Source organism: Plectropomus leopardus, chromosome 15 (genome assembly GCF_026936395.1).
Source record: "Plectropomus leopardus strain MGB_pleo_1.0 chromosome 15, ASM2693639v1, whole genome shotgun sequence".
Lineage (NCBI taxonomy): Eukaryota > Metazoa > Chordata > Actinopteri > Perciformes > Serranidae > Plectropomus > Plectropomus leopardus.
The window spans coordinates 18,161,201-18,217,032 of NC_142190.1; the positions used below are offsets into that span (position 1 = coordinate 18,161,201).

The following is a 55,832-nucleotide window of genomic DNA, read 5'->3' on the forward strand; positions in this document are numbered from 1 at the left end:
AGTCTTAAAAGACCCATTAAGTCATTAACAAGTTAATAGTTTATTGGCTATAAGTAAATTACGGATAAAAAAACATGGGTGACTCACTTTCCAATAAGCTATCATGAAAAAAACATTAACAGCAGTCATACTTTCACGCTTTTTAATAATCCATCGAGAAACACAAGTCACTTGTCTGCAGTCATAATAAAACAATACATTTTATAACAACAATCTGCACTGGAAATGTTAATGAATTGTTAATAGTTGTTTAGGATATTCCAAAACCTAGCAACTAAGAGTTCATCTTAATGGTTGATCTTTAAGCATTAGTAAAGTATTTATCACTTATAATAAACCCTCTGTAAAGGGAGACTTATTAAAAAGTGGTACCTTTTATTTTTTCAGTAGTTCCTAGATTTGTCTGATTAAATTGCCTCGCGTGTGACATCTTTCTTTGTCTCTTAATGTGCGCGTGCGAGTCCAGATTTTGCGCGCGCACGTTTGGGAGCGCTCCTGCTGGATTGTGGAGCGTAAAAGCGCAACGGGTCATCAGATAGAGTCGGGCTGAGGAGAGGGAGAGAGGCAGAGAGGGACGCTGAGAGTTGGACTGTCTGCTGGGCGCGTTTGGACGGAAAAATACTAATGAGGTTGAAAAAGTGAAACAGAGATCCTGCATCTTTCACCTGAAGTTTGATTCAAGAACCAGCAGCAGCAACAGCGGAGGCGGTGCTCCATGAGCGGAAAAACGAAAAGCAAAGAGGATAAAGACCATGCCGCCAAAGGTGAGTGATGATGAACCCGAGTCAGATACAAGGAGCGATGTACGCGTTTTGTCTTTATTTAGTGTGAGAACAAAAGAGGAAACAGCAGGTTTTGCGATGAGATCAGCATGCTGGCCACTTTTTTGTCCCCATAATTCAGAACCCAGGGCACATGAAGTGGACTACTTCAAAATATCGTTGGACAGTTTCAAGATGTAGCCTCCAGAAAAGTGAATTACATTTCTAAATGGTTATAATAACTGATGTAAAAAGGTTTTCTCCGTACTGGTCTTTGGGTTTACAGCTCAATTACAAAAAAAAAGGGGGGGGCATAAACCATGCATAGTGTTAGACTGCACTGTGCAGCAGATGAAACAGGCAATATATGCCCATATTATAAAATCACTGACATAGGCTTTTCCCCCCACAGAAGGCTTCCCGGGTCTCAGATGTAATTTCAACGGCGCGCGCACACACGAATTCATTTTCTCCTCTCTGGACAGCAATAAAATCGACGCGCGAGAGACACCGCAATGGAAACTGGGAAACTATCATTGCCATGGAGACAAAAAAGGGAGTTGCCCGCGTAATCTATGCACAAGACCAACATCCATTCATAAAAAAAAAAAAAAAACACTGGAGATGGAGCGTGCAGGGATTACATTTATGAATGTGCGATGAGATGAGGTCCATATATGAATTAGAGGAACATAAAATAAGCTTCAAACATGATAAACAGGCATTTATAGAGTGAGTTTGAAGTCCTTTTGAGCTGGGTTTAGCCGACTAAGCACAAACACATTGACATATTCTACAGTATGCATCAGAACGATACAAATTTATGCTGCCTTTGCATTTTTACACAGAAGCAAACAATTATGCCACTTAAGTGCGTGATTTTGGATAGCATGCTGGCATCGCAAAAGCAAAAGAGGCGTGACATGTCACACAAAACCGTCAGCCTCTAGTGTGACATGCGGGCAGCGCTTTCTAAACAATCCCAATGGCATAGCATGACAATAACAATCATTTGCTTTGCTCAGGGGTAAAGGAGCTCCTGAATCTCATTGTTTTCTCAGTTTGCAGACATTTTCAGCTGCTGCTCTTCTTCTGTATTTTAGCTGCGAACAGCTACCAGCTACTTTTTAAATCTCCTGGCGCTGGGCGGCGCACATAATTGTCAAAACATCACATCATTCCTGTTCATAGTTCTGTCTTGCCGGCTGTCCTGCTTACGTAGAGGTTGTTTTGGTGCTGTTAATACCTCCGCTGCCAGCTTAAAGGAGAGACAACTGTGTCCACCCGTTCCGTTATTGTTCCTTTTATACAGAACAGCAACTTGGCATAAAATTCCCACCTTGAAGAAGCAGCATTAAACGGGCTACAGTATCTGCAGTTAAAGATCAATACGAGTCCCCATAGGACGTAACATGGTGATTAATCATGTAGATGACACATCAGCAAACAAGAGTAAGACTCTTGACACAATTTGTGAACGAACAGCTAAGAAGGAGAGAATGTTCCTGTTTGTAGTTGTGTTTCTGAGAAGCGGGGTAGAGTTTGCGGAAAGACCTTATTTAATGGTTGTTTTTTGCCACAGATAAAAATGAACTATTTCTGTGTAGACAGATCTCACCTACACAATAACTGTTTTAAAAAAGGGTTTATCCCTCATAAGGACCAAAGTATACTAAGTACCAGGGTCATATATGGGGCAAGGCCATGCGCTGCTTTTTAACAGAAGAGGGGCAATTATCAGCCCTTCATTTGCAAAACAACCAGTCTTAATTTTCAAAATCTTTTCAATTGTCGAGTGCTTAGAGTATTATCACAGAAAATTAAGCAAATTACAACTCAACAATCGAAAAAAGAGAAACAACTAGGGACCATTTTGAAATAGGATTACACCAGCCGTGATATTGATCAGCAATTTACAACAAATGTACCAGGGGCATGAGGTTGTTGGTGGGGGTCACTAGGTGATTAATCTTATCATTTTTATTTAGGCTACATTTATCTCCCTGTTAGTGATCATTTATTTTTATTGTCATTAAGCACTTTGTAAAGTCAATTTGAACATGAGGGCTATGAATAAATCACTGATCATCCTTCTGATGTTTAATAATAATAATAATAATAATAATAATAATAATAATAATAATAATAATAATAATAATGATTGAGATTTGACAATGATGATAGTTTGCAGAAGTGTGAAAAATTAGTTGTAAAGACACAACATAAAGCCACAAATGTGCATACCGGCAGCTGTTCTGGCATCATGGAGGACCTCGCCAGTGCAACCCAGTCAGTGAAATTGTGCTTTCTTTTACTGTATCGCTCTTTGACAGGTCTAATGGTGGAGGGACACAAGTATTGATATGCTCCTGAATCTGACAGAGGGCTGGATGTCACAGTTAAACTGCACTGAACCAGTAGAGTTTCGCTATGTTCAGCTGAAACAAACAGCTGCTGGCAGAATAGTAATAAACCTTATTTATGGCAACCTTTACCCATAAAGCACCTTTAAGAGGATACAAGGCAAACGCATCAATAAACAGAAAAAGCAATAAAAGCAAGCCAATAAACAAGAAGGGGTGATTTATAAGACGATATCCACTAAGAAACCAGAACAATAATAACCCTGTACACTGGAATGGATTCCAATACAACAATCCTGTAATAAATCCTTCCTTTATGACACCAAATATTAAAGCCTTACTATAATGCTGCCAAGTACAACTTCACCACATGCCATAGTACTATTAATAAAACTGAACATTTTAAGAATTTGTTCAAGTGCAAGTGCATTTCAATACCTTGTACAGGTGTATGTTTTGCTCAGTGTATCATGAGCTTAAGCCAAAGGAGCATCACTCCCATATGACTGGAATAAATTTTGACTTTGAATTTGACCCTCTGAAACCTGAGTTTTTTTCTTTCAAAAACATGGAAAGAAGGCATGAGCAACTTGAAAAGAAATGACCCAAAAATCAGTAAAAAGCTAAGAAAATTACCCAAAAATTAGCCCAAACAAATGAAAAAGAAAGTAAAAAGAAAAGTTAAAAACAACAACAACAACAACAAGGAAGTAAATAATAAGTAAAAAAAAAAAAAAAAAATTCTATGAAATAATTTCAATATATAATGATGATAATTATAAATATATTTTTTCTGGATGTTTTTCATAATTGATTTTTCATAATTTTATAAACCTATTAATTTCTGTTTGCAGGACCTTTCTTGCCAAATTCCACCTTTTCAATATGTTTTTGAAGAAAAAAAAAATCAAACCGATTTGCTCACAGTCCAAAGGCTTAACCCTTTGAAACCAGAGCAAATTGGCTTTATTTCTTCCAAAAAACATGGGAAGAATTTGATGAGCAAAAAATGAAGAAATTACTCAAAAATAAGCAAGAAATTATTAAAAAGTACAAGAAAAATACCTGAACATTAATGTAATAATAACATAATATTGGTTAAAAAAAAAAAATAAAAGAAGAAGAATAGGAAACAGGAAGAAAAAAGTAATTAAAAAAACACAAATTACCTGAAAAAAGTGCTATATATACATTTTGTAACATAATTTTAAATAAGTAATTATGAACATTTTCCCAGCCTTTTTTAGACACTTTTCCCTGTAGCTTTTAAAAAAAATCTAAATCCACTAACTTTTTTGCAATTTGTTGAACATTTCTTACCAAGTTGTTCTTTGCTTTTTTCCTGCATGTATTTAAAAGAAATCGCACCAATTTGATCAGGGTTCAAAGTTTTAAACACTTGTGAAAGGCATCTGAAAGCAGCACGAGAAAAGTTATGTTGATCCAGGTTTCAAAGGGTTAAACAAAACAAAGTCAAAACAATGCTTACTGAGGCCGCATCACTGAATGCTGCAGCTTTAAGCAGCACAACAAAGAGTGAGAATATATCAGCAATGTTTGCTCTTATGATCGCAGAAATACATTATGTCTGATGAACTTTTTGATTAAAATATCTCCAACAGTGACTCACCCCCCCTCAGGGGGAACACATGCAGCGTTATATGTCACCTTGTGCTGGTCTTTATATAATAATAGTGCCATTAAGGATTAAGTTTGGGTAGAACAAGAACTCATTAACATCTTGTTCTTAAAGAGATTAGTCTTATAAATGTGGATTAAAACTACTTATGCCTATGCGTGCGTATGTGTGTGTCAGTGTGTGTGTGTGTGTGTGTGTGTGTGTGTGTGTGTGTGTGTGTGTGTCTGCATGCAGACACACAAATAAGTAGCAGGAGAGGATTCACATTGTTAATTAACCCTGATTGTGACCCAACGATATGGCGGCAGAGGTCAACATTGCACAGCAATTAAGGCCCATCCAATAGATCATTAAACCTCATCTGACTTTTCACTGATGACGTGATGTCAGCATTTAGTGCTGAAATAATGCACTACAAGCACTGACAGGTAAGGTAACAGCTTTGGTGATCACAGCACCATCGGTCAAAGTTTCAATTTGTTTTGGCATCTTGTGTTTATGACCAAATATCTGCAAAGCTAACAGCAGTCCCATCAGTCTCAACTGTACTCTGTGCTCAGCAAACGTTAACGTGCTAACACATCAAACTTTTAACTTCTGCGTGTTAAAATTGCACTTGTGAGCATGTTAGCATGCTGATCTTAGCATTTGGCTCAAAGCAAATGTGCTGCAGGGATGTGATTTTTTGAAGGCCAACCCTAGAAGTTAACATCACCCTTTATCCCATGTCAAAGTCCAATGGCATTTTTCCATTGGACTTTGAATCACTGCAGAAAATATGCTTTGTGGCAAACAAACATTTATAATACTCACACATTTTGGGTTACAGAGGTTGAAGGAAGTGCTGCTTGGTTCTGAAGGCTGGTGTGACAGGTGGTCTTTGGTGAGGCAGAAAAAAGCATAAAAACCAAGATCCTGGATCGTCAAATGCAGACAACCTTAGGGAAAAAAAAAAACAAAACACAAACACCACTTTTACGGTTTTTGAAGCTTAATGCAATGGCCAGAAGTAAAAAGCTAACATTAAGTGTTTGATCTGATGATGTTTAAAGTTCCTGTCAACCTGTCGTCTCATTTAACCACTTGTTAGCAACCACCTTTTTAAAGACACATAAAAGCTTCAAAATGTAATGTAAAATGTAATGTAATGTGTATAATGTAAAAGTGCTGTGTTTTTTTAATGTATTTTATGTTATAGAAAAAACATAAAAGCTTCTGTTAACCACAGACCTGATTTCAGGCTACTAACCAAAACACCCATTGACTCTGAGACAAAGTAACCGTGAGTGCTAAAATGCTAACTCATATCCAGAGTTTAGGACTCATTCCTGCACCCAATTTATACAGCGTAACAGAGCTCAACATGTTTTCAACCCCACATTAATGATTTATTTTAAAATTCTATTTAGATAATGAAACAATAATGTTTTCCATTATAGCATATCACTGACAGGGAAAACTTCCTTTTTTGCACCAACAAATTCATATTACTTTTTGTCCACAACTTAAATTATTACCTTCAAATTTTCTCATTTGTTGGCTTATTAGTCGTGAGGAGGGCAAAATGACTAATTTGGGAGTATGTAATGTGAGACATTCCATGGCATAGACAAACTAGTCCTCATTTGGTCCTTAGTGGATGATGGGTGTCATAAACTGGGAAATTTGAGAGTCTACATTAAAATGCGACAAGGATGTGAAGGCGTTTTCAATATATATACATATATATACACACACACACACACACACATATATATACATATATATATATGCACACACACACACATATATGCATACATACATACACACACACACACACACACACACACACACACACATATATATATATATATATATACACACACACACACACATATATACATACATATACATACACACACACACACACGCACATATATATACATATATATGTATATATAAAGTTTCTGTTGGTCAGTAGTCAGCCATTAAATCTCTCAAAATGGATAAAAAGTGCATTATTAGTATTATTATTACTATTATTATAAGTGACAGTACTTGCAGTAGTAGTAGTAGTGTGGCAGTGATCAGGCCCTTAAATAAGATAGTTACGGATAGTGTTTTCAGATATCAAGGGATGCAGACTGTGCATTTTACACACACACACACACACACACACACACACACACACACACACACACACACACACACACACACACACAACATACATACACACACACATACACTTCTACTTTTCTGTAATATGATAATATGGCACCACCTAGTGGCTAGTAATGTGAATCACTAGTAGTGACTGACAGCTGAGGCTTTCCAAAATCTGATGGGAAAGTCAATCGAGTTTTTTTTATTTATTTTTTTTATAGACTAGAATAGACGGTGATTGGATACTGGCTGCTTGCCCAGGCTGTTGGGTTAGGAACCTTTGCCAAAACGTACCTGCTGCCATTTTTGTGGTTTTCTATTTCAAGCCAAGGCTACAAAGCTATTCTGGGAGGCATTACGTGTTTATTCAAAGCTGGAATAGTATTTCAGTTCAGTTGAGAAAAATGGAGGAAAGGGAGCGAGAAAAGGAATCTGACCACAGGCACACAGTGACCCCGTTGATCAATTTGCTTGATTTAATAGTTATTTCTTCATCACAGAAAGCCATGGCATGATGAAATTATGTGGGCATGACCAACAATAAAATTGTTTCCCTGAAAAGACTGCTTTTTGTAGCCTCACAGAGATTTGGAAAATCAGAGGCAGATTTGTTTCAGATATCTTGTTTCTCAGATAACTTTGATGTATCTTTCTATTAGCTTTACTTTTCAAGTTGCTGAGTGTGCATGTTGTCCTGCAACATCCTGCTTCGCTGCCTTCAGTGGGTTTTATAGGCTCCTGTACTGCAGCATATGCAGCAACAGACACTCTGCAGCCTGTAATACTCTGTGTATCATCTCAGCGATATGGACGCTGTTGTGTTTTAACAGACTGCATCACAGGAAGCACCGTAAGAGCACAGCAATGTAATGGGCCTGATAATATAGTGTTATGGTTGGCTGTGTAGACTGTGTGCGTAATCCTGAACTGACAGCATTGCTCTGAGTGTGGTTACTATGAAGATAACCCACAGAACCACTGAGAGATGTAGTGCATTAGGTGTGTGTGTTTTTGTGTATGTTTGTGCATGCTGTTTGAGTTTGTCTCTATTTTAAAAATATGTTAAATTAATGACATTTAGCTAGTTATTTTTAATTTTTAAAGTGTCACATGTGTGTTGTTTATAATTAGAGCCTTAAAATGCAGTTTTCCCCTTTTGAGTTTTAAGGTTGTTTAAACCCTTCAGCGGGCATTGCAAATGCATGGATGACATTTTTTTGTGATCGAATTAGTTTACTAAAAACTTGGCAAAACCTAATGTGCATGAATTTGTGGGTCCTTGACAAAAAAAAGGGTTGAGAACCACTTGTTTGAATCATCGTATTCCAATGCAAAAGCATCTTTTATTATCTGTACCATCTGGTTCAGCTCTTCGTTGAAGCTTCAAAATTTTTAGATTGAGTGGAATATTCAAACCCAAAACCCCTATGCTTTTTATGGTTGAACCATTCTATCATGTGGAAAAAGTGGAGCTATCAAGTGCATCATTTTCTTTATATTTACCCCAAATTAAGCATGAAACATTTGGTATCTGAAAGGTTTGGGATCTGGGACTTAAAGAAATTGTGAGGCATTTTTCAACAACTTTATGGACTAAGCAATGAACCAAGAACATGATCAAAGATTATTTTGTAAATATAATCCTCATTGGCATTTCTTAACTCAGTTTTAAAGTCAGCAAGGGGCAATATATAGACACTGCAGTTAAAAAAAATCTCATAATTGAGAGAAATAGTAAAATTTGTTCTAAAAGTTTTCAATGTGGTGAGGATAAACATGGCTGTCACTGTACGTTTAGGTTTTTGAATATAGTTTGTATTTACATGCAGAGAGGGCTTAATCAGAGGAGAACAGAGTTCTTAGGAGTAGTACAGTAATACTCACACATACAAATACTAACACACACGTGCGCGCGCACACACGCCATGCTCCCTCGATAGATCCTTGGATTTGGGACCGGCCTGCTGGCTCCCTCTCTCTGTTATTGTGCCAGATCAGCGGGGCCTTGAGATGAATCATTAATGACCGGTTCCAACGGCTTAATGGCCTCTAATGTTCTGTAATGATCTCCCGTCAACGCCATGTGCGCGGCCTTAATGGATCCAATGCCGTGGAGAATTCTCCGTTTTGAACTTCAGTAATTCCTCCTCTTTTCGTCGGGACAGGAGCACAACAGGAAGTGCGAAAAGCCATGAGCACAAGGCTCCGGAGCTCCACGGGCGCAGCATGAGTTTCCCTCTCCGCCGATCGACCTCAGGTAGGACCGGGAGAAACGGAGTAAAATAACGAGATTTGAGCCTTCCTATAGTACGACATTATTAAAAGAAAATTTATGAATATTGGATCAACTTAGCACTCTGTGTATGCGTTGGAAATAGACTGTTAAAGGGGAGAAGCCGAAACATCAAGTTAAATAGGCTACTATGAAAGTTATAAGCCTCTAAAGGACGTTTTCTAAAATACTGACTTTATGTTTTTGTTGGTGTAACAGATACAATTCGTTTTCAAACTTGACATGTTCTCAAAGTATTAAATGTCCATTTATAGAAAGCTGTCTTCGAATTAAAGCGATCGTTTCAGTATAAACTAAATAAAAGGTGTTTTTATGTGAACTGAAACTTGCAGCGCTGTCTGTGGTGCTGAAGGCTGCGCCGGGCGCGCCCTTCTGCAGAGACACTGCTCCGACCAAACTTCTTTTATTAGATGCATACACTCATTTACATGCATTCATAATGCATAGCACTGTAATTCAGGCTCTAAATATGGTTCTGCTGTATGAGACTAAATTCGTCTTTAAAGCATTTCAGGAACTGAGTTCCAGAAGTGCTATGGGTGTCCTCGATGCGCGCTCACAGGGCAGATTTCAACCTTTAAAATGTGACAGACCCTAAAACACAAACTTCACGTCTGGTTTTGGAAGCGCTGATTAAAAAAAAATATGTTAAATTTGCTTAACTTGAGTTCACACCAACCCTCAGACCCCGAATCAAAAGTCTCTGCTCTTTGCACTAATCAATTTGTTAAAATCCGTGTCGGCCCGCGCGACGGCTTCTTACAAAGAATATCGAAATAAGATTGACCGCAAATACATATTTTTACCTGAACCTAACTTTTTTTAACTTCTCCTTTTGATGGTCTGCCTTCTAGGCCTCGGCGGCTTGTTGCAAAGTGTTGGTACTGTGATGAATATTGCCGCGTGCTGCTGGATTTCCGATCATACTCTAACTGGCATTAATGGTTAGACGATCACAAACATCAGAGCTCCTCTTCTCTGGATATTTGCCGTAGTTTTCTCCTCTATCCTCTTTTTGTCAAATTGTATAGTCTGTAGGTGGCGCTACAGCGCTCCATCCAAACCTTATGGAAGTTCACACGCTTTTAACCACAGGAAAGGCTTAGATTTAAGAGCTCTTAATAATACTTTAAATCCCTTGTTTTCATTCGTTTCTACAGATGAAACAGTGTAAACTTGAAGGTGTTTATTCCGTAATTAATTTATTGCATCCACTTATTTAACTGGGCTATTCTTTAAATCCTGGAAACAAATCAGTTTCTAATTCTTCCCTCTGTTTTTTTTTTGTTGTTGTTGTTGTTTTCCCCGGCTGCTGATTTGTTTCCATTGATTTGTGTATTGATTTATGTGTTTTCTGCAACATTTTAAATCATTTAGTTGATTTAATGCTAAAGGTTGAGAGCTGGTGGTGTTTGCGTTCCTCAGAGTCACCTTGTTTCCAGTTTGTTTGCCCTGCAGCCTGCATTGTTACATTTTGTTACCTCTTGTTTGTGTGGCTTTTGCTTTTAGGGGCACGTGGCTTTAAAAGCAAGGAGCTCATAAATGAAAGATGAAAAGCCCAGCTCTCAGTCATTTCATTACAGTGGTTGTACGCTTTCATATTTTTGATGTTTTACATGACATCACAGATTAGTTATGAAATCTTTTTCAAGGCATAAAGTGTTGCCTCAGAAACTGCATGGCATGTGGGCAGAGCTTGAGGGTTAAGTTGGGTAACATGGGACACTTTTTGGTGGATTACTAAGAAAACCACTTAAAACTCTGCATGCTACTTTTATAACTTATGGTTCTCTTCTATATGTTGTTAAGTAGAATAATTTAGAAAATTTGGACCATCAAACACATGAGTGACCCTACCTCACTCTGATGACAAGCTCAGATAAAATGGGACAGCTGAGAAGGAAAAAAGGGACAATCATGTTTGTTTTTTTAAGTAGTTAATTTACCAGTTCAGTAATTAGTTAATTAAATCATTAATGTAACCTGTGGCTATTTAATTAAAAAAGATTGTCCAGCTTTTCTGCTATGCATTCCCCGCTCGTTTGATGTCTGTTTCCTTGGCGACACATTGTCTATAACGGACATGTTTGTGTACAGGCATGTTAGAAACAATTGTGGCTAATTCTTAATTACTGTGGCAGAGATGGACTCACAGCATTTAATGTTTTTTAAGTGACAAAAATAATAAAAATGTCTTTAATATTACAGGGTGGCACACAATCAAGTAAGTCAGAATTTTATGGCCTAAAACATGCTGTTTCCACTGCAGAAAAATGTCAAAATTTTACTTTTTTTTTTTTTTTTTCTAACTTGAATGCATTAAGAACTCATTTAAAGTCCATTTTCATAAAAAGTAAAGTTTGCTGTGAAAATAATTTTGATTTAAAGTAAAACAATTAATATTTTGTGAAATCCTACAACCATTTTTGGGTTATGCCCTTATTATTTTCGCTGCTGTACTCTTATTACAAAAATGAGAAAATCGGCATGCCACATAGCTTTCCTTGGAAGTTCCGTGGATTTTTGAATTTTTGGTGTGCCCAAACTGATCAGATCAATAAAAATGATTCTTTCGTGCAAATCAAATTTCTAATAACAATACAGTGACATGTTTATTGACTGGCTGCGAATATTTAAGAGCCCAAAATCTTATATGTCCCATTTTACCTGATGTCCCACTTTCACTGACTTCACCCTGCATTTACAAAGGTATTACTCTTACCTAGCCTGGAGGTGTGACTGCAACTCCTTCAGTCAAGGACAGGCTAAAGACTCCACTTCAGTGACCAGGACCTGACCCCAGTTTCTGTCCATGGTCCATCACTTCCTCCTCCACCCTCTGGCTACAGTTTCCTCCCCCTCAGTCATGTAATTTACTGCTCACCACATCCTCCAGCCCTCCAGCCATCGATTTTCACAACCTTTTCCACTGGTGAATGACATGCGCTAGCTCTGCCTGCTGCTCGGCGCCAGGTGCCACAGGTCGACCTCAGCTGGGGAGTCTGTCGACCCTTTGTCCGCCGCCCCGTCTTCCTTGAAACCAGTTGGGAGTTGCAGTTGCCATGCGCCGTTGCAGCTGTATCTGCTCCCTGACAGCTGTGCATCTGTTTTCCTGCGGGGGCTTTGCCTGCGGCCAGTCGACATGCACGAATTGGCTGATGGCTGCTGCTGTATGTGTGCATCTGCTCTGGTGCGAATGCAGAAGAGGGGGGTACATCTAGAAAACGACACATCCGGACTGAAGTGCTGTCTCCGTTGTTCACCTCCTTCTTGCACGCTGCAGCCTTTCAGCAGTGGTGAACCTCTGCACCAAAATAAGATGAGAGCCCCTCCTTTCTCCACGTTCTCTCTCTCTCACACTCACCAGGTCTCTCTCTCTCTCCCATTATTGTCCCTTCACTTCATGTATCTCTACTCCTGGTGTTGTACTTTATTTCTCCATGCCTCCGCATATCTCCTCTCTTCTTTCTCCAGCCCTCTCCCACACTCACAATATTTTTCTCACTCTTGCCTCTCCATTTTTGTTCCTCATTCATCTTTCCCTTTTCCCAGTCCATTTGTAGGTTGTGCATTTTCACCAAGCTTCTCCCTCCCTCCCTCACTCACTCACACTCAATATCTCATTTTCTCCCTGCTGCCCCCCTTTTCCATTATTCCTCCTCTCATTAATTCACCTGTCTGTCTGCCCCTCTCCCTCCTATTTTACTGTTTATTTTTTCTCACTCCGCCTCCTCTATATCACCCCCCGACACACACACACACACACACACACACACACACACACGGCCCCCAACCCCCAGCCTCCCCTCCCTCTCCCCTATCTCCATCTCCCTGCCTATCACACATCAGTATTCAGTGAACATGTAAATATCATGCCACGTGGGGTCCAGGGCTACAGGTGCCCTATAAGAAAGAGATGGCCGAATGCCCCTTATCACACCCCAACGCCATCCGATCCCTTCCACACACACGCACATACACGCATGCACGCACGCACACATACACCCCCACCCTCCTCGTTCTTCTTCCTCGGGGCGGGCAGGGCTGCAGCAGTTTTATGAACGGCACGGCTGCATCATGATCCCTTCCCCACAGAGCCAGCCCCGAGCTGTTTCATTGACAAACATTCCGGTTGCTGCATTTCTGTCACGGACAGCGTCAAGGAGCGGAGCATCGCCGGGGGAGCGGTGCAGAGCATCAGCAGCAGCAGCAGCAGCAGCAGCAGCAGAAGAGGAGGAAGCAGCTGCAGTGATCATCAACAACCCCCGGTGTCGTTCGCACCAGTTTATAAGCTGTTGATTCGCCACTTGGACCCGGACTGGATCCTCGCGCACTTCCTTTCCTCCCTGCGCGCTCTCTCGGGACAGCCAGAAGAATCACCTGAGGGGGAATCAGACAGTTTTTGCCACTCGGACCCCTCGGGGGGAGGGGGGGGCGTGAGGCGGCGTCGTTAACGCTCACTCACTGGCAGATTACTGGATTTGATGAGCTACTTCCACATGAAGCGCCCGGACGCACCGATGGAGTATTCTGTACGCTTTTTAAAGCACGGATATCTGCGAGGCTGCAGCGGCCGGTGTGCGATGCGAACTGAGCCGTGGGTGGTGTAGACCCCCTCCCCGCACCCCACACACCCCCAAACGCGTTATCCGCGAGCACCCACCATCCCTCTCAACCGGGACGCACAGTCTTGTTTCACTCTACCTGGGGAACATGTCCCGGGCAGCGGCTATCGCGAGCTCCCTGATCCGCCAGAAGCGGCAGGCGCGGGAGCGGGAGAAGGCGAATGCCTGCCGCGGCAGCGGCAGCCCGAGCAACAGCAAAGGCACAAACGAGAAGCCCAGCAAGCTCAACGTGTTCTCGCGTGTCAAATTGTTTGGATCGAGGAAGAAACGGAAGAGAAGGCGACCACCAGGTCTGAGAGTGCAGGAGAGAGAAGTGGGAAAGCCACGGGCTGCACCAACACCTCAACCATCTTTACCAGCAGCAGCAGCAGCAGCAGCAGCAGCAGCAGCAGCGGCATTACCATCATCACCAACACCAACCAACACCATTTTCTCTCATCACTGAGGCTGGTCCTTCATCACTTCATCATTCATCACACTCTGGATAGTCTCCTCCTGGCAGTGGCTCAGGACTTAATCCTGTTGCATGACACCACAAACATCACATGTGAATAACTTTGTGTTGTCCCACAGCCAAGTGTTGTAGCAGTGATGACAGCTGATGGAGATACTTCTGTTATCATGTTACATCTGCCAGTATTGTTTGATTTATATGTGCGACACAATGCATGGGGGTCAGGGATCGTCACTGGGCCCTCAAGGCCCTCAAGGCCCAGTGACTTGAAATAGAAACAGCTTCTCCTCCTCTGATACTTCCAGCTTCTTGGTGACTTCTGGATTTGATACAAATGAAGACGAAACAGTGATAAGGAGTGAATGCCGTTAATGTGTCTCCTCCTCCTCTCCTCAGAGCCCCAGTTAAAGGGCATTGTGACCAGGCTTTCCAGTCGCCAGGGCTTCCAGCTGCAGATGCAGCCTGATGGCACCATTGATGGAACCAAGGATGAAGACAGCACCTATGGTGAGTCCAAGTCTTGCCTTTGGACATACGGAAAATACTGACCATCCAAATTCTGCCAGTTTTCTTTATTTGCCCTCTATTTTATTTGTGCTATTGTTTTCTTTGGGCTTCAGCTAATGATTATTTTCACTCTAAAATTATCTGCCAATAACTTTCATCCAATTGATTGTTTGGGCTATACGCCAAGTTGACATGTTTAAAATGCTCGTTTTATCGACCAACAGTCTAAAACCCCAAAGGTATTCAATTACTATTATATATGACAAATAAGTGCATCTATGTATTGCATCATTGTAAATGAGGGCTCACCCTCAATGTTTTTCAAATCTAAATAAAGATAAATAAATTAAATCTGAGAAGCTGGAGTCAGCAAATGTATTCTTGCTTATGAAAGTGAGAATCTATTGCTATTGTTACTATTGCAGATAAATCTGTCAATCGATCAACATATTGATTAATCGGCTCCTCATTTCAGCTCTAAAATCAGCTTTAATCGTTAGAAATGTGATGCTGTTGAATGTGTGTTGTTGTAATACTATTCTCAAAGCTGGACCTACCTCCACATTTTGTTTCACTGCTCTGCCAGCGCTGGAGAAAGGTCTGGCTTCACCCATCATAATTCTGCACAAGAAAAAAAAACACCACGGGTAATTTGTATTTTTTTAAACCATTCACAATTGTCTTGAACAGTGCTGCGAACAAGATGCAGCAAAGGTTGATGCTCTCGCAAAGTAGTTTTGGGAGGAAATTTTATTTTGGTGGGGAAACGAGCGAGCCCTGACATCAATATGGCTTAATCCCCGCAAAAGAAAACACCACATAAAGCATTAAAGGATGTTTTAGTGTGTAGGTTGCTTACTCCGGGATTGTTGTTCTTGTTTCATGTATAGCGTTAAAACAAGTGTGGAGATAGATTCGGCTTTGCAAGACCAGTGTTACGTTGCAACAGTGGATTTTGAAAACAGTAACATGCAGATGACAGAAGGTGCGGAGATTTCCATCTAAAATAGGAAGACAATGAAAGGCTTATACACACAGTCATTTGAGTCAGACTACTGCAACACTGGAAACAATCACAAATGTAAATGCATGTTAAAACTGTTTTTCTATCCTGTTATAATGACATAAATTGATGAGTGACGGCGCAGGTTGAATCACATGTAGGCTTAATGTAGTTTGTGTGCTTCACTTACATGATAAAGGAGGATTAGAAATGAATAAACATAACTGTGCAGACAAGAGAAACCACACTTTCTTTTTATCTTAATATGAAATATTACTTCAAGGTACCAAAGAATAGCACATATCAGAGGATCAGTTTCTAGCAATATCTAAATTTGTTCAATTCCCATACACCCACTTTGGTGTTATCATCCAAAACCAGTTGAAATCCAATTTAATGATAAACTTCATTCAGTGGATTCAGTGTCTGATGTGGGAATTTAATCTCAGACAGTTACTCAGCAACATGTCAAGTGTTCATTTAATTAGGAAACCGGTGGCCGCTTTTCCTCCAAATGTCAGATGGTATCGTGGCAGTCCATTCGTGTTATATGTTTTCTGCTTAAAGAAATCGATCACAAATCCACAGGATGCACACACTGCAAAAGATACCAGGTTGGACTGATACAGTGAACAGATCTTTCTCTCTCGTTTGCTCAATCTCACTCACACAGGCCACAACAACGTGTGATTGATACGGCTAATTCAATCCTGTAGTTGTGGTTCAGACGGCAATCACTCTCCTCGCGCGCGGCTGGTGCTGCCAGCGCCAAGCATTAATCTGCTGTTACTTCTCAGGCCACCAACTGTTGTGTGTACAAAGAGAGCGACGCCACCACAAAGGAAGCGTGCTCTTTAATTACATGATTACATGGCGTGTATATCATGTAAACGCCCGCCCACGTGAAATTAGTGGACCGTGACCGAGTTTCAATGGATAATCTATGTAATCCACATCTCCATATAACCGCAGTCATTATCAAAAAAAAACATAGTTGGCTAAATGAGTGTAATTAAACGAGGGCCTGGCTCATCAAATTGCCTGGAATAATTATGTCGCTGCTACAGAGCTTTTACTGTAGAAACATATAAATAATGGGTTTGCTTGCGCCTGCTGAATGCACACGAGCAGAGAAAACAACAATAGTATCAACGTTGTGATGTTTCAGTGCACCCAAAAAAATGTGTAGGCCAATATGATGCAGCTTTAAATCTATACTCATTTTGTTGCCACCGTAGATGCTTTCTGTTCAGCTGTTACACATGGACATACCCTTAAATTAGAATGTATTCACTGTATTGTATTAAGTGTGGAACCAAATCAGCTTAACAGTGTTTGAGGAGATTAGGTCTATGAATTGCGCTGTAACACTCAAATGAAGCGCCATTATCAAAGCACCTTGAACCTTGTAGTGCCAATAAGTCTCGGATTCTCTTTTTTTTTACATGTACAAAAGTAGTTATTATGCCCGAGAAGATTAGATGACTGAATAATTAGTTGACAGATAAAAATAATTTGAATCATAGCTTGCTCTGATTTCAGCTCCTTGAATGTTTTCATATCATTATATAACTGCACAGAATATTCAGATTTTTACCATTATTCTTATTATTCTTATACCATTATTATTAAGACAATATTCCTCAGCTGTTTACATATAATGAAAGTAAATATATACCACTCATAGTGCTGTTTATATACACCTGCGCATTATTCGATTAATGTGCACTAACATGGGGGCTGCTGTGGCTCAGGAGGTTGAGCGGAAGATGGGCCGATCGATCCATGACTGCCAGAGTCAAAGCATCCTTGAGCAAGATACTGAATCCCAAGTTGCGGTGTGTGAGTGTGTGTGAATGGTTACTGAATAGCAGGTGGCACCTTGCATCATCCCTACGTGTCAATATGACATGTCGTGTGAGAGCGCTTTGAGTGTTCGGAAGACTAAAGAGGCGCAATAGAAGTACAGGCCAATTTACCAAATACATGTTGTTTAGCGCGTCAACTATGAAAAAGTTGAATGGTTGTCGTGTGTGCCAGCATTTGTTCAGTTTTCTGTCAGGGGCAGACTTTTTTGCAGCCTCTTCTTTCATTCTTTCAACCACCTTTTTGAAAAGGTCAGTGATGCAACATTTTCAAATAAGAAACTGCTGATATCGAAGTCTTTCGTAATGTTTAAAAGCTGGTGTGTTTCTTATTCTGACCAAAAATGTGGGCTTTTGTTACGGCCATGCTTCTCTACCCCAGCCTCACAAACTGCTGGCAAGTTGATTAGTGTACAACGTATTAATGAAAACACACAGAGCTGACTGTGAACTGGCAAGAGGCCACGTGTCCCAAACTGCAGTAAAAACCCCAGCTGAGACGCATACTCTGACTGCACTGAATACATGTCCAAATAATGCTCCTATAACCGGAAAAGTATCGCTATATCCCACATATTCATTGGAAAATGCTAAATAAAAAAAGTCTACTTTGTAACATTTATACGGAAAATGCTGTTATCACAACCTGAATGTTGTCATAGCTCAACATTACTCTGCATGCAAACTTTAGAAATTGAATTTCTTTGGGTGTTGCTCAAAGAAAACAAGCCTTTTGAAGGAGTCATCTCTGTCTCGCTACCTTCTGATATTTCAGAGACTAAACGATTAATAGAAAACATGTTGACAGACACGCTGTTAGTGTAAATAATCCTCAGTTGAAGCTCCAGTAGGAATGTTTTCATTTATTATAGTAGAAATAGCAGTAACTCTGTGGACATTACTGATGAAACATGTCCTCGCACTGCCAAATGTTTTCCAAACCCTGCTCTGCTATGTGCCTTTTGCTAATTCTGACTTTTTTCATCCCACGCTTAATGCCGGCCGCTAAATCATCAGTGTAATTCAGTGGCCTTAGCGCCTGACTGACCTTGTAAAATAGCTTCTCTGTGGCAAAATGGAGGTGTCACTGTACCAGATGCTACATTGATATTGATGAGGATTTTTTCTCTCCGTTTCCCCTCTGTGTTCACTGTGTGAGCGCTCGTTTGTTTGCCGTGTGCGTTTGTCGTGTGTGTGTGTGTATGTGTATCCATAGCTGTGTTCAACCTGATCCCGGTGGGGCTTCGCGTGGTGGCCATCCAGGGCGTCCAGACCAAACTCTATCTGGCAATGAACAACGAAGGATTTCTCTACACCTCTGTAGGTCACCGCGCACTCACTGACGCAGACCATCATCATCATCATCATCATCATCATCATCATCATCATTACAGACCATTAGGGACTGAAATCTCTTCTTTGGGTCAGGTTGAGTAATGAAGCAGCAGCTCTCAGTGTGACCAGTCTCATTATCATCCTATCATCACATCAATACTTTAACTACAGTGTTGCCTTGTGAGTCAGCTGCCACTGGGTGTTATAATCCAGTGTCTGAGCCTCTCTTATCTATCCACTGATATTGTGGCTTCACAGGATTGATTCCAGATCATCCTCCAGCCTCCTTTTGTTTATCTCCCTTCAGTCATTCTTTGATAGGAAGATTACTTTTTGTCCATTTACACACAGCTCTTGAAATTAGTTTCCATGCCTTTTTTTTCCCAGGTACATTTACACATACATCCCCACTGTGCATAGGATTTTCTCGGACCGGTCAGAAGGCAGCGTTGGCTGCAGCGTGGTGCATAAAGTGCTCCACTTCAGCTCTTGAGCGGTGATGGTGGGTGGTGTAGATGCAATAACAAAAAAACAAAAATAACACGCACTTCCAGCAATCTAAGCAAGCCTGCAAGACCAAAAGATGAAAACTAACATAGAGGAAATAGAAAAAGAAAAAAAAAGGCACACACTCAAAGCAATAACAGCCATGCTGCTACGCCTGTACAGGCACGTATACCACCACAATATCTGGTCCATCATGTCCAGTCCTGGATGCTCTGCGTCAATCATAACACTCATATCACTTGTTTCATCTTCCCACCTGATATTAAACACACAAAACACACCTTTGTACTGAATCTATTTGAAGATCATACATACGCAAAACTTAATTAAAATTCACACAAGATTAATGGATGACAGAGAGGAAGAACACTCTTTCTGTATCTCTCCCCCGGCATCCTGGGCACCATCTCTCTCTCAGCGGGCTGGTTGGTATTCAAGGGAGTAGCCGGTTGCTATGGAGATGCAGGAATAAGGAAATGCAAATGTCAGCTGTCCTAAGTTGGTGCAGTTTGTTCTCGGAGACTACCGCTCGGCTGAGATAATGACTCAAACAGCGGACCAAGTGATGGATGAAAACACTGATGGCAATATGGAGGAATGATTGAACACTTTTTAATGGAGTTGCCATTACAAACTCATACCTTCTGTGACTCAGCGCCTTCTCTGTGGCTAACGCCCCCCCACACCCCACCTCCACATGTCTACTTAATCACCTTCTTGTCTTTTTCTTTTATGATTTGTTCTAACGTCTGTCGCGCTTTCCCCTCAGGAACATTTTACCCCGGAGTGTAAGTTCAAGGAGTCTGTGTTTGAGAACTACTACGTCACCTACTCCTCCATGCTGTACCGGCAGCAGGCCTCAGGGCGGGCCTGGTACCTCGGGCTCAACAAGGAGGGTGGAATCATGAAGGGGAACCACGTCAAGAAGAACAAGGCCGCCGCACACTTCATACCGAAACCGCTCAAAGGTAAGGCTAGTAGAGGAGAGAGGACTTTTATTCTGCAAAGGTTTTCTCTGGGATGTTAAATATTAATGATTAAATACAGTCGACACAGTTATAGCTCAGAAAAGAACATCCTTAGGTAATCAGTTTTGTGTACAGTGTTCTGACACTGTTTGCAAGGATTTATACTAAAATGTAATTTATTCCAAAAACATGGAAAAAAAGGCAACAACTTGGCATAAATTGTTCTGCATATTGCAAAAAAAAGATAAAAAACATGATAAGAAAATGACCTAAAACTTAGCATAAAAGGAGAGAGAGAGTTTCCGTAGAAAATAATCAAATGAGATAAACATAAAGAAATCTATATTTATAATTAATGTAATAATTCATTCAAAATTAGATTAAAGAAAACTATAAGTATTTATTATTGTTTATTTTTAGCACTTTTTTTCAAGCCATTTTTTGTTTTGGTTACTTTGTTACTTTCTTTCCTGTTTTGTGGCTAATTTAAGGTAATTTTCTAGCTATTTTTGGGAACATTTCTTGTAAAGATGCTCATTGCCTTCTTTTCATGTTTTTGAAAGAAATCAAGTCAATCTGCTTAGGTTTCAAAGGGTTAAAACAGTATTGGTAAAGATATACATCGATCAGGTTTGATAAATCAATTCAGTGATCAACAATCCAATATCATCAATTAAAAGTGAAAACATTAATACATTTTGTCATCTTTGAGAAAGAACTGATATACTATCGTATATCATCATAAGGGCAATATTTAGCATGAAAATTGATGCAGCAAAACTGCGGTTGAATGGCCGTTTTTTAACGGGAAGTTTTATTTAAGTTGCAGCCAGGACAAAAGCTGGTCCAATTTTCTAAATGTTAACAAAAGGTGCCTCGGTGCTTCCTTTCTTATCTCTTTTAGCGTCGGGTAAACTAAACCATCCTTTAGAGATAATGTAGTCCCACAATACCGTCTTGCAGCAACATTTTAGGTGACCCACGTCACAAAAACATCCACCGTTGCATAATAACGTAGCCTAGTGTGAGTGCAGTTGAATTCTCTTGAAGGAATATTTTGGCAATTTTCAACCAGCTTTGTATCAAAACAATGCGGGTTGTAGATGAACTGTGTAAACTGTCCTCCATCTAACCAATATGTAAGTCACGTCATTTGGTGGTGTTTCGCTGGCTCGTGGTGCTGTGGTTCAAAGTACAGGCTGTACTTCCATATTTTCATATTGCCCTTCTCTCGCTCTCAAACTCAGACAGAAATCATATCAAACGGTAAAACTAGATAGCGCTGATCAAATATAAATCAAGGTTACTCCACATTATACTGCACTGCCTTTTTCTCACCTAGAATGTTTTCAGACACATTTTTAATGCCCTGTTTCACTGTAATGGCGAGAATTGGTAAACAGGAAGTGGGTGCCACACTGCTTCCTGCACAGTGAAATCTGAGGCCGAAAAACGATGATCAAACGACAAAACTAAGCGGCACTGATCAAATATAAACCAGGAGTCTGTTACTGAGTTGCATTTTTCTTGCCTCAAATGCTGCTTTAGCTCACTGTTAAATACGAGATCTGGCTGGCCGCTATTGTTTCATATGGACCGTTCCACATTTCGTCAGGAGCGTAGCATTCTGGTAGTTGTAGGTTTTCTACCGCTTGAGCAAAAGTCGCCTTTTTCTCTGTTTTCTCTGGCTCCAATTTGAGAAGTATTTGTGTCTTTCTACTGCAGAGACGGCCTAGTTTTATAAGTCTTCTTTATATCGTGAAAATACTTCTTTAACACTCTTTCCTTGACTTAATATTATCCTCCATTGAGGTCAAGGTGAAGTATTTAGGAACAGACGTGACCTAATTTCAACAGCATCTATCGCCTTTTTTATTCCATGCAGTGTCCATCCTAACTTGCCTATATTACCCACAATGCAACTTGACTGCCAGACATTCTGGTGTGTTATGCTAGCTGCTAATGTAGCTTTAAGCTGCGACCCCTTAAGCAAAGATGAGGAGCGGGCTACACAGGTCTGATAAGCTCACTTCTTTGTAACTCTACACCAAAAGATTTTGATCATTTCCAAACTCTGTAGCTCCAACTGACGCCGACTCAAGTTACATCTCTTGAGGCAAACTATCAGACTTCACACAACTTCCTCTGGAGCCACAAAAGGCTTTACATAACTTCTACAACACAATAGCTGACATCCCTATTTTCCAACTCAAACTAGTGAGAAAAGGACACAATCAGAAAAAAGAAACATCTTCTGTAAGATAACCAAAATGGCGCCACTTTGCTGATTGAGAAATTAGGTTCTCTGACACTTAAAAAGAGATCAGAGGGGGATCTTTGAATATTCATGATTCATTGAGCAACAATCAACATTAATTTTAGGAAAAACATCCCTAATTATTGTTTAATACATTTAACATTCACTATCTAATTGGCTTCATCAGGACTCTGCGGGTGTGCTTTAAGCAGATTTGATTGACAGTGGTGTCACCATGGCAACACAAGAAACAATTCACCAAAGTCACCAGACTTCAGGTTCTCAGTTTTCTCACCCTGGTGCATGGGAAAATATGATATCCTCCCTCCCACTACAAACAAATCTGTTATGTGAAATAACATTTTTCATGTCTTTGAGAACTTATCAGTCAAAATTCAGCCTATCAACAAAAATGAAAACATGAGAAAAATGTCCAGTATGGTGGATTAACTTACAGCCCATCACTCGCCTAAACTCAGTTTCCTGATCTCATCTATCACAGACTAAAATCAAAAGATTTTATGTGATTATTTTCAAAGAGAGACCTGGCTGTTACAAACTGAGATGAAAGTACATCCTAAAGTCATGGTGTATGCAAGAAAGTAAACATGAAGATATGGAAATAGAGCAATGACGAGAAGGACAAAAATTAGAAAGAGAGAAATAAAGATAGGCTGTAATAAATAGTTTTATGTTACATCGGATCACATAACTACTTTCTGTGCAGTGACATTTTCACTGAAAAGCTTTAAAAACCGTCTGCACACTACCAGCCCAGCACCAGACTGCAGACGGACGAAGAAGGCAACTAGCTCTGTAGCATCTAAAGAGCCAGATATTATTCTGTGAGTTTAGTGGAGAGCAAAAGACAGCCAAAAGGAAAGTGAATATTGGACACAAACACAAATGAATGCTAATGTTGCTCCACACCTGCTGGCTGTGTAAGTAATTGTTTTCCAACAGGCTTGCAACTTAAGAGGTGATTTATGTCAGTGTTGCATAATGGTTTGTTTCTGCTGCCTCCAAGTGCACAAAAAATAAAATAAAATAAAAAAATCAGCCATTGCAAGTTTATGGGGAAAAATAATAATAAAAAGAATGATCGTTCGTATAATACTGTTTTAAGGAGCTGTATGCAATATTCAGAACATATCTATAGTCCTTTTTACACAGAGATCACGCCACAGGGCTGCATTTTGATACAGAACTTAACGACGGCAGCATCATGCCACTCCAGTGTGTGAACAACAAGCTGGCATTGCAGAAACAAAAGAGACGTGATGGGCGTGATGTTTAACACAAAGGTCAGCCTCTGTGTGACATATAATATATGTGTCGGCAGCATTTTCTAAACAATAACATTGACATAACATGAAAATAACGTTTAATTACCACCCCTGCTATAGGGCTGCTGATCTTGTCCTCTAACACGCATAACACGTCACACTCATCCCGCCCATAGTCCCATCCTTCTGGCACTCCATTAACAGCGGTAACAGCACGCACAATGCTAACCTTGGAGACAGTGCTGACAGAACTCTGTGGATTAGGATGATGTTAATCACTGGTAACCACCGTATGAGCGTAGTGCACAACTGTGATGATTATAGATACAGGGTCCGACATAAACACCCACCAAGCTACCAAATTCAGGTAGATTTTCTGTTTCGCGAGTAAATCTCAGAGGGCTATCGGCCACAGTGGCAGGTGAATGTTTGTACCAAAAAAGTCTATATGCTGAGGGTCACTGCTGTGTTTTGGGGTCATTTCAGGGTGCATGGCTGCGCTGTTGGTGTCCCAGATGCACATACACCTGCACTAGTGTTGCAAAACCTGACTGTCTCGAGTGCTTCTCGTTTTGCAGCGCTGTTTACAATACAGGACATCAGCTGATCTGCTAACTATCAGTTGCTGTCGGTCTGCTGCAGGCTAGCGTCGCGCCCACAATCATGAAGGTGATGAGGTAATAACAGATACCCCATAGTTTGAAGCAAGACTGTAAACTCTTTTTGCCTCTCGCGGTCAAGCGGCAGCCCATTAGCTCTACTTCTTCCGTTCATATCTTTCACAATAAAAGCCCTAGACGGATACACTCAACTTATGCACATGCTGAGGCTGTGGTGATGAGCTGTTCAATATATTTAAATAATTTTGCTTCACATTTTGGTCTTGCCTCTACGCTAAGTTTGCAGTCAACGTAATGCTGTGTTATCTAAATAAAATGTACTGAAAGAAGTAAAGTAAGTAAAACAAAAAGGCAATTTGTTAATTTAGCTGGTAAAAAAAAAAGATTTTTTTTCACCTGCCAGCCACTGTGGCTGTTAAGTCATAAAGTAACTGTCAGACACTGGCTAGAAACATACACAGGCACTCACATGCACATGCGGCCAGACCTTCTACCTCAACAAAAAACAGAGAAGCTCAGAGTACAACAAACAGAGGGAACTTAACTTTATTCTCTGTTCAGGATACGATTATATCTTTACATAGAAAACAGTTATTTGCTGCTATATTGAAGCTTTGAACTTAATATACAACACCTTTACGACTAGAGATCATCATTGTTTTATGGATCATTATGTTACAGCTTAGCACTGCAGAAGTTTCCCTTTAGCAGTAAAGTCAGAACTTGTTCTAAAACCAGATTTAATTAGACTGTTGTACAAAGCAAACCTCTCAGTTATCTACGTGAAGGGGAACTAAATGTACCTAACTGCCTGAACATGGCATGCATACCAAACGAGAGATTCAGTTAGACCAACAACACGATTAATAATTCAGTTAATGATTCTTGTCTTCTCTCTCTCTCTGTGTGTGTGTGTGTGTGTGTGTGTGTGTGTGTGTGTGTGTGTGTGTATGTGCGTGTGTGTGTGTAGTGGCCATGTATAGGGAGCCCTCTCTCCATGACCTGACAGAACTCTCACGGTCAGGCAGCGGCACACCGACAAAGAGTCGCAGCGCTTCGGCTCTACTTAACGGCGGAGGGAAGTCGCCCAGCAACAATGACTTATCCTAGCCCTACACCCCTCACACACACACACACACACACACACACACACACACACACACACACACACAAACACAAACACAAACACAAACACAAACACACACTCACAGATCTCAGGCCGACATGCCCACACATCAGGCTGGTGAGGGATAGGAGGAGGAGAAAACGAAGGAGGACAGGAATGTGTTCTTCCACTTAACGGAGCCCACTGTGACTGACTGTGATGTAAATAAATCAAGGACAATCAATCCGTCTGGCTCTGCTGCTCTGGTCTGCAGAGGGACAGGACCTTTGAATCTCTCCCCTTGACTACTCTTCCTGCTGTATCATAACCAGACAGAACAAGCGAGGGAGAAGGAGTAAGAACCGATGGACAGAGAGAGTCAGTCAGTCACATAGTCAGATTAACAGACTGTTAAAGAGAACCAAAGAGTCCAAGTATTAACTAAGTTATTGCAGTTAAAGGAAAGTCAGAGGAAGTTAGAGTGTGACAAAGGAAGGAAGGAAGGAAGGAAGTCTTTATCTATTCTACCGTATGCTATGTTTACACAGAGCTCATGGGGTTAAGTCATATTTTTAAAAATGACGAACGTATTCCTTGTACACTTATGAGGACTTTGTTTGCATGCAGGTGCGCCTGTGTGTGTGTGTGTGTGTGTGTGTGTGTGTGTGCGCACGTGCGTGTGAGTGGTCACGCTGTGCTTGCAGTAGGAGTGTTGTGTGCGTGTGTGGGCAAGCGAGAGTGTGTGCACGCATGTGTCGGGTTTGGGGGGGATTTTACCTTTTTAAGATCTGTTGTATATCAGACAAACCTCCTGAGGGCTTTAGCAGGTTAAAATAAGGTTTACTGTATATGCTTCCATGCTTACTTCTTACAAGCAATGCTGTTGTTTATCTTTCCGTTTGTTGTTGTTGTCCCTTGCTGTTTGTTTGTTTGTTTGTTGTTGCATGGAAGCTTGTGGACCTCTGCTCAGTAGCAGCATGCCGAAGGTCCGTTTTTTTTTTGTTTGTTTGTTTGTTTTTTTTCCTGGTCTTACGTGTTCCTGACCTAAAGAGAACACTAGTGAGCCAATAGTGTCATACCAGAACACTAGTGAACCAATGGGAGGGTGTTGGAACACTACTGGACCAATAGTATTGCACCAGAACATGAATGGACCAATGGTGTTGGACCAGAACCAGAACCACCTGGACCAATGGGAGCACAGATTAACTTACTATTTTGGTTCCTGCTGTGGACAAACTAGAAATGCACTAAATAAACTGTTTCTAAAGAAGTTACCGTCGTTGTCTTTTCATCTGCACCTCTGTTCATGTACTGTTGAAATTCTTTGAGTCTAGTTTGCAATAATAGAGATTAAATCAATTGTTCAGTATTGTGCAAAAGTGTTAGGCTACCTTAAACTTTGTTATTTCAATTATCATACATATTTATTTCTCAGTAGTATCTTTACCCAAATACAATGAGAATATACAGGAAGTATGTATACAGTATTAAAAATGTAAATATTTCAGAATAAAACAACTTCAACAGGCTCAAGTTGCAAGTATTTAGTGTTACCCCTCTTTCCAGTTCTCTTGGGCAGACAATATGACATGTACAATATTAATCTTCTGGTGTATTTACACCAGGTTGCATTCAAGACTAGAGCTCAGTATTGATTGTTTGAGCTATTTTTTGTTATGGTCGTATGATCCTTTGTTTCACACTAAATATTGACCTTAAACTTAAAAAAACAATTTGTTCTGACTTTTTTTTTGGTGTTTTAATACATTGTGCATATTTTCTGCATTCTTTGTTTGTATTTTAATTAAGAAACTCATAAATAAATAAATAAACATCCTCATTATAACTTTGCTAAAACAACAAATGGTGTCCTAAGAGTTTTGCACAGTGCTGTATATGCTAGAACACTGTTCCTACACTTTACCCAAAATACAGTACAACATATTTTTTATATTGACTTCTACTGGCAGATTTAGTTTATTTTTCCAGGCTTTGTGATATCCACCTCTGAGACTTCTTCTGCCACCTTATTACAATGGAGTTCAATGGGATTTGATTTTTTAAGAAGTAGTTCGCAGTATCGCAGTGTGCTAACAGTGACTTCTGTGGATCATCCCAAATAAAAGAAACATTGATTCGAGACAGAAATGTTCCTGATTTTTTCAAATGCTGTACACCATAAATGAGATTCCATTCGACCTCATTGTGTTGGAAAGAGACATCAATGTCAGAGATATCTTAACTTTTGGGAAAATAAGATTTAACCTATCTGTTGCCTATGTACCACTAGGGATGAGTGAGAAAACGTTTGAAATCAATCCACACTGAGCAATGGGCCTTTTTCACAACAGAGTAAAAAAAGTACAAGTGAAATTGATAGAATTTAAGGATGGCTCAGGCCCATTAAGAGTCCCAGTAAGCTATCCTACTGAGCCAGTATGGACCAGGGCCTCCTCTAAGTGAGGTGCAGCTGTCCTTAATTATTATGTTACTGAACACACCTGTGTTTTTCCTACTATGACATGTCAAAACGTCCTCTCTGAAAAAGGCCTATGTGGTAGAGCTTTTCTCCCTTGTGCTATTTCATAAGTTATAAGCAGGTTTTGAGGATTTCACATGTTCACACTAGCAAAGTGTCAAAGTGTACACAAAAAAAATCTACTTACTCACCATGGCCATTTTTGACGTATTTCCTTCCATTTTAACGATGCAACGGTCTTCTTTTAGATGCAAGTAATAATCCATTTGAACCGAAGACATCATTGTCCGTATGAATCCTTCAGAGTAGGTTTATTCAAATAAAAAGGCTCGCGCGATATGTTTGCACAGCGTCTCCAGCTCGCGTGGCACCAGTCAAAAAGTAAAAAAAAACCCAAATCGAAACAAAATAGATGAATTAACTTCCCAAAACTCACAACACGTTTTGTCAAACGAAAAACCACGTTTTAAGCTCTACTTTTCTGCGTTTGAATTTAAAAAACAAACGTTTTCACTGCAGTGAAGTCATCTCTCACGCGGGCTACAAACAATGGGAGGTACACACCTGTTTAAATGTGCAGTGGGCCGCACGCGCCTGTTAGCAGCTCCTCCTGTATGCACAGTGCCACCACTCACACATACTTTACTTTGCATGCAAACCATATAACTAAGTGAATCGCATTTACACACTCCCATAACTACAACAACCAGCAATTTATATCCGGTCTAACAGTCTGTAGACCTATAGATGCAACAAACACTTCCTTTTGGGGTGTATTTTTCTCCCACAATGCAATGCACGGAAAGTAGCTGCACCTGGAAAAACGTAAACTAAACTAATTGTGGATGTTAGGAAGGCAGCTCTGGGAACACATACCAACACTTTAAACGTTTTGTAAGTAATGTGCTGCTATCAGTTAGTATAAAGTAGTAAATTATGTTTATATCCTGTATTCATTGTGAATTCTTGTGTGAAATTTGGACACCCTGAAACATTCAAACAAGGTGTTTTAATTTGACTTGGCCACTAGATGGCGCCAAATTTCCAGAGTTTGGACACTTTTTTTTTTCTTTACAATAAATCAGTGGTTCTCAAACTTTTTCAGTCATGCATCCTTTCAGAAGTTAAAAAACTTCCCACTCATACCCCACATTTTTTTTTAATGAATCATTAACTGGAGAAGCAACTAGTAAAAAAAAAGATCCATGCTGATTTAAGCATGACAGCATGAGTAAACTCCTGTTTGTTTATTTTTTTATTTTTTGGCATAAATCGCATTCATTCAACTTTGTTTCACTCTGTATTTTTTTCCCCCTACTCATCCACGCCCCCCAGAAAATGGTTCTATGTCCCTTCCACAGCCCCTGCCCCACAGTTTGAGTATCACTGCAGTAAAGTTATCCTGGAAGAAAGTACCAGGCTGAAACAATCCAAATTAAAGAGTCCAGTAGACAATGTTTCTTGATAAAGTCATCATTTACTCCAGCGTGTGTGTTTGTTCACCTCTCTGTGATGAACAGGGCGAGCAGACACTGGCATTCATCCTCACGATTCTGAAGCGGGGTGCTACTGCTAATACCAAGACATTTGTGTAGTCACAAAATACAACAAGATAAAGTGCAAAAGGCAAATATGACAATAAAATCACATATAATGGTAAAAACCAATAGTTTCACATTGAATTAATAAACATTTACTCACTGGTTTCAGGAACAGTGTCATACTCAATATGCTTTCCTAATAGTTTAAATACACCTCACAAGATGTGGGATACTTCTCTCATCAATAAAGATAACTTAAGGTAGTAATTATAATCATTTCTATACTTTAGTTTTTCACTTTACACTGACAAGTATCCTGTAAGAAAGGAATTAAAACAGTGGACATCTTGCCTGTAACTCACAGTGTTGATGAACCACACTCCCTCTGTGATGCATTCTTTTGAATTAATCACATTTTCACTTTCTGCAGCCCTGTGCAAATGTAAACACACATGCAAACCCACACAAACACACATATCATGTTCATAGTGATGCACATTAATACTGAACTGGTTCATCATTAAAAGTCTGTCATATTTACAGTGGTCTAGACGGCACCGTGCTGCCTGTACTTGCAAAGTTTCCTTTTTTGTTGAAAGGTAAGATGAGGGAAGACAGTGTCAGAGTCTGTGCTGTTCCCTCTTTCTCCTCTCCCTCATCTTCTTCTTCTTCTTTTTCTCAGTGCCAGTCATCTTCATCTGTTTCTTCTTTTACACGACTTCCTGTCACAGCTCAGTTTGATTTTTTCTCTCCATGAATCCATCTGTCGAAATGTTCATACTCAGTCTAGGTCCCCTTCTTTGACTCCCACTCCTGGAAACCATGACACAGCACAGAGTGAGGAAAACATTTCTAGCTGTCCTCATCTCACACACACATTACAGCAGGGTTTTGATTCCAAATATTTCATTTGGATAAAAGAGTATCATTTGAGTGATTTTTCTTAAAGGGCGTCAAAGGTTCAGTGTGTTGCCCAACAGACAGACGACTCACAAACTGACCCTACCTTTGCTTTCTGCATGACGTTCCCCTTGGAGGAGGCGTACAGAGACGGAGGGCGCTTGCGAAGCTCACTTGCTGAGTTGACCGGCACAGTCTCATTGTATACCTTCTCAACTTTGCTGCCCTGTGCCTGTGCACACAAACACAAATATCAGATATCACTCATTTAAAGAAATAGTTCTTAGATTTTGCAAAAATAAGTGTATTTCACTTGGACTATTTCTTGCCCAGGAGCACTGACTTCTTGGAGCAGGTTGCAAAAACTGGTCTTAACTGAGTCTGGCCCTAACTGGTCAGTCAGTCTTTGTTAAGACCAGTCTGTAGAAAAGACGACATGTTGGCTGTACCAACCAAACTTCAGCAAAGTCCAAACCATGCCCGGTCTTAGCGATGCACGTTCATGTAGCTGCCCAGCAACTCTGGCTCTTGGTTCTGACTATTGCCTTGCCATGTGCGTTACTAGGATACATTGTAGCTAATCATTTATCATTTGTGGCAATGTTGTTATGGAAGATTAGAGAGAGGAGAAGGAAATTTAAGTTTCAGAACTGTACAGGAGAGGCACGTCTGTGTTTGATTGACAGCAGCCTGAAAGGAAATAAAAAAACAAAAAAACTTGGCTGTAGCTTACAACTCAGAGACGGACAGTGTGCTGTTAGCAGTGATTTTAACAAGGAAGGACCACAGCAGCACGAACGGACCAAAGTGACATTTGCAGGATGGTTTATATGCAGCTGCTTTATCTTCTGCAGATGACCAGCTATCAGCAGTTTTCAGCAGTGAACGTTTGTGTTGTCACTTGTTCAACATGCTGAGGTGAAGAACAAGACATGCTCATGTTTGTAAGTTAGCTAGACAAAGGAAGACTTCAGCCAGAGGCCTTTTGTTTCCTGTCATTATGCCAGCTTTAGCTTTAGCTTTATAGTTAGCATACAGACACGGACATGGTATTGATCTTCTCAACTTACTCTCACCAAGAATAAGTTAATAAACATACTATATCCCTTATGCTGGGCAATATGGAGAAAATGAAATATCATATTTTTTTAACCAAATACCTCAATGTCTAGGCTATATTGCGATATACTGCTATGATATTTTAGGGCTGATTATTCATGCATTCACAAATTATTTACACAATAAGATTTGTGGATAAACAGTCTTTAGTAATGTGAATATATGATGTGGATGTAAGTCCAGAAAATTACATCACTTTACTGTAACTCGGCCTTTTAAACCAGGAAAAGACAACACTTGTGATATTATGACATCCAAAACCGAAGATGATATCTAGTCTCATATCGTAATGTCAATATAATATTGATATATTGTGCAGCCCTAATCCCTAAAATAAAATACAGTGAAGTAACAGCACCTTCTGAATCTAACATCTACCGAAGAAGTGGGCAAACATACAGCATTGAGGTAAATTCAATAAGACATAAAGTAAATGTGTCTAAAATGAAGTGGCCAGAGCTTGACAAATAACAGGATAGATTTCTAAAATAGTGACTTTCTCTTCACAGTTTATACTTTTCCAGCAGAATAATACAGAAGAGCGTCTCTGCTGCAGCTGCCCACCTTGACGCTGATCTTGGTGTCAGTGGGAGGACCCAGCGCTCCTCTTGCCAGCGATTTCTTCAGATTTTCTTTGACCTCTGTCAGTCTGAGCTCCAGCTCCACCCTCTCCTCCTCCTTCTGTTTACACAGCGTCTCCAACTTGGCTAACCGCTGTTCCACACCATGATCTGCACACACACACACACACACACACACACACACACACGTTAGTACTGCTACCAAGCTGAAGTCTAAACAGCGCTGTGTGTGATTTGTCTCTGACCTGTGACACCCTTCATTTCTTCCTTCACCTCCCTCTTCTCCCTGCGGAGGGAAATCAGTGTGTGTCTCAGCTCTTCCTTTTGCTTCTCCAGCTCCTCTTTCTGAGTCAGGTACCTCCTGGCATCCTCCTCTGCACGCGTCTTCCCATACCGTCCATACTGATTTACATCTACATGGAAAATATAAACATACAGAGCAGATTTATAGTGGGACAAAATGTCAGTGAGTTAGTTGAATATTCACTTTGAAAACTTTTACTTTTCACCGTAATCATTATCAGGAGAAGCCAGATGCAACATATCTAACATTTTTCAGCTGCATTTCCCATCATATCATTTTTATGTAGTCAGTCTAATCAATGATGAAATGAAAGGAGACTCACTGGAGGCATGTCTCTTGACAGCGGCCTGTTGTTCAGTTTTTTCAGAGTCCCTGCTGGAGAAGGAGGCATGACGTCTCACCTGTCCAGCTCTGCTCTCAATCTCTCCGTCCTGTGGGGGAAAAAAGTACATTTTTTAAACCTACAATATTTCCAGGGCCCTTTTTTAAATCAAAACTTCACAGCAAAAATCATAAAAGGAGATTTGTAGTCATAATTTAATCAAGTTTAATCCTGAACATCTATCGACAAATTCAAACATGCATTAGAGAAATAATAAGAGGGGAGGACTACCTCAGGCAGACGGTAAAGAGTCCCCCTAAGCAGACACAACTGGTTCAAAAACCTCTTTGTCTTACTGTCCATTAAAGCCCTCAACACCACCTAGGCTGAATAAGTATAATTGCATTTCTGTCTTGCTGTCCAGCAAAGTATTGTGTGACAGATGTGCATATTTCATGATGGGTATGTGAAATTGATGAATGAATGTATTTGTTGTTTTTTAATTGTTTTATTTTTACTGTATATGTATTGTTGTTTTTATTGTTTTTGTACTGCAGACACTGAAATCCAAGGCAAATTTCCCACTGGGAAGATAAAGTCTATCTAATCTAATCAAAGACTCAAGAAGCTTTAAAGCGTCTCCAAATGTCCTGATACCGTTAAATACTGGTTCATTTAATGTTTTCTCACCGCAACGCTTTCATAGACCTCATCATATGTTCTGGAGTCTGTCGAGGTACTGCTGGAGGAAGTAGCAGTAGTAGTGGCCCACCTGAGAGGAAAAAACAGAGAGACAGAGACAGATGTATTTCAGGATAAAAGTTCAAAATAAGAGACAAAAAACATGTGGAAACATGCAAACATATACAGCAGGAAGAGACTCACAGGAAGGAGTGTCTGGCAGCGTGCCGAATGTCGGTGAGCGTGTCCACGTCGATGTAGTCATAGTGCAGCTCTTCAGGGAGAGTGGTGCTGCCGGTCTCTGCAAACAACACACCCAACCAGCGGCCGAGATCCTCAGAGCTGCTGGCCTGATGGACACACACACATTCACAGCTACTTGGTTTCCAGAAAAAATGTAGGTGTGTCATGTCCGTGCATGTCTTAACTTTCTGATTCATCAATGTTAGGACATGAGTCATGAGAAGCAAACCAGTCTGCCTACATTACATCTCTATGTTGATAACGGTATATTTTACCTCTAAAGATGCCAGCTCGCTGCCCGCCTGCAGGATACAGAAGGAGAAGGGATGTTTGGGGCCGAGGCCTCCTGTCACCACCTCTGCACCTTTGAGCGGCACCACAATTACCGGTGGTCGCTGGTCCCCGGGGTCCTTCTGCAGGTATAAGTTTCCTCCTCGCACAACACACCAACGCTCCTTCCAAGAGCCGCTCAGACACACGCTAAGGAAGCCTGTGGAGAGAGAGAGAGGAGTGTGAAAGTGATGAGAAGACACAGACGTATCTGGTGGTTATATTCCTTTATTAAAGCGAATATATATATATATATATATATATATATATATATATATATATATATATATATATATATATATATATATATATATATATATATATATATATATATATATATATATAATTTTTAGCCTATTAATATGATGTTTACTGTGAGTTTGGTGTGTGGGTTTATTATATCTTTATTATTGTTTTTATGATGTTAACTCGGCACATGAAAAAAAGACGTCTGCTTTTCAGTGTGTTATTTATGAACTTATATACTGTATCACAACAACTCTGAAACATGTACAATAATTGTACAACGCCATGTTGTTTTTTTTTAAGAGTGGCTTTTCTCGCCTCTTTGGATTATATCAAGAACTTATTTCAAACCAAACTGATATAAAACTGATATTACTTTGGCAAATACTCTAATTATTAACCTGTCACTAAATACACAAACACAAAACTAAACAATCAGTCAGTCAGCCAAACAGTTTCTGGATCAGTATTTGTCCTCACCACAGCGTGGGTTATCATGGTGACCAGAAGCTGAGGGAGGCTCTCCTGGTAAAGGAGGTTTCCGTTTGGAGAAAGTGATGATCCGATTGATTTTCTTCCCCGCTGCTCGGCTCATGGACCCCGTCAGCTCCGAGAACGCTCCGCGCTTCCCCCTGTCTGAAAGCAAACATACCCCGGTCAAACTGTGCTGGACCTGACAATAAGGTCACTGAGCTGAGGTTAATGATATACAGTATTTAGGAGTGGAATTTTGTATAATTTTGAAAAAGAGATAAAGAGATAATGTTGCCTAATCACTATAGTATCTTACTTTCAATAATACTTTGTAATCCAAACAACACACTTTATCAATTACATGAAAACAAAAACCTGCAAGGAAATGAAGGACATTCTTGTGACACGTCCACCACATCAGTACTTATTCTACTTTTAGAATCCGATAATAATATACTGTATATAATTCCAGAAATGTCTTTTATTCATTCAGAGTATCCCTACAGAGTAATTGTGCATTCGTACTGCGTGCACCAGGTGCTGCAGCGCTCTGTCCGCCCCACTTCCTATGATGTCAGTGAGAGACAATCGCAGGAAGAGGACAGGAAGGATGTCATATCTGTTCACGCCTCACTTCCTGTCTCTCCTTCTCTCTCATGTCTCTTTAGGTTCAGAGCCGCTCGGACAGTAAACAGGTTGTTACAACAGTGAAACAACATGAGAGTGTTTGACCTATATTCTGACCCACCATCACGGATCCCCAGATTTATCCTTCCTGATTTTGTCGATGGATAAACAACAACGGTGTTTGTTCTTTTGATCAGAATCTAAGAAGGATGTGTGTGTGTGTGTGGGTGTGTGTGTGTGTGTGTGCTTAGTTGTGGGGACTTGAGTTTAAGACTGTGAGAGTGAGGACATTTTTGGAAAGTGAGGACATTTTGAGTTCACTTCCTCTGAGGACCATTTAAAGGGTCAAGACTCGGTTTAGGTATAGGTTAGGGTTAGGACCCGGAGCTACTTATACTAATATTAGCACTTTTGCAAAACAGTAATGCATTTTTAGCTTATAAGGTTTTAGTAACAACACTAACTGTTTTCAGTATTTTGTTTATCCTCGTTGATGCAGTTCAACAGCATTACAAACTACAACTTCCAAAATGACAATAAAGCTGAACAGATACCTCTCTAAATACAGTTTCAACAAAAACTGAATATTATAACCCTAATTTTTAAGAATATTCCCACCATCATCACCATATCAGAGGTCACTATGCAGGAATGGTTGGTTACTGTTTATAAACAGTATCGCCAGTAAAAGTGAAAACAATGCACTCTTGTTAGATAATTTTGCATTTTTTGTTGGGTTTTTTTTTTTTTTTCCTTTTTTGGCGCTGTTTCCACTATTTTGTAGCTTCCTTTTGGATGCATGCTGCTTACAGTCTGGCACCTGATCACTACCTTTTAAAAAAATGTAGACCGCACCTTTGTGCTGTGCCCAGGAATGTTTTGAACACAGCAAAATAAAAAGGGAAATAAGAAAATACAGGCAGAGGGCAGAGTGTCTGCAGAAAAATACACAGCCACACACTGAAATTGGGTCAGAAGTGGTGACTGAAACTTTTGGTATGTATCTATAAATTGTTTTTATTCAATCAAATGTGATTTAGGCTGCTGGCGAATCCCCACCCATCATTGACTGGTTTTGAGTGAAAGCTCGTGGGTAGCTAGCAGAGTAGGAGGTGTGTGTTTGGGTTACAGTTAGAAAACTTTGTTTATATCTTTGAGGTTGGGGTCTCATTTATTCATTTCACCCTTTTCCTCCTCTTCAAGGTTATTATAGTTAACTAAAAATAAAAAATAACCCCCCTGACAAACACCCTTTAATACAATTGAAAAAAAACTAAAGCTAATACTGAAACTACTAAAGACAAAACTAAAACTCAACATTTTTGATCAATAAAAACTAAACTGAAACTGAAACTAAGCTGGATTAAAAGCTAAAATTCAAAACCAAATAGAAATAAAAGCTGATGAAAAAAGCTGATGCTCCTTTTGATTTAACAGTGTGGGTGAAGGAGGTGGAGGTGAACAGTCCTAAAGCGCTTCCCCAAGACATGATGGAAAAATCATTATATATGTGTCAAAATTAAAGTAATCATTGTCCAATTTTGAATTTTAAACCACACCTTACATCAAATTTTACATGCAAACAATCACACACAGTCACAAATCTAATGTTAAATCTGTGTGACTATGATGATTTAATCTGTAAGAGTCTGCTGTGTCCATCACTAAAACAACAATTACAAAGAGTCAGTGATTTCAAAGTAATCAGAAATTACTAGTTACTAGAGGGTAAACCTACTCAGTGAGTCCATGGTGTCCCGTCCTTGTCCCTGTGCAGTGGAGTGGCTTTCTGCTGTTGGCCCGCTGTCTGAGTCGGATGCCTGCCGCTCACACTGCAGCACCTGGCGAAGACAACGCAGAAACCTTTATAACTTGTTTTTCCCCATTACAGAGACGAATGTTACATATTAAAACATATCTATCCTGTTTTAGCAAATACTTACGTTCTTTCACTGAGCAAAATCATGTTAACACAATGACACAGAAGTTTGTTGAAATGTGTTTTTTTGACTTTATGTATTTTTAAACCTACTCTGCCAACATCGGGTGTAACTGCCATGTCACCATGTATTCAGCTTGTTGGCTCTGCAGCTGTGAGCCAAAAGCTTGTATGAAGCTCTTTGAAAACTGGCCAGCTCAGCAACCACAATAATGTCACCTCACTCACGCTACTTTTAAGTTGGAGCCAAAGGAACAGTTGTGTCATGTGTGGGTGGAAAGAGGTGAAGTCAGCAACAGAAATTGAAATGTAAAAACTAGAGTACAGATTTAGAGTGAAATACACCTCAGTGAGTGAAGACGTAGATATTACAGTGAGACACAGAGAGAAACAACTGTAATACTGGTACAGAGAGCGCTTTTTCCGACAGAAAATTCAAGAAATCTGGGACTGGTTAATGGGCAAAGCTTGTGAACTGGAAAAACACAAAGAAAATACTGTAGATCAGGGATACGCAACTGGCTTTGTTTGGGGGTCACTTTTGCAAAATGACAGGAAGTCAGGGGCCAGCCACAGCAGCCCCATACATTTTTAGGACAAAACATTTCTTGGATTTTAGCACACTTCAAGGATTTTAAGATGTTTTTAGAATTTCAGGACATCTACAAGCTCTATTTTGATGTTGTTTTATGCACTCTGTCACCTTATGCATACTTAAACAATTCCCAGTGTGAATCCCTTTATTATTATTGCGAATTAGAAAATGGTCGGCAAGGGGGCGGGGCAGCCAACCTATTGGGGCCAATTGGTTGCTGTAGATAAACACTCAAAGACACCTGCAGGAACACATGCACACACCTTGTCAAGCTCCAACTTCCTCTGTATAATGGGAGAAGTGGACCCCTCCAGTCCCTCAGTGTTGCTACACTGGCTGCCGACATCCTGCACCACCTGGTACCAGAAAAGAAAAAACCTTCACTTCCAACACTTCCAACACCTTCACTCAGCCATATTCCCCCATGTACTCCCCCACTCTTGTCTGTCTCAGCACCAGCCCTCTACTATAGTGAATAAAGGTACCTTGAGCCACCGCTGGGCCTGCTCTTTACTCTGAACAGCCAGGACTAGAGCTTCGCCTCCAGGCAACGAGAAACGCAACTCATGTCTCTTTTTCCGGCCTTCCTTTGGGACGTAGATGACGTTGCACAGATTCAGCGGGAGCTCTGTGTGGGGAGTGCTCTCTTTGATGCTCTTAAAGCACTGTAAAAGACAGATAGTGAGATACTGTAAACCAAAGTCACAAAAACGTTTACTTGTATCATCTAATGTGATTTGATGCTAGCTCACTTAAAGTGTAACCTTTGAAAATGTTCTAGCAATGTCATTTAAAGGTTACCATCCCAGCAGAAAACCATGTTCTTTTACCTGAAACTAAGCAAAAGTGTTACCATAACTACTAGCATACCTTGCAGCATTTATCTTATTTCTAACCACGCATCATAATTTTTGCATTCCAATTGTTGAAACCTTTTTATTTTTTTCTGAGACATCTATATAAGACGTCTTTTTCAGCTCGGTCTCCTGTTGCAGACCGGCAGCACAGAGGATTTATACAATCAGCACAGTTTCAGTGTGGACACCCAAGGTTGGTGTCATCAATTCAGTATCTGACAAAATGTTTCTTAATCTCTTTCTGAGTTATGGTGCCCTATGGTCCTATGGTGACCTTTGACCTCTTGGATGTAAAATGACATCATTTCATAATTTTATCCAATAAGACATTTGTGTAAAATTTTGTCATAATTAGCATATGAATTGTTAACTTATGGCCAAAAGCATGTTTTGTGAGTTCACACGGACCTTTGAATATCAAGTCTAATCAGTTAATCATTAAGTCCAGGAGAAGTTTGCGCCAAATTTAAATAAATTCCCTCAAGGTGTTCCTGAGATATTGTGTTCATGAGAATGAGACAGACAAGGTCACAATGACCTTGACCTTTAACCTATGACCAACAAACTCTAATCAGTTCATTGTTGAGTCTACGTGGACGTTTGTGCGTGAAGGAACGTGAAGGACTTCCCTCATGACATTCTTGAGATATCGTGTTCACGAGAATGGGAGGGACAGACAGACAACCCGAAAACACGAAGGCTATCGCCGACATGGATGCATAAAAACCATGGAAACTAAGAATAATGTTCAAAGTCTTTGTCATGATGTCTACTCTTTAGTACTGACTTTATTGGATGTGTATACTTTTTCCCTTCAACATTTAACCCTAAATAACACCAGATGAAAATTAGATCCTTTAATATGAATGTCAAAACAAATACATAATCAGCTCTATGTACCTGAAGTTTATTGTCTCGAACTACGACAAGCTGTTTAGCCCATTGGCCGAAGCGTTTCTTTCTCAGCAGGAAGGCACAGATGCGGCAGTCTCTAACTGGTCCATCGGGACTCTCCTCAGCCGTCCATCTCTGAGGTTGCTCTCGCCCTTTGGCCTCTTCCTCTTCTTCTTCATAAGACTCGTAGGAGCTGCTCAGAGCATCGGAGTCGTTGTCTGAGCACCAAAAACAGCATAAATTATTGCTTTGCAGACAGACAGACAGTGTCTGGTTCATTCATGTATTCCATGTACTTCACTTCATGACACTTTCTCTCCTTTATAAACATTCATGTCTCATTACTGCAAATCACATAATCTGCTTCTTCTCTGGAGCCTTTGTGTTTTTTACCATTTTTTTTCCCTGTTAGAGTGTTTTTGTTCCCCTTATCGACTGTGAGGGCCAAAGGACAGGGGGATGTTGTGTGCTATAAAGCCCTCTGAGGCAAATTGTAATAATGGGCTTTAAATTGACTTGATAAGACCAGTATTTGTGTTTGTAAATTTGAATTGCTGGCACACTCACAGGAGTTTTTGGGAGGTCCATTAATCCTGGTGATGGGGTAGTTGTTGTCTGCATCTTCATAGTAGGCGTCCTCCACAGAGTTCCTGGAAGCTGCAGGAGAAAATCGCAGGAGTCGAGACGAGATAAACCTCTAATAATTCAGTTGTTTACAATCAGTAATGAGTGTGTAAATCTGTGTTTTTAAGTTTGTGTACTGAACTGTTCATGTTGGTGGTAAAGTACTGAGGGGTGGATCCAGGATCAAGAGGAACAGCCTCTTCATAGTAGTCATCGGGAAGTGGGGTCGTCGGAAGAGGAGGGGGCGTGTCGGTTGGTGTCTGAGGTGAAAATTAAACAAAAGTTTTGTTACGAGAATGACAGCAGCAGACAGATTGACAGGTAGATACTGTGGACAACTTACAGATTTATTAGGATGAGTCTTCTCCTCTTCTTCTTTGTGCTCTTTCTGCTCCACTGGAGATGCACTGAGCATGTGCAAATCACAGTCTGAAGGAGGATTAATGTCATCATAAATATCATGTATATATAGGTAAAATACATTTTATGATATTAGACATTTTGGATATGATGCAATATGATGACTGGAAATATACACTAATGATGATTTCATCTTGGGATCTCATAAGACTGAGCTGGAATTAAATATTTTATTTATTAACTTTTAGCAGGTCTATGTGTTGTATAAAAATTGTGAAAGTATCAAAAAGCTCAATCCCCAGATACTCCTGTTTAAAGCGCTACTAGAGTCATGCACCAGCTGAAATTAAGAGAGTGCAGATGTGGAAGACCCACAAACTCCCACAAACAGTCAGAGCAGACTGGACATTTTTGGGAGGGGAGCTTAAAAAAACAGGCTCTAAAACAGAGCGTTTCAGACAGAGGGTAATTACAGGTATATTCAGGCAGAAACTGTGAGGGAAAGGAAGTGTTTTCTGAACATTAAAGCATGTAAACATGTTCTATTAGAAACCCAAAATAAAAGTATAAACCTGAAAATTCGCATAATATGGGAGTATCCTGTAGATATCGTGATTGCATTCTCATGTGGGGCCCTTTGCTGATTTCCACCGCTAGTTTTAAGATCTACTCACCAAAATCCTCAAACAGAGACTCTACAAAGCTGGTGCCGTTACCATAGAGACAGCTGTTCATGTAGACGTCTGATCCATTGACTGTGGGAAAGATAGATTAGGGGTTAAAAATAGGATAAAAGTTAGGATTAGGACTGTGATGCATGCTAGGGTCAGGAGAGTCCAGATTACCAGAGTATACAGGGACACAGCAAATAGGCAAGTGAGTGCTCAGTGAGTGTCAGTACTGAACAATTTGTATTTTTAGACAAATAAATTGTATGGAGACCTGAGTCAGACAGTAAAGAAGCTCGGACTGGAGCTTGTAAATCTTTGTACCAGTGAAACAAAGATAACTGAAGTCATAAAATGTGTGTGAGTTTGCCAAACCTCCAAGACTTTCTGGAAGTGTTTTAAAACCAGTGTGAGAAATAAATCTCCAAAGCATTTGGCTGTAAAAAGCTGAGTTGAAGTGAAATATGCTGATGGATGTGCCGTGTAAAAATCTGGAGCTTGAGTGTGGGCAGGGCAGCCTGGGTCCATTCAAACAACTGTGAGGATGTGTCACTATCAGGATGTTTTGTTTTTCTCCTTTCTTTGACCTCTTCTCATTATCCTCTCTAAACTTTACATTTCATTATCCTCTTACCGCAATCCTTTTATCCTCTCCAACATCTCCAAGATAAACAAAGATCTACTGTAAAGACCTCAGTAAGACCTGATTTTCATTTGCATTTGTCTCTAAACGCAACACAATTACTGCACCGTATCTAACGCTGTGTTGTGCTGGCTCATGACAGGAAGGTCCCTGTCTGAATGAACACTGCTGTAGTGACCTTGAACAAATTGCTCAACTCTGTTAGATGGCTGCAAGAGTCACACTAAATTAATGTGAGGCAGGATGCAGCTGAAAGCCCGCAAGCATGGACGGTCACATTTCATCAGATAAATAACATCTCATTTGTAGTTGCGCCTCATTTAACAGTCTAATCTACTTTTCCCTGTTAGATGTTTGTTTGTCGTTAGATGACATAATGTACCTCTGATGTGTTAAACCTACAGTAGCTTGAAATTAACTACAACTTACTGAGGTGAGAAGATCTAATTCAGCCTCAGTGAAATAATAGAAATGCTTTTGGCAAAATGATTTAATGGTTTGGGACCAGTGTGTTTGATGATCTAAATGAATATGTGCATGTTGTTCTTTGTGCTCCTCAAGAATTAATAAAAGCTGTGTCCTGCCAGCTGTAACAATCACATCAGCAGGAGTTCATCAAAAATAAATATAACTGTTTGCAGTAAATTAATGAAGTTTAAAGTTTATTTGTTTTTTTTTTATTTACAGTAGTGCACCTATGGGCCCTGACACACAGAGCCCATGGTTGGCTGTGTCAGTGTCGGGCAGGGGTGTGTCTAAGGAGTGGCACGGGCCACACCTGAAATCTGATTGGCCAGCCCGGTGCCACCCCATTACGATTGGCTATCTGTCCAGTCAGTTTGAAATGTTTATCGGTGCAATTCAGTCGTAAACCTGAGAGGCAGTGATGTGCCAGAGTAGCGTTAAGCCTGACTAATTTTACATACAAATATATTGATACAACTGATTGGTAGGTCTATTTATCTTTAAACTATAAACATCAATGTATGAAACTACAATGTTAGTAATTAAAGGAGGTATAGGTAATGGGACAAAAATGGTTAATTAAGCTATGCCAATGCGTGTGCCCAGCACAGCGCTCATACTTTATGGCACCCCTACATAAGTCAGTGCCCTACTTGGGCCACCACAGTAAAAAAGAAAAATTTTGGACACTCCACTGACGTTAGGCCATTGGTGAGCATCTGTTGCCCTAGTTTTGGCAGTGTGTCCCACACCATTGGCACTAATCTGTACATGTAGGCTGTTTTTTTGGGAGATTCAGCATGTTGAATTGACATCGGAGCCCATCTGTGACAGAAACCACTCTGATTGGTAGCTCATCTCAGAGGATGAGAAAAAAAGCTGAAATGAGGAAACCAAACAAACAACTTAAGACAAAAGGGCATTAGACTTCAACAAACTTCATATTCGGTACGATTATTTCTTATCCAGTGACCTCTTTAGCAGAAACTTTTCATCATTATTTGTATTATTGCTTACTAGCGTGCAGTAAATATAGTTTGTTCTTGCTAATGTGCTCACTGACTAACCAGCAACTTGATTCAGTTCAGTGGGCCTTCTAGTTTCCCTTTTTGAATGATGAATACAGACTTCTGCCACCTGCTGGTATCAAGAGTAATTTCCTCTCATGCAGGCGCAGAACGTACGTGCTGTTGGTTGTAATCTTTGACGTGTATTCAAATGCAACTTTTTGCCCGAGACACAGACGACGTAAGAAGACACAAAAGTCAGCCCTCATTGCCATTCGTTCTTTGGTGTCAGTTTGGTGTGTCTGGGCCTTAATAATTACAATAAGGTAGGATATGTAGAAGTTATACTGACTGCCTCCTCCATCTTAGATGTAATTCTGTACCTGACAGCTGCATTGAGTCCAGGATGTTACGAATGGAGGCTATCTTGTCAGAAGTGGCAGGACTGACCATCTCGTGGTCAAGCATCTTCAGCAGAGAGCCGAGCTCATTCACAAGCCGCTCCATCACCACTGAAAAACACAAAAGAACATATTATTACAATGTTTGCAGAACGGCCATGAAATATTCTTTGGCATTGAACACCATCATAAAAGCCCCCTCTACAGACTCAACGTGGCTAAAATTATTATGCTATTACATCAACTGCATCAAATATCAATTTAACACATGCATGCAAGGCCATACAGGCAAGTGCCAGCAAAACTGGAGGTTCACGAGAGGCATGAAGTCAGTTTGGAACTCAGCTCACCGCCTGTTGCAACAGCTGACAGAGAGGAGGTATTTAACATCTGAACACATCGCCCTATTCATTTAGTCCTCCTCAGAGTCAGCCGTGTTGTGCATTAGAGAGTCCGTCCCTTTATCCCTATACTACGCCACCACAATGGATGTTCCTAACAACAAATTTCCCTGCCATTTAAATAGTTTAAACTAGTTGACTCATCTAACAGTACAAAAACACTCAGAAAACAGTCAATATTGAGCACAATTAAATTTATGAGGTTAATCCTTTGAACACTGAGCAAATAGGCTTGACTTATTTAGAAAACATTAGGGGGAAAAAATGATAAATTCTCTGCAAATTGCAAGAAATGTTAGATTTGGGAAATTATAAATAATTATTAATTAATTAAAAATACTATGGAAAAATTAAAAAAAAAACATATTTATATTAATAATTATAATATATATAAGTATTTATTTAAAAATTGGGTACATTTTCTAATAAAATTATCAAAGGACTTTTAATCATCTATCTACTTGTTTTTTTTAACACTCAATGTTTTTTTTTTGGTAATGTTCTTATTCTTTTTACAATTTTTTGAGCAATTTCTTTTAGAGTTGTTCATTGCCTTTTATCCATGTTTTGGAGGGAAATCAAGCCAATTTGCTTGGGTTTCAAAGGGTTAGACATTGTTCAAAAACATAATGTTTATAATTACAGTAATTTGAAATAGCTGTTCACATTTTTCAACTTCCAAATCGTATTTTAAATGCTGCTAAAATGTGTGGCACTTCACACCATGAATTATGGACGTTGCACATTATTATACAAAACATGACAACAACTCACTATGGAAACATACACAAATAACAAAATATTTATCTTTAGGAAAATAAATCTTTGCGAAACATGTCTTATAATTACAATGGCATTTTCATTAGATGATCCCAATTACACAAAAATAATTTTAATAATAAGTTTAAGCAAAACTAGCAACGTTTGACCAACGAGTCAAATAATCACGTGCATCCCAACTACCACAGATCAAATCCTACTTTTATTTTTCTACATTTCAAGCTTTCTTTGAAAAATGATTGTTTTCACGTTCAACGCTGACATCCTGTGTGTGTCCATGTGTGCATTTTGTTGACCTTGACATTGTTCCAAAAGCTCTGCCACACTCTCACACATCCTGCCTGCTCAGAGCCGACAGAGAGGACGAGGAGGGGGGAGAGTCAGAGAGAGAAAAGGAGGTGAGGAGGAGGGGGCAGGAAACTTCCTTCCCTAAAGGAAATGGAGCCAAAGAAAAGAAGAAAATCTGTTGTTCCACTACAGATAGAAAAGGATATGGTTACCAAACTGCCTGTCGCATTGAGTTAGTTCATTCAGTGACCATTTATTCATAGGAGATGTCTGAGAGGCAGACGTTTGACATGAGGGACATTAGTTTGAGTTAGACAGACAGCTCCAGTTCTTTAAAAGAATAACCGACTCGCCTTTAATTAAATACTGAACTCCACTATTGATATGATGAAGTATTATTGCTGCCATTAAGCTGATGGAGTGGATCATTCAGAGTGTAACAGCTGCTAACCCTAAAATTATTTCATTTGGGTTTCAGTGGAAAGTTTTACTGTCCCAGCATGGCCCACATGCTCTTTAAGTGGCTTTTCCACACCGCCAAGAAAAATATTTTGGGGAAACATTAAATCTTTGGTATTCTTGGCATTAAAATAGTAAAATATACAATGTAATTTCACCCAAAACACAAATAAGGTTGACAGGAAGTTCAAGGACACTTGAACACAGATGCTGGAATCTCAACATGGGACATAACACTGAGAAGTGTTTAAAGGGATAGTTCAGATTTTTTGGAGTGGAGATGTTTGAGGTACTTATCCATAGACAGTATAGAACAAATAGTAGGTGTTAGTCGGCACGCCCTCAATTTTGAGAAGCAGACTGAAGTCTGACATAGAAACTAAATAGTGTACTGCTATGAGGGGTCAGCGACAAAAATTTACTTTGGCCACCGAAAACAGTCCCACCTAAAAACAACAATATTAGTTTAAGTGTACGATATATTGAGAATATTTTCACTTTCTTTAGCTTAATGTCAGACAGTGATTTCCATCAGGAAAATGAAGCCGTTACATTTCTTTCTTCAAAGCCAGACTCCACAGAGAAAAACAGTGATTTAACGTTGCTGAACACAGGAGCTGCTGGTCTAATGCTGCCGCGGAAAGTTATCCTGTTTGCGTTATTTTGAGACTTTGGCGTTTTAAAGGGTTCGTTTGGAATCACCAAAGTCATACAAAAACAAAAACTAAATATCTAATTTAAGCAGCAGTAGATCAGCAGCTCCCGTGTCCAGCAAGCTATATTTACGTTTTTCCTCAATGGAGTCTGGTGACTGACGAGAACATAGATGGGAAACTGAAGCCTTTAAAGCCTTCCCCGTCAAAATGGGCTGTCTGACAAAAAAAAATTTAAAAAACCAGCAAAAATACTTAAAATACAGCATACACTGAAACTATATATTGTATATATTTTGTTGTTGAACCCTCCACAGTAGTACATTGCTTAGTATCCATGTCAGATTCCAGCCTGCTTCTCCGAGCTGGGGGCGTGTTGACTGACATCTACTGTGTGTAATACCCTGACCATTGATAAGTACCCAACACAACCCCATTTAAAAAAAATCTGAACTATCCTTTTAAGCATCTATGCAGTAGACAGAAAGGAATCTACCTCCTTTATAAATCTTCTCAAGGAATGAAATGGAAATGAAGCCCCTTTGGCCTCTTGTCCTTCTTGAAGTCTGAATAAACTCTAAAAGCACTACACCAAGTGTTTCATTTCATTTTTATCAAAAACGACTTTTCTAATGTGTCATACAGTAGCTAGAAAAACTGACTATATCCTCAGAGGTGACTAATAAGATGTTAAAATGAGTATTAAAAAAACAACAACCTTAAAATAAAACAAACTTTCTAGCAGCAAATAAATACAGATGCTTAAGGATAAAATTTTGAGAAAAATGTGCATTTTTTTTTAAATATCTGGTACAAAAGTGAAGTCAGAATAAGTTCAAAACAGCCTCTCTTTCTCTCAGACTCAGTGAGGACACAGAGAGTGAGTGAAAAGCCCTCTCTCTCCCATAGCTTCTTCCCTCGGCCTCCCCCTGTCTGACAATACTCTATTGTCTCCACACGGGCCAAAATTAGACGACCACAATGCTCCGCAAGACCAGAGCAAACAATACAACGTCAGAAACTCAGACAAAAAAACAAAACAGGAACCAACACACATAGTCAAAGAGGGGCGTGGTGCAACACAGCTGCATCGCTTCGATCCGTGGGCACTCAGGGTTAAAGGATAGATCTCCAGCAGCTGTGTGTATGCGTGTGTGTGTATGTGTGCGTAGTATTTCTCGGCCAGCAGCTGTGGTTTCCTGTCTTAGCTGTCGACAGAAGCGTCTCTCCACTCCTTCCTGATCTCGACTCTCTCCTCCATCCCGCTGCGAGTCTCACCTCCTGTCTCGTCCTCCCACTTTCCCCTTCTCTCTCTCTTTTTCCACTTCCCTCCATCCTGCCGTTTGTCATTTGGTCCTTTGTTACCTTACACTCTCCCTCCATCTCTGTTTGCACTTTTTCTGTCACTATCCTCAGTTTATTCCCCATCTATCGAATAAGCATTTAAAGAAGTTTCTCCATTGATCTGTTGTGCTTTGCTTGTCTAGGAAATGTTGCAACACAGGCTGAAAAAAACCCAAAATTCAATGTAATCAATCTGAGTGTAAACAAAGCAGCAGTGCGCTGATGGAGTCTCGGACAGGGCCTTTGGTCTATTTTCTCTTTCTTTACGTCTAACTATACACAGTCAAGGCCGTCCACTCGTTTGCTGTCTCTCTCTCCCTCCTTCACGTCTGTGGACATCTATCTCCCTCTCGGGGGGACCGGAGGGTTCAGAGGCTGAGAATCAGCTGTTCTGGAGGCTTGTGGTCGGTCTCACCCACAGAGGGATCTTTGTAACCCCCCATTCCACACACACATGCTCAAACACACACACACACACGGCACAGATTTCCTCCTTGAATTCACTTATGCACTTTCCCTTAACTAACAGGGAGAACGAACACACACACACACACACACACAATTAATTTGTATCTTAAGCAGAAATATCATCATATACAGGGGAAATACTGTCACAAGAGCAGTCTGGAGAATATGTTTGTGTCTTTTACCCACATTTTTGTGCGTGTTTGTGCAGACAGGCAGTCATGAGACCTGGGCCATGCGACTCTCATTTGAACTGATTTATCGTGTTTGGTTGCAACGCAGAACAAAACAACTACTACGACTCACTGCTGCTGCTGTTTATCCCACCGCATAATGCTTATGGGCGGCGGGGTGAAAGAGGAAAGATACTTTTCTCCTCCTAAGGCTTTAACTCCCATCTATTACACGTCTAACCCATCAATCACACCACTTCAAGGCTAACCTCCTCCCTGACTTGCCTCTCCCATCCAAACTATCCCTCCTTTTTGTTTTCTTTCCTTTCAGAGTGGGAAGAAATTATGAGTGCAGTGAACTGAATTGTTGTTTCCATGATTCATGTTGCCTGAGACACATGATTATCTGTAACAGGAACATTTAAGTTGTACTTGTGTGACACAAGCATGAGTTTTAATGCCTTTTTCAAGTTAAAGCTGCTGTTTCGCACTCCAGCAGGCGCCCTCTTCCTGCCTCCCCCACACTCCCACAGGCTGAGGTCCCTCCAGAGCCTACATTCACTCTTCCACTCCTTTCTTTCTCTCCCTCCTCCCTCTCTGATCCTTCCCTTTTAACTCCTTTCCCCTCCATCCCATCTCCAGACACCCATCCTCTTCAGACAGAGGTCAGAGTTCAAGTCTTGGCAACCCCAGCCAGCTCCCTCTCAGACAAAAGTCTACTTCAGAGATTCAGCGTCCAGTAATTCATATTTTCGTGACAACAGAGGATGGTGTCACTGCTCGCTCGGGGTTAGCATTCAGTCCGACGCTTTAAAAAGTCCCCTCCAAAAGACCAAGATCTTTAAAAAGAAACAGCTGGGGGAAAATAGTCTCTTTTTCACATTCTTTCAGTGTCTTATCACTTTCCTCAGACAGTAAATGGTGAGGAGCCACAGGAAACAGATGACACTGGCGCAGACACTGTGGCACAGCATGAGTCTGATTTGAAACACAGACTGTTGGGCTGCGGTTTCACCAGGTAAGGAGCAGTTCAGACGTCGACCATGGGGAAGCCGCACACCTTAAAAAAAACCTTTTGACACATGCTGATGTGAAAAAGAATCGCCTCTCTGCCAGCTGAAGGAAAACTTTGATATTTGGAAACTGAGCTCTCTTGCTGAGAGTCTGATGAAGGAATCAATACAATGTTCATGTCTTTGAGGGCTCGGTGTCATTTATATGTTAGAACAAACTATTTCAGGCCAAACTTTCCCTCTAAAGTTTACATGTCCCTGTGATCCGGGAATATTGATGAGCACGGGGGGAACTGCGATGCTGACACTCCATGTGAATGGAAAAACACAGTTGAGTAAAATGCCAACAGGTATGCAGGTATGTAGTGCAGAGATACTTTCAAGTGTTTTAATTACATCTCAGCACACTGACATGCGATCTCAGTCGAGTATACTTCGCTCACCTACGCCACAGCAAAGGCTGTATGAACTGTAGCTGCTGTTTTGGGCCAATCACACATCAGATTAAAATGAAGAATGCTTGCAGTGATTTTCTGCGAGCAAAAAATGATACAAATAGTCATTTTTTTGAGGATCTGGGTACTAAAAGGATCAAATGCAGGTATCATTTGACTGTTTGGGTACTATGTGGCACTGGGTTATTTCTGCCAATAACTATCTTGACTGAACTTTATGAAGTACCAATACCCTAATGTCTCGACACCAAATACAAAGCTGGTCACCAAAAGATGGTTAGATTAGCTTAGCACAAAGACTGGAAAACAGCTCACCTTGCTCTGTCCAAAAGGTTACAAAATCCACCTCCCAGCACCTCTTAAGCTCACTGATTAACACATTGTATCTCATTTATCTCATTTACACAGACTTTGAAACCACTTTTACATTGTGGCCAAACTGGGTAACTACAAGTTCCAGGTCTGTCATGTGATGCAATTAGGCCCCCAAAATATATATTTTCCCACTGACTTAACTGGTTAAGAGTTGACTGAAAACCAGTTCATACATTTACACTATCTGGATTTGATCCATTCAGTCCGATAACATTGCAAATGTCTAGACGACCTGCGTGATTAAGTTATTTTATCCCCATTCAGGTTATCAGAGGGCATAAGTTAGCTGCTTGGCCGGGAAAGTGTCTAGTGCTAGATAAGAAGCAAGCATAAGATCTGGGACACTTTATACCAAGGAGGTCAAACTTTTTTGGCATCCGAGCAGCTTTCATAGGAATGAACTGGGCCCCACCTCCAACACCAGTTCTTTTATTTCCCCTGATTTAAGTTGGTGTGCTAAGCGAAGCTAAGCTAAATGGCTTGTGGTGGTAACTTTATGTTTAGCTTACAGACAAGAGAGTAGTATCAATCATGTCACCCAACTCTGCAGCGAATATGAATATTTCCCAAAATAAAGTTTTCCTTTAAGACTGCAGTGATGCTTTTGACTTCAGCGTTAAATCTAGTGGCTCCATGTCATGTGAAACTGTTGCTTGTGTTAAAACCACTGCAAAACAACCCAACTCTACAGCTCAAAGCAGCTTTTCAAGTCTTCAAAAGAATAGTTCGACATTTGGGAGTAAACATGTTAAAAGTTTCAGTTTTGATTAAAGATTTATTAAAAGGCACTTAAATGAAGTTATGTGTTGGCATTTGTTACACCAATTTCTACATTTCAACAGAAATATATTCATCATTATTATCCAAAGATCTGTTATCGGTCTCATATCAGTGCTTAAGTAATAATCGGTATCGGCCCTGAAAAACCAATATCAGTCCGCCCAAGTTTTTTGTGACAGGTGTGATATAATGGTGATGATGATAACTGAGCAAAATATGATCTAGTGTTTTCCCTGTTTTGCAACAGACAGACTGTTATCACCACATCAGCTTAGTTTCCACCTACGCCTCACCAACATGTGTGACAAGCACAGACCTGCTGCTTTGGGAATCTCTGTCCCAGCAGTACGGCTCACTCTGGGCTTAAAGAGGCAAAGTAATTTCCCTGTTCCTTTGAAATATGACTTAAAATTAAATCAAGAGAGAGTTCTGGATTGTGTGCCTCTGAACGAGAGAGATAAGAGGGGGTTGGGTGGAGGATCGCTGGGTGAGGAGGAGGAAAAGGGAAAAGGAAATGTAAGGGAACCATGGTTGGGGTCAAGGCTTGTGACACTCGTTAAACTGAGGACGTTACCCCCTGTAGCTCTGACGTAACAGAAGTTATTCTACAACTTCAATCTGTACAAATGTCGCCCATTTGTTGCAGCTCTTAACACCATTATCAATTATTACCATTTTTTTATCCAGTAAGACACACTTCGTATTATCACTATTATCATAAAATAGAGGTATTTGTCACGGTTTTATTTTGTTATCATGTGTGGTTTTAATGTTTCAACTTAGCTTTTATTTACATTTACATTTACATTTACATTTGTGTGCAGCTGTCAGCCTCAAAGTAACCTAACATAATTTTTTAAAAAGTTTTTTTTCTAGACTGTACAGTTGCACAGGTGTTTGGCGACAAACCACTTTAGTTACATTGTATAAGCTGTTTGTGTTTTAGAGGCCTTTTTTATGAAAGACATTTTGACAGGTCGCAGGTGTAAATAACACTTTTAACGATGGCTGATCAATGATCAGGCTGTCAGGGTCCAGGTGTTGTGATTGCTGGCTCAGTGTCACACTGCCATGACTTACTGGGACACTTTAATAAAACAGCATCCGTTAACTGTTATTTACAAAACCTGTGCTTCTCCTGAGAGAAGTAAAAAAGTCTGCTGTGGCTGATGTAACATCGGTAGTGAGCTGTGGTGGAAGAAGTACTCAGATATTTTAATTAATTAAAAGCTGTAAAGCACAAGTATAAAAATAGTCTGTTATGAGTCAACGTCCTGCATTCAAAAAGTTACTTACTTAACATCAAAATATACTTTAAGTAGCAGAAGTGCTAACTGCATAATGTCCACTGGCGCATTACTGGATTATAATTATTGCATGCATTAATGTTATCGTCACTTAAATGTTACAGCTGGTGAATTTGGAGCTACATAGACTATTTAGTGCCTGACAGTTTTATCTACAACATATATCGTGATTTATAAGCTGATTTATATTTTGCATTGATAATTTAAATCTGGAAGGAAATTAAAAACTAAATCACGTAAAAAGTACAATATTTCCCTCTGAAAGTGCAATACTTGAGTAAATGTACTTAGTAGAAGATGCTGTAACACAGCACCAGCAGAGCACCACTTAGAAAAATGCCATAATTTATATTATTATCATCATCCCTATCATCACATGATAATTATGATTACATAGCTATAGAAGAGCAGACCTTACGCTGTTAATTAAAATAAGTCTGGATCTAGGGCTTTCAACAGTGTCAGTAGCTGAATTTCTTTTTTTTCTTTCTAAAATTGGGATAAACTTTCTTTTACCTTAATTTTTTTATTCGTCTTTTTTGAGAAAAATGACGTCATTTTTAGTCTATATTCATATAATGAGCCTCAATTACCCACAGGCAGTGGTGCAATACGACAAAGTAAAAGTACTTTGTAAGAGTACAAAGATTGTTTTGTGTATCTGTACTTTACTTGAGTTTTTATATTTCTCTCATCTTTCATTTTTACTACATTTTCTAAATAAATTGTGTATTTTTATGCCACTAAATTTCCCCAAAGCATCTTACTTACTACAAAATAGGGACAGAAAAGAGGAGGGGACAGACAATGAATGAAAAGGAGGGACAGAAAAACTGTATTTTGTTCTTTAAATCTTTGAAGTTGTAAAGATGTAGCCTAATGTACACTCCACTTTTAAGGTGGTTTACGTTACAAAGAATAAACTTTGAACACATGCTTTTGTATTCCCAGTGTTTACATTCAATACATAAGTACATGTAATATCATAACACTACTTTCGATATTAAGTACAGTAAATATGGGATAGATGTGGGACTTTGGACTTTCACTCAAGGAATATTTTAACAGATGATTTTAATTTCTACAAAAGTAATTTTCTCAAAAGAAATCTGTATTTTTTTCTCAAGTAGGGCTTTCTGATACTTCATCCACCACTGCCCATAAACTAGAGAGGTGTTTTAACAGAGCATGAATAAATGCTTCACAAATGGTCATTGTATCCCTTTGGATAATCGCTTGTGATCCTCGTTTGCCAGATTTTCAGTTCAGGCCGCTGCTTCATCACCTGGTGTCACATAATGCAGCCCGCTGTTTGCAGCACTGTCGCCTGGAGGAGCAGACAGAGACAGAGCAGCCATTCAGCTGCTGCAGCTTCACTTCCAGCGGCGCTGCTGCTTCCAACGAGGCACTTCTCTGTTGGTATCAGATTGCATCACACACTACCTGAGTGAGGATTTACCTCACACACACTCTCTCTCACACACACACACACACACTCACAGCGCTCCAACCGGCGTGTAGGAGGTATGACATCACTCTCCCGTTACTCCAGCAGCAGTCTACCAGGAGCAGGGCGCGAGGCTGTTTGGATAAACTGGTGGTGATCCCCTAAGACTTGTTTAACCCTTTGCAATTGGCTTGATTTCTTTAATAACATTGGAGTTGGGCAATGACCAACTTGACAAAAAGAAAAAAAAAAGTCACTCAAAAAAAATCCGAAAATTAGCACAAAAAAGACAAGAAAGACTAAGGAAATGCCCTGACAAAAAGTGATACATTAAAAATAAACTTTGTTTGGCAACACATTTTGAATTGCTCATATAATTTTAATCATAAATATAGTGTCTGGATATTTCCCTCTTTTTTTTGGATAATTTTCTGACATTTCTCTCTCCTTTTTACAGCATTGATTTTCTTGTCACCTATTACCAATTTCTTGCTCGCTCGACATTGCCCTTTCCCGTGTTTTTTAAGAGAATTTAACCTTTTTAAAAGGTTTAGCTTGCCTACTTAAAGGCATCTGAATGTAAAACAAGAAAAACGGATGTCCATCCAGGTTTCAAAGGGTTAAATGAGAACTTAAATAAAAAGTTGTACCCCTTTTGTTTTTGAAGTGTTAACGTGTATCCTATGTTTCTGACGAGCTTAATTAAACGGTAGAGTAAATAACATTTTAGTGTCGCCTGTTTATCCTGTTTTGAATTGTCTCGCGCGGTCGTGACCGTTTATCTCCTCAGAAATGAGCTCAAATGTGCATTTGTGCCTTCATGGTTATGGAGGCTTCTCCAAGGAGTTAAAACACAAGTTACTGTAGCTCTTTTGTGAAGAGTAACATGACATTCAAAGACAGTCTGGTACGTTTTACTCACCACTTTGTCGTTTGGACTCCATGCCGTTTGACATTATTTGAAAGTCCGAGCGCTTATTTCCGGTAGTAACCCCTCGGCCGTTTCATTCAAAAGTTACGGTTGTGAACATGTGAGGCGTGTTGAGCTGCAAACACAGCCCAGCTCTGTCAGCCTCCGGGCGGCCGAGTGAGTCAGAGTGGCCGCTACAGTTTACGGTGTGACTCCGCAGCCGCTGGTTCATCAGCCGCGGCTGCGCGGGGTCCTAGTGCCAGTCAGAGCAGCTCTGCTCCACACTGGGTTTTTTAGGCTACTATACATTTTAAACACATGACTGCTAAGAGACACTTATTGAAACCACACTATTTTTGGACATTTTATCCCCAATATGTTATTCATGAGTGTTTTTCTTGTGGCAGAACAGTGGCGTGTCTAAAGTTTTTATGTCAGGTGGCCCAAGTGGGGCACTGACAGTGTTGCCAGATGTACAATCATTTTCTTATTTGTACGATAGTTTTGTACTTCCGAAATTGCCATTATGTACGATAATTTGACCATTATGACTTACAATAAGAGCTTAGTTTAGTTTACGACTTTCATTTAAGCTTGTTTCCCGGCTCCTACATCTGTGTTAACACTCACATGATCTCCTTGCAGCCAGTAGTGTTTGGTTGTTTGGTGCAGGTCATGATGACATGAACGTGTCGGGTCACGTTCATCAAGCATGCACCGCTGTGGTTTGTTTCAGTAAACACTCGACTCGGTCGTTTAAATACTTGTTCACCAGAGTTATGAATTCAATTTGTTCTTTTGCTTGTGATTGGCATATGATCATTTTTCACAAAATAGTGAAATTATAGTGATAAAATAGTGATAATTTTGAGCCTCTGGTACAATAGTTTAACATTTCCAACTTGGCAACAATTTATGATTTTTTTTGGCATTAAGTATGAGTGCTGCT

At 40.0% G+C, this 55,832-nt stretch overlaps 2 protein-coding genes and 1 long non-coding RNA gene across 5 annotated transcripts; 1 reads left to right on the forward strand and 2 right to left on the reverse strand.

Moving 5' to 3' along the window:
• Positions 1–479: 479 nt before the first annotated feature.
• fgf13b (fibroblast growth factor 13b) lies at positions 480–27,003 on the forward strand. 3 transcript variants are annotated; one of them, XM_088088035.1, is made up of 6 exons: positions 480–764; positions 9,071–9,162; positions 14,674–14,784; positions 18,869–18,972; positions 20,264–20,462; positions 25,596–27,003. In XM_088088035.1, exons 2-6 carry the CDS (start codon positions 9,132–9,134, stop codon positions 25,733–25,735), a joined length of 585 nt encoding a protein of 194 aa, XP_087944161.1. In that variant the 5' UTR covers positions 480–764; positions 9,071–9,131; the 3' UTR covers positions 25,736–27,003. The 3 variants fall into 3 exon arrangements, with proteins under 3 accessions (XP_087944161.1, XP_042354927.1, XP_042354928.1); XM_042498993.2 differs by lacking the exon at positions 9,071–9,162 and having other exon boundaries at positions 484–764; XM_042498994.2 differs by lacking the exons at positions 480–764; positions 9,071–9,162 and adding an exon at positions 13,094–14,113.
• LOC148187269 (uncharacterized) lies at positions 7,220–28,724 on the reverse strand. Its single transcript, XR_015778848.1, has 3 exons — positions 28,404–28,724; positions 15,342–15,405; positions 7,220–9,157 (listed from the first exon to the last, which is right to left on the reverse strand). It is a non-coding gene; the product is annotated as an uncharacterized LOC148187269 (long non-coding RNA).
• Positions 28,725–29,449: 725 nt separating this feature from the next.
• LOC121952955 (actin filament-associated protein 1-like 1) lies at positions 29,450–55,081 on the reverse strand. Its single transcript, XM_042499841.2, has 19 exons — positions 54,896–55,081; positions 44,016–44,144; positions 41,524–41,604; positions 40,833–40,918; positions 40,632–40,749; positions 40,433–40,522; positions 39,872–40,083; positions 38,600–38,779; positions 38,378–38,470; positions 37,319–37,421; positions 34,960–35,115; positions 34,179–34,393; positions 33,865–34,010; positions 33,670–33,751; positions 32,980–33,088; positions 32,599–32,766; positions 32,337–32,503; positions 30,760–30,885; positions 29,450–30,566 (listed from the first exon to the last, which is right to left on the reverse strand). Exons 1-19 carry the CDS (start codon positions 54,927–54,929, stop codon positions 30,540–30,542), a joined length of 2,322 nt encoding a protein of 773 aa, XP_042355775.1. The 5' UTR covers positions 54,930–55,081; the 3' UTR covers positions 29,450–30,539.
• Positions 55,082–55,832: the final 751 nt, after the last annotated feature.

Coding starts and splice junctions, on each gene's coding strand:
- fgf13b (XM_042498994.2), top strand. CDS start 13,912: ATGTCCCGGGCAGCGGCTATCGCGAGCTCCCTGATCCGCCAGAAGCGG. Junction 14,114..14,673: donor GAAGAGAAGGCGACCACCAG/GTCTGAGAGTGC, acceptor TCCTCTCCTCAG/AGCCCCAGTTAAAGGGCATT. Junction 18,973..20,263: donor AAGGATTTCTCTACACCTCT/GTAGGTCACCGC, acceptor CTTTCCCCTCAG/GAACATTTTACCCCGGAGTG.
- LOC121952955 (XM_042499841.2), bottom strand. CDS start 54,929: ATGTCAAACGGCATGGAGTCCAAACGACAAAGTG. Junction 40,750..40,832: donor AGACTCATCCTAATAAATCT/GTAAGTTGTCCA, acceptor TTTTCACCTCAG/ACACCAACCGACACGCCCCC. Junction 32,504..32,598: donor AGAAATGAAGGGTGTCACAG/GTCAGAGACAAA, acceptor GTGTGTGTGCAG/ATCATGGTGTGGAACAGCGG.